Consider the following 72,089-nt stretch of genomic DNA (forward strand, 5'->3'; position numbering starts at 1 on the left):
ACCTTTAAGACCAACAAGGATTTATTCGAGGCATGAGCTTTCGAATGCAAGCACTCTTAGTCAGACTAAGAACTGACCATCATAACAGTAGGAATATATAAGCAAACGTTAATCTTGTGACACAGTTTACTGTTATGATGGTCAGTTCTTAGTCTGAGGAAGAGTGCTTGCACTCGAAAGCTCACACCTTGAATACATCTTTGTTGGTTTTAAAGGTGCTACTGGACTCTGATTTTATTGTGCTACTTCAGACCAACATGGCTACTCATTTGAATGTATCCTTATGGGGAGCTCTTGGTCACTGAAAACCCATGCAAAGAACAGAGGGCTACACAGAATCATATCTACTTCACAAGCTGGCTCAGAGGCCTGGACCAACTCCAGGACAACTCCAAGGTCTCCAGGCCAGCCCTGAACCTTCTGACATGCCATGGGATCACTGGGTCAGCACTTCAAGCCTATGCTAAAGAGAGAACATTTACTAAAAACCTCCGGCACCCGCTTGTATCGGACCTTGTTCTGTTAAGAACATGAAGTTATAGTAACCTAGAATATTAGTCAAAATATAATTTCTGAGCATATCTGTAATGCACTCTATATTTCCAATAACTGTATGATCAAATAGAAAGCCGTGATCATTTACTTAAATGCGATTCAATCACATTCATTCCTAAGATAACCTGACAAAAGCAGAACCATCTTCATGTTCATCCATAGTCTTCTTTAGAAACATCGAATCTACTGACCGATCCGTAGTCAGATATCCTGCTAAAAGTTAGTAAAGGGCACCTGCTGTTGTCCTTCCACATACACTCTCCAGGCATAGATTGTCCACAAACAGGAATTTATCAGCCTTCAAACGGGCTTTTATCTCATTCCTGTACAGCCCATTATTGCACAGTTAAAAGACATTGGGCTGGGAATGGCATAGAGTTCCGTCCGCAGGGTCTGCTTAGAGCAGTGGTTCCCAACCAGGGTTTCCCAACCCCCAAGCCCTTATAGGGCTTGTGCTGGGGAAGGGACTTATTATTTTTACAAATGTTGTGAGATCCTTTGTTTACTTCAAATCAAGCAAACCTTCTTGATGAAAAGTTTTCTTTATTAGGATAAAGCAAGTTGCTACACCAAAGGCAAAGCTAGAACTAACATTCAAACTGCAGGTCAAGACACATAGGGTTCAGCAGGGCTGGGAACCCTGAACAGATGCCATGCATTGGAAGTCACAACATAATGATAACAACCCCAATGTGAGAATGGGAGGGAGTGGGGGCAGGAAGAGGGAGGAAGAAAAAAGGAATGTTGTGGGCATCTGGAAACTACAAAGGCTTGTCCTTGGGATGACATATCGAATACTCTAGTATCACCCGTGGACCAGAAATTACCAATCATGGCAGAAAGACCTGGAGAGGTTTGTGACATATATATTTAAAATGTTTAAATTTACCTGAAAACTGCCATTTTGCTTTTCTCTTTTCTGTCTTGCAAAACCAAGCTGTCTTGCAGCTTTTCACCTTATTTGGACATGTCGACCCACCCCCTGCCCAAATGGCCATTGATGGGCATGGAAGGGATTGGGAGGAGCCCCAACCATACAAGACTGGTCAAGGCTCTTATCAGGTGGTCAAGCTGCTGGTGGTGACAGGAATCCAGCAAGGTGACTCCTCTTGGGTTGGTTGTGGTCTTTTGTTGTAATTTTTAACTCTAGGGTGAAAGGGGATGGGTTGTCTGGGTCAGAGGTAGTCAACCAGTGGTCCTCCAGATGTTCATGGACTACAATTCCCATGAGCCCCTGCCAGCAAATACTCTGTGGGGAGAGGAAAGGGAAGGCAAATGTTAGCTGCTTTGAGACTCCTTCAGGTAGAGAAAAGCAGCATATAAGAACCAACTTCTCATTCAGTAATATCAGGGCTCTCACAGCCTCACCTGCCTCACACAGTGTCTGTTGTAGGGAGAGGAAAGGGAAGGCGACTGTAAGTCACTTTGAGACTCCTTTGGGTAGAGAAAAGTGGCATATAAGAACCAACTCTTCTTCTTCTGTTCCAAGCAGAAGATCAAGCAGTAATATCAGGGCTCTTTCAGCTTCACCTACTTCACAGGATATGTGTTGTGGGGAGAGGAAAGGGAAGGTGATTGTAAGCCACTTTGAGATTCCTTCTGATGAAGATAAGTGGCATACAAGAACCAAATCTTCTTCTTCTCAATGGTAAAAAAAGTTGAGTAAGGCTGGATTAGAGTGTAGGATCTGGGAAACCTGTTTTTGATTTTCCCCTCATGCTGTGAAAGCTTACTTGGGGGCCTTGAGCCAGCCACACACTCAGCTGAACCCTGCCTAAAAGGAGTGTTGTGAGGATAAAACACAGGTACGAAGAATGGCATAACATACCCTGAACCCCCATTGGAGAGAAACACAGGAAATATGTATAAATAGAAGCAAAAAATAATAAGATAAACTAGGAGCAGGCTTACCAGTGGTCAAGAAAACATGCACCATCCCTTTCACAGTGGGGATACCATCCTTCATGTAGGGCCTGAGTTTCCCCTGAAATCACAGCTCATCCCCACATGACAGAGATCAGTTCCCCTGGAGAATATGGATGCCTTGAAGGGTGGTCTCTGTGGCTTTGCATCCCAGTGAGGTCCTTATCCTCCCTAGGCTCCACCCTGAAAATTCCAGGAGCTTCCCAATCTGGATGTGACAATCCGATTTCACAGCGTGTGTGGCATTATTTTAGAACCATGCACACCTGTTTTATCTTTCAGAGACATCATTGCGTGGGTGTCAGGGTCCCCTCTTCCACTCCCTGTGAATGTGCTAGTGAAATCAGAGCCTTCAGAAAACATGAAAACGGAATCTGCGAGGGCATTACGGTGATGTTACAGCATGTCAGTGCTTCAAATGGGATGTATATTTCATGTCTTGCTGTGCGTGGTGCTCGTAATCGTACCTGCGCAGAAAGTGGATCCTCCCTCCCCTCCCTCCTGTACAGCTGCCAGATGGCACTGAACAGCTTTGACTGCTTCACAAAGCGGCTGGATTTTAACCAGGTACTTCTGACTTTAGCCTCGACATTTGTAGCCCTGCTGATGCTTCCCGTCTATATTTAGCTTTGCAGCCTACAATGGAATAATGAAACGTCTGTGTAGCAAACGGTTACCTTGTTGACTTACCAACACAGCTTCTTAATACTTCTTAAGCACTGCTTCCTGTAAGGGGGAAGAAGACATTTTTTGCCCCTTCCTCTCTTTTGTTTATGGATTTCTTCCATTTCTATACCATACGTCCCTGAAAGTGAGTGAGTTGCGGTAATCCAGCCTGCAGGTGACTGCTGCAAGGAACACTGTGGCTAGTTCTTCCATGGCCAGGTGTAGGCACTAGTCGCTTCACAGGTGGTAAAACACCCTGTGCACCACATTTGGGACCTGTGCCTCCATCGATAAAGAGGTACCAAAGGTCACCCCAAAACTCTTGATGGTGTGCAAAGCTATTAATGGTCCTCAATTAAGACAAGAGAGATGCATCTCCTCTTCTGACACCTTCTTCCTTAGCCATGGGACCTCCATCTTCTAGGGGTCGAGCGTCAGACATCTCTGTCAGAACCATCGTGGCACAGCTTCCAGACATCTGGCCAAAAGATCTGGGGGGTGTATCCATCCATCAATAGGTAGAGCTGGGTCTCATCAGTACACTAGTGGCACCCTAGCCCGCATTCCTGGACCAGAACTGTAGACTGTATTTGAAAGTAGGTCATGCCATAGCTCTATAAAAGGGCATTATAGTATGTCACAGGTTGTGTGATATACCACCATTGGGGGTGAGGCCATGGGAAGTCAGGGTCCCTCCCAGCATAGAGCTCAGGGCAACTGCTTCAATTGCCCATTGGCTAAGGTCCCCTGTATATCTGCTTTCAGCTTCTGAAATGCTTTCCTGGCATGGAAGGGAACATGTAGGAAATGGAAACACAGCAGAAGATAAATCAGCTATTCCCCATCTCCCTCTCTTGCAACTGTATAGGTGGATATGATCAATTTCTCTGATTTTAGGGTGGCAACAGAACCTTTATGACATCCACCCTGCTATATCAATCACCATTTTCATCTCAGCCCTATTTGCATGCCTAGAAGCCAATCTCTTCCAGGTCCTTAAGAGGCCTAGATGAATAGGGTTAAAGAAACATGTGGTTTCATTGCCTTGTTTGTGTCTACATGTTGTCATTGGGAATCTGTCCATTTTATTGCTGGTATGGATGATTTCCTTGTTTCTTTTGCTCCATTTATCAGCCATTAAGAACCACTTAGAGATGCAGGATGTGTCAACTACAAATGGTGGCACACAAATAATGTTGAAAAATGGGGAAATCAGTGTAAGAAGGCAGGAAACAGTCTTTCAGGAGATGAACTGGAGCGGGGATTTTGAGTTCAGTAGGCAAAGGTGAGACCTTTGCAAATGCCCCAAGGCACAAATGACTGCAGGTGTACAGGGGTGAATAATAATCAATAACCCTACTCTTCTTCTTCCACTACTCTATCCACATCCTCATATGGAAGCATTTTTTTCAGATATTTATTAATAGCAAGACAAAAAAACTGTTAAAATGTTACTTTGACCTGACTTCTGTGTCTCCAGGGGGCATTGCATCTGCAAAATGGTCTTCCAGGGATCAGGTGCTGGCAACATTTTACTGTATGTAGAGAGACTTCACAGTTACTGAACACATGTACTTAGCCACATAAGGACAAAATGTAGGGTTGCCAAAGCTCCTGGTGGAGTCAGGGGTCCCCTATGGCTGGACCACATTACTCCACCATGGACCAGCTGGCCAGCAAGCAGGAACTTACCCCGCAAAAGAGGGTGTTCTATCTGACATGTAGTGACATGTCTATGCCACTGCCTACATGACCCGGAAGGGATTTCATTGCATCCGGGCAATGCTCTGGTATCTGGGCGAAAACTCTATGGTAGAAGCCAAATTTACTATAGAGCTTTTGCTCAAATACCAGAGCAACACCCTGACTTCCCGGACATGACGTTGTCATTTCTGAGTCATGTGGACAGTGATGTGGACACGTTGCTGTATGTCGAATGAGGCTCCCTGATGCTCCTGTTGTCCCCTTTTCCCATGCTGGTTACCATATGTCAGCCAAATGATATTCTGGGATCTGCTATTGGCAGTGGCATCCCAAGCAGGGCTAGGCTCTTCTCAGCTCATTGACGGCAAGAAGCAGAGAAAGGTTTAAATCCGCTTGGCAGTGAATTTGGATCTGTCAGTAAGCAGTTTATGTTCCTAACCAGCAGGGATGTAGGGAAGTTGGATCAGAGCCACAACAAATGGGGAGGGGGGGGGGAGGAAGGGGTTAGTTTTAACTCTTCCCCTTTTATAGAAACTGACCAACCTGAGCCATCATTAATCCTGGTAAAGAGAAAGGGCAGGGAACTCAGCCTTGCCTCTTAATGGCGTTTGAAGCTCAGGAGAGGAAGCTATTTTTCCCAGGCAGATTATGCAGGGTGAAAAGGATAAATGCGCTCACACCATGGAAAGAAATGAAATGAAATCAGGGATAGATGCTTCTTCTTCTTTTTTTGGTTTGACCAACATGTTTCTGGATCCAGTCGTGGAACCCCGACTGGATGTGAGTTGGTAGCTTTGAAGTGAAGTGTGACAAGGTAATTCTTTTTCCTTGATTGAAATTTAGAGAAAAAGGAACAAATGAAAGTTCTCATGGGGAGATCCAGTCATGGACCAGCAGTGGATTATGGCAGGGTTCCCCAGTGTGGTGCCCTGTGAGGGCCATGCTGCCTGCTAACACATTTTCCGAGTGTCCATCAATTTTTCTTTCGGCAGTAAATAGGACCAGAGGGGGCTTTTACCCAGTAAGATTCCTGATTGGCCAGTGGACATTTGTTGCTGCATGACGGAAGGTGAACCGGCTCCATCTTTTGCAACTATTAGAGATGTGCAGTTTTTTGGTTTAGTTGTTTTTTGTTTGGGTCTATTGAATACCCCCTCCCCCATTTCCTTTCCTTTCCTTTTCTTTTCTTTGGGGGGATTTCCAATAAGTCCCAGATCTCAGTCCCATCAAAGTATTCAAATTTGTCAGAAATCCTGAATTGTTGGGGTCCACTAGGCCTGAGATGAAAGGGAGGGGGAATCCAGGAGTGGCAATGCTGCAAAACACAGCTGAGCAGTGGTAGCACATTGCTCATGTGTCTCACCCATTTCCCGTGATATTTCTTCAGTCCCTTTAAACCAGCCAGTCTCTTTAAACTAACAGTCTCCCATCCATTCAGCTGTTTTCACCAATTTTTTTCTTTAGTTCTTTCAAACTGCCCTGAGCCACAACGGAGGGCAGTATAGAAATTAAACAAATAAACAAACAAACAAATAACCAGGCTAGTTTAGAGGACTGCAGAAGATGTTTCCTCCAATCTTCCTGGTTCCTAAAAATATCTAAGATTTTTCTGAGATTCCTCCCCCACTGTTTTCCTGAAAAAATCCTAGATACTTTTGGGATGCTGAAATATACCCCCAAAATACCTATATGTGTATATTTCCACCTCAGGGAAATTCAAATGCAGACCCCTAGCAACTCTTTTGTGGCAGCCATTTTGTGCCTGGACCCACTGCAGTTTTCCGAATTCCAAAGATACCTACAAACTCAAACCAGTTGAGGAGCCCTGGCCATATGGAATAGTAAAGTAAAGTACCGTATTTGATGGCGTATAAGACGATTGGGTGTATAAGACGACCTCCCAACATTTCCACTCAAAATATAGAGTTTGTTACATTACATTACAGTACTATGGGCCACTATGGGCAGCTATGTCTATCCCAACTGAAGTGCACCCAGCGTATAGGATGACCCCCCCACTTGGAGGCATGTTTTTCAGGGGGGGAAAGTAGTCTTATATGCCAGCAAATACTGTAATAGTAAATTACATTATAGACAAAGAACTGCGGGTTTTCTTGGGCATAAAACGAAGAAGTTGTAGTATAACAAAGCATCACAGAAGGTTGATCTCCCCCTCACAAAGCATGTAAAACAAGAGGGTTTCTCCCATTACTGAAACTACAAGTTATGTATTTTTTAATGGGACTGAGGGCATAAAGCAGGGGTAGTCAAACTGCGGCCCTCCAGATGTCCATGAACTACAATTCCCAGAAGCCCCTGCCAGCAAATGCTGGCAGGGGCTTCTGGGAATTGTAGTTCATGGACATCTGGAGGGCCGCAGTTTGACTACCCCTGGCATAAAGAAATTAACTCGGTCCCGAAGGCTGGAAGAGACAACCTTTATTCTCATCAAGAAACCTTTTAGAACCGCATATTGTTTCACCTGAAAGAGCTTTTCCGGCCGCTTGGTTGTGTGCCCAGATACTACGGGAGAGTTCATTCAGTAGTGACTCGAGGGGAAAATTGTCACCTTGCGAGTCATCAGTGCCTCATCAAGAAACGACTGGGTTTTCCTGCAGGGCTTATCCTTACCATTTGACCCCAACCTGTTTATGTAAGAAGACAAAGCTATCAGACATTTGTTTAAACAAAGTTCCGTGCTTATAAAAAAAAATCACTTGGTAAAATTGGGGGTTACGTAATGCGCTGGACGTTGCAGGCAGCAGAATCATCCGGGGAAATATCTTGGAGAGGCCTCGGAAAGGTTTGTGCTTAGGAATGGTTATCAGCAAATGCAATACATGTAGAAGAAGATGGAATCAGGTGGGTAGCCGTGTTGGCCTGAAGCAATAGGACAAAATTAAGCCCAGTGGCACCTTGAGAATCATAGAGTTGGAAGGGAACTCATGGGTCATCTAGTCCCACCCCCTGCACTATATAGGACACTCACATCCCTGTTGCTCATCCACTGTCACCCCCTTGAACCTTCACAGAATCAGCCTCTCTGTCAGATGGCTATCCAGCCTCTGTTTAAACATTTCCAAAGATGGAGAACCCACCACCTCCCGAGAAAGCCTGTTCCACTGAGAAAGCGCTCTGTCAGGAACGTCTTCCGGATGTTTAGACAGAATTTCTGTTGAATTAATTTCATCCTATTGGTTCTGTTCCGTCCTTCTGGGGCAAGAGAGAACAACTCTGCTCCATCCTCAACTTGTCACTCTTCTCCAAGAGGATGCTGAACCATTGACAAGTACCCTCTGGGTACGATCTGTCAACCAGTTATCAATCCACCTCACAGAATTAGGATCCATACCGCATCTTACCAACTTGTCAACAAGAATATCATGTGGAACTTTATGAAAAGCTTTACTGAAATCCAGATAAACTATGTCCACCACATTCCCCTGATCCTGAAAAAGAGATAAGGTTGGTCTGGCATGACTTATTCTTGCGAAACCCGTGCTGACTCTTAGAAATCACGGCTCTCTGTTCCAGCTGCTCAAGGACCAAGTGTTTGATGATTTGTACAAAAATTTTGGTAGTTGGTAGTTACTTGGATCCTCCTTTTTCCCTTTTTGAAGATGGGGACAACATTCACCCATCTCCAATCTTTAGGCCTGTTCTCACCTGTTCTCCAAGAAGTGTCAAAAATAATGGACCAACAAAGTTTTATTCTGGGTACCATTTTTCATGTGCATAAACTCTTTTGAGCTTCCACTTAGGTAACTGTGAATTCCCTCCAGGGGATGGGGAGGAATCCGGTTTTACCAGTATTCACAAACTGCGGTGTAAACGGTGACCACATTTGGAGCTGTACCTGAATCATGATATTTTTATGTGACATGTTTATAATTCCACAGAGCATTAAGTTGAACTTTGCACTGATTTTTGCGGGTGTGGAAAGTCTTGGAGGAAGGCAGGGAAAGGTTCCTGATACCAGCAGAGGATAGGATCTGCAGAAATGGGTTTAGATTACATGGAGAACTGTATCAGCTACATATCAGCAAAAAAAACACACACAGTCAGAGTAATTCAGCAGCTGGACAGGCTGGCTAAGGAGGTGGTGAGCTCCCTGGTTGTCTTCAAGCAGCAAATTGACAAAAACATTAGGCTGATCCTGCATTGAGTGGTGGGCGGGTGGACTAGATGGCCTATTGGCCAATTCCAATGCTTTGGTTCTGTGATTCTATGTCAGGTACCATTGTTGGTAAGCAGGTTTCCAAATCACTTCTCTCTTCAGCCAGGCTAAGCAAGCCATTTTTTACACCTACCTGTAACAGTCTGCATTGACGGACAGCACCTTCCTCCACTCAGATTTCCCATCCTGCTATCATCCCATGTTAATCTTAGGGTTTCCTCTGGCCAACCATCAACCATCCTAAAATCCTTAGCATCTTTGCCCATGCTGGGGTGGGGATGGGGATGTTCAAGGTTGCTGGTTTGCTTCTCCATGATAATTTTCTCTATTACCAGAACAAATGACTGCTGTCATCTCACCCTTGCCTGTTCTAATTCTAGACAGACATTGACCACTGAGCTAGACCTACAATAAATTAAATCTAGGAACATTAAGTAGAAAGTGTTTGGGATAAATTGATGCATTTACGGGTACAGCACATCAATTATTTGAAGTTAATGAAAGCCTTGTATTCAGAAATGCTCTGTAGGGTTTTTTTCTTCTTCTTCTAATAAGTGATTCACAGTCCATGGCTGACTTTTTAAAATCAGGATGCAGTTTCCATGTTGGACCTGTGGAATGAGATGGGTAATATTTCTTCATCAGGTTGCAGTATGATAGAAAGTTCACATGCTAATTTCCCATGTACATAAAGGCATATGATTCACCCATCTGCTGTCAAACGTTGTGCAGTCTAGCAGCAGATTATACAGTTGTCAACTCCAGTTTGAGAAATTCCTAGGGATTCAGGGGGAGGGCAGGGGAGGGCATAACTTGTGGATGGGAAGAAACTCAGCATAGATGTAATGCTATAAAGCAAGCTTTCTCAACCAGGGTTTCCTTAATGGGTGGGGGTTAATTTCATATGTCGCGATGGTTCGAACAGGACTTCACAACTAACAACAACAACAACAACAACAACAATATATGAAATAATTTAAGTATTTATTGGGTGGTATGACCATACATGGTCATGTTGACCCAACCACCCCCTCCCAAAATGGCCAATGATGGGCCTGGAGGGGGTGGGGTGGGGAGGTATCCCAGGGCCCTATACTTCCCAACCATATTCTGCACTACCGTGCCACTTCTGGGATTTCTCAAAGCCTGGAGAATGTTTCAGGGCTTTTTCAACAGTAAAAAAGTTGAGAAAAGATGGCTTCTTAAGGCTCTGTACAGATTACAGGGGCCAGAACGCGGTGTCCACCTTTGAAGTGTGGTCTGATCACAAGAACTTCCAGGTATTCAGGCAGCCACGCAAACTAACAGCTAAACAAGTGGGCAAAATTGTTTTCCTGCTTCTTGTTCACTTTGAAACACCTTAAATCATCTACAAGAGAATTTCAGACAAAGAGCACCCAAGAATCTGGTTGACAGCAACTGAAGAGGGCAAATTGGATCTGACTTTTGCTTGTGTCCATGATCACCTCTCTCCCTCCCCCTTGATTCATGAGCTGGAGAGGTTAACAGCGAGATAGGTGTGGGTCAGGGGGAAGCCTAGGCAGGCTAGGAAGGTCAGCCAAGCCGGGCAGAAGGTGAAGTGCAAAGGAAGCCAGCCATAGCTAGAAGTGTAGAGAACACTAGGAATGGTGAGGAGGTGAACCTCCACTCTGAGTTTCCCTCTTCATACACAGGTTCCCCCAAACTGACTGACTGATATTTATTTATTAGATTAGAATATTATCCCACTGCTCCTGGCACAACCAGCTGGTGGCATCTCACAATCGTAAGAACCAGTACAATCAATAAAAACAGTTCCAATAAAACAATTCCAATAAAACATCCATTTACAGTAAACAATACGGAATTGGCTGCTTGTATTAATAATACATATCATGGTCTCTAGCATTGTATATGCTGTTTTGTAGCAGGGTTGTGGTTCTATAGAGGAGGAACCATTAAATGGCAACAGCATCCTGGCCTCAACTGAATGCCCAGTGGAAGAGCTCCATTTTGCAGGCCCAGTGGAACTGGATCGTTCCGTCAGGACCTTTAGCTCTCCCGGGAGCTCATTCCACCAGGCAGGTTTATCCAGCATAATTTCAAACAGACACACAAACGCCATCCCAGAAAACATCTTGGCAAACTGTTATCCATAAGCATTATTTCAAAATGCATTTTGACAGTGTTTCCGACCAAATAAAGAGCTGTCGTAGGTCGGTAAGCATAACATCAATATTCAACATTTCTCCCTGAGTCGCTGTGGCTGTTTTACTCTTTGGGTGGGTGGCAAAGGTTAAAGATGAGCAAACAGAAGAAAAGGAGAATGACTCTCGGGGCCTCGTAATACGTCTCCAAATCACCACTTCGCTAATATTCCAAATGGCGAGGATAGCGATGAACGGGAAGCCGACTGTTCGTGTTTTTATGAGGGAGACCAAAAGTTTATTGGATGCTTTTATCAAAACTCTAAATGCGCTCTGATTTATGTCGGATAATAACGCTGCCAGCCATGGAGATTTTTTTTCCCCCTCCTCTGAATGGGAAACACTTTGGAGGCTACAGCTGAGATTAAACACTCGCTCCGTCAAACTGCCAAAGATAAATCGATATATATTAAAAGATTCTGAGGTCAGGGGTTGGTGTGGATGAGTGTCTTACACAGATGGTGGAGGGCTTAAAAGAGGAGAAGAAATATAGCACGCCGCTTGACTTGAAAATACTGGCATTGAGGACGTTTGCCCATTGAAAAGTGATCCTTTAACGTTTTTGACTTCTTAACTCTCCTTCGTGCCTCAGAGTGAGCAAAAAGCAGGACAGGATGCAGCTGCATAGGTAGAGATTGGAATTAAGAGAGGCAGACAGTGGTATATATTTCTGCCCCAAATGTGGTAAGGCTGGTTTTGCACCCATCCCCTCCCATGGGGCTGTCAAGCTGAGACTGGCACCCATAAAATGGGCAGTGGCATCATGAGCATGATGATGTTATGGAGAAAACCTGGAAGTGATTATGATAGTTCTACAAATCCATAAAAACTCTATGCAGGGGTAGTCAAACTGTGGCCCTCCAGATGTCCATGGACTACAATTCCTAGGAGCCCCTGCCAGCATTCGCTGGCAGGGGCTCCTGGAAATTGTAGTCCATGGACATCTGGAGGGCCACAGTTTGACTACCCCTGCTCTATGGTTTTACAATAGTTTCCAGTGATTCCTAGTGCTGCTGCAGCTGTTTCCAGGTTTCCCCTGGAAGTGACTTCATCACAATTTCAACACCAATGAGTTTGTGTGGGGATCCTCTGCCATGACTTGGGGGGGGGGTTGGCAGTTCTACTTTCAGAAGATTGAATCCACCACACACTGAGAGTAGAAAAGACGGTAGTCTGTATTGTGCCGTGCAGCTGGGATTGTTGTGTGTTACATGCCATTGAGCTGCTTCCAACTTACAGTGAACCTATGGATTATTGACCTCCAAAACATCCTATCATTGACAGCCTTGACCATGACTTGCAAACTGAAGGTCATGATTTCCTTCATTCAGTCAAACCATCTAATTTTTATGTTGGAGAAAATTGTGGATGTTGTTTCTCTCTTGTCCACCCAAGCCATTCCAATTGCATGGAGTCAGAATGACCATCATATCCAGATCTCCAGAGACCTACTTACATGTATGAGAAGGCCTCACACAACACACTGGAGTAACATTAATAAGATAAAGCATACCAGAAAAATGATATAGAAAAATCAGGTCGTTTACTTAGATCCTTGGATATGAAAAGAGGAACTGATACTACCAGCCAAGTATGTGGACATCCTGATATTTATTGTGATAAATGTTGTTTATGTACACACTGCCAGGAAATGAACTGAGACTATAGTGTGTTCTGCTGCATTTTCTTTTTCACCGTGGAGAAATCTGAACAATCACCGGGCTAAAAGGTATATGGAGATTAATAGCATTCATTTTTCTAAAGAAAGATGGTATTTATTAAACCATTAGGAGAATTTAGTTGGAGATAACCTGTGTGAGGATTCAGATTAATGTTCTGGCAAAGAATAATCAACTGTGTATATTCTATCTTCATGGGAATCTAAGATAATTGAGAGTGGATGTGGCAGTAATAAGGCACTGGGATACTCCATCAGAAAAGCCAGTATGGTGCTGCAATTCTTGTTCTTCATGGTTAAATCATCTCAACCATTCAGTCCCTACCCAGTCCTATAGTCCCTATACCTCACTACATCCTCAATGTTTTCAGGAAACTAGTGAGGTGAAGGAGCTTTGGATTTCCTGTATAATGGGGTTGAGTATTGGACTATGCAGCCACCATTTTGTGTGCTGAGGTGGAGTACCTGTAAGGGATTGAGCAACATGCCAAAATGCTGTGGATTCTCTTTCTCAGCTGTTGGTGCAGGGGGCTCCCACTTTATTCTTTGGAAAGTCTGGTGAGAAATTTACTCACCAGTGAGTGTAATTTCTGAAGTGGAGTTCTTGAGAGAGCCCTGATATCATTGCTCGGTCAGAACAGCTTTATCAGTGCCTTGGCAAGCCCAAGGTCACCCAGCTGGTTGCATGTGGAGGAGCATGGAATCAAACCCAGCTCGCCAGAGTAGAAGTCCGCACTCCTAATTTCTACACCAAGTTGTAACAGTAGGGGTTGATTATGGTCCTGTCAGAAATTATATCATGAATCTAGAATGCATGAAGCTAATGTCTACTAAGCCCGTTGGTCCATCAAGGTCTGTCTTGCCTACTCTGAGCATTTCAAATAGAGATGTTTTATATCACCCAATTTTGTTGTTGTTGTTAGGTGCAAAGTCATGTCCAACCCAATGCGACCCCATGGACAATGATCCTCCAGGCCTTCCTGTCCTCTACCATTCCCCAAAGTCCATTTAGGTTCTGACTAAGTTCTATTCAGTTGGGGGACAGGATTTATTTTTCCAGAGTGTCAGGTAGGGGTGGACGACCAGAGGAGAGCAGCTGGGTACTCAGCTGGATCCTCGGTATAACACCCTGGATAGCTAGTGGGTGGGACCAGTATAGCTGTAGTTAGTCGAGGGTGGGTTTGAGGGAGGGTTTTTTGAGGGGGGATTGGGACGGGAGGGATTGGGTTGGGAGGTTTTTAGACAGCTATTAGAACTACTAGATGAAGGACTGCCCTACATGGTGGCCTAGGGAAGAGAGTGTGGCCATTGAGATGGGGATCCGGCCCGGGGCTATAATTCCAGTTCTTCTGGGCCAAGGCAAACATAGCGGTGGGAGGAGATTCAATAATAGGGGGGCAACGACATACGTAGGTCCAAGAAGGCCCCGGCCGTGGAATTTCCACGGACGGTGGCCTGGTCGATATGGACGTTGCCCTTCAAATCTTCGTCCCATCCCCAGGTTCATGGGGGAGAGGGCTAGGGTGGAACCGGTGTTGATCCTATGCAATGCCAGGTCAATAAACAACAAGTCCTCAACCCTGCGGGATTACTTCGTAAGGCATGAGGCTGACCTGGCTTGCGTGACGGAAAGCTGGGTGCGCGAAGGCGAGACCGTCGCCTTGAAAGATCTGGCACCGCCTGGGTTTTCCGTCCTGCATCAACCCCGGCTCCATGGGAGGGGAGGGGGGGTGGCAATTCTGGTCAGAGAGACCTTCTCCTTCAGGGCTCTCCCTGCGCCAACGATTCCGGGGATTGAGTGTGTCGGTCTTGGGTGGGAATCGGTCGAGAACGTGGCGATCTGGTTGGTGTACCGAGCACCCACTGCTCCGCCCGATTCCCTGCCAGGCCTGCTGGAGGCGGTGGCTGCCTGGACGTTGCAGTACCCAAAACTTTTAGTTTTGGGGGACTTCAACGTTCATGCGGATGCGCCGTCTTCAGGACTTGGCCTGGATCTAGTGTCAGCCATGGAGACACTAGGGTTCTCGCAGATTGTTGCTGGTCCCACCCATCAGGCTGGTCACACCCTCGATTTGATCTTTGGTGCAGGTGTAGCGGTAGATCTGGTGGCGAATAACATCGTTCCATGGTCAGACCACCATGCCCTGAAGGCTCGACTGAGGATACCACCCCCTCTCCGTTTGGGTGACGGACGTATTCTAGTCCGCCCGCGGAGACTCATGGAATCTGAGAGATTCCTGAATGCCCTGCGGGACCCGATGCCCTCCGGCACCTCGTTGACGGCCTTGGTGGAGGACTGGCAGTCCCGCCTTACGGCCGCCATTGACGAGATTGCTCCTAGGCGCCCTCTCCGCCTTCGCCTCAAACAGGCTCCATGGTATTCCCAGGAGCTTCGGGAGAGGAAGAAGGAAGTGAGACGGCTTGAGCGAGTGTGGAGGAAGACTCGTGACGAAGCTACAAGGACATCTCATCGCACGCTTATGAAGGCGTATGAGAATGCGGTGAAAGCGGCGAAACGAGACTTCTACGCCGCAGAAATCGCGTCCGCAAGCTCTCGCCCAGCACAATTATTTAAGGTAATTAGATCACTTACCGCCCTGGAAGAAGGGCGACAAACGATAAGGGAATTGGAATTGAGCTGTGTGGCATTATCAAGCTATTTTGCGGACAAAGTCCTGTCGCTCCGCCGTGACCTACCTGCCACGATTGATACAGTTAGTGAACTGGAAGCTCCGTGGCCGTCAAGGGGGTTAGTGTTTGATGGCTTCAGGCGGCTCTCTGTAACCGAAGTGGACAAGTTACTGGGTTCAGTGAGGGCGACCACTTGCCCCTTGGATCCCTGTCCGTCCTGGTTGCTCAAATCGGGCGACCAGCGGATAGGAGGCCCCTTGAGGGAGATTGTCAACCTCTCCTTAACATCTGGAGAGTTTCCCAAGGGGCTTAAGGAAGCAGTGGTACGCCCCTTACTGAAAAAGCCATCATTGGACCCGCGGAACCCCGCCAGTTACCGCCCAGTTTCGCATTTGGCGTTTCTGGGTAAGGTGATAGAGCGGGCCGCAGCGGACCAACTCCTAGGTTTCTTGGATGAAACTTCGGCCCTCGACCCATACCAGTCTGGCTTCCGCCCTGGCCACGGGGTGGAGACCGTGCTGGTCGCCCTCATGGATGATATCCGGCGCCAGCTGGATCGGGGCGGCTCCGCCATTCTCGTGCTTCTAGACCTGTCAGCCGCATTTGATGTGGTCGACCACGAGTTATTGGTACACCGCCTCGCCGGAGCTGGAATAAGGGGGACTGCGCTTCAATGGCTGGTCTCCTTCCTCCAGAACCGGACGCAGAGGGTTGCGATGGGGGAGAGTTTGTCGAGCCCTTGTGAGCTCCCTTGTGGGGTTCCGCAGGGGGCGATACTCTCTCCCACACTTTTTAACATCTATATGCGCCCTCTAGCCCAGCTGGTCCGGGGCTATGGGCTGGGTTGCCACCAATATGCGGATGACACCCAGCTCTACTTCCTAATGGACGGCCGGCCGGACTCCACCCCGGATACATTTGCCAGCTGTTTGGAAGCGGTAGCTGGATGGCTCAGGCAGAGTCGCCTGAAACTCAACCCCTCCAAGACGGAGGTCCTGTGGCTGGGCAGAAAAGGGCAGGACCAGGAAGCGCGCCTCCCATGCCTGAACGGGGTGCAATTAACACCTGCACCAGTTGCCAGGAATTTGGGAGTGACATTTGATGCCTCCCTCTCTATGGAGGCTCAGGTCACCAATGTAGCTCGGACAGCATTTTTCCATCTTCGCCAAGCCCGGCTACTAGCGCCCTACCTGTCCTCGGAACACCTGGCCACAGTGATCCATGCAACGGTCACTTCCAGATTAGACTTCTGTAACTCGCTCTACGCGGGCCTTCCCTTGTCTTTGACTCGGAAGTTACAGCTGGTCCAAAATGCGGCTGCCAGGGTCCTCACTAGAACACCTTTGAGGGCCCACATTCAGCCGGTGCTTCGTCATCTGCACTGGTTACCAGTCTGTTTCCGAATCAGATTCAAGGTATTGGTATTGACCTTTAAGGCTATACGCGGTCTGGGTCCCATCTACCTGCGGGACCGCTTGGTTGCTTATGCCCCCCGTAGGGCACTCCGCTCTGCGGGTATGAATTTACTGGTTGTCCCGGGCCCACGGGATGTGCGCCTGGCCTCGACCCGGGCCAGGGCCTTTTCAGTCCTGGCCCCAACCTGGTGGAACGAGCTCCCAGAAGAGCTAAGGGCCCTGCAGGATCTACCAGCTTTCCGCAGGGCCTGTAAGACGGAGCTCTTCCGCCAGGCATATGGTTGAGGCCAGGGCAGCTCTCCCACTAACCCATCAGAGGATCCCCTCCAATATTGAGATCTCTAACACCGAGATCATGGCTAGATCTATTGTATTGGTGCCACCCTCTTCTGAACATTATTCTCTCCACCAGGCTGAACTAAGATCAGAATTGTGACCACCGCCGCTATATGTTATGTGATATGTTATATGTAACTTTTAATTGGGGTTTTTATGGGGATTTTATTGTGTTTTAACTATTTATGTTGTAAACCGCCCTGAGACCTATTGGGAGAAGGGCGGTCTAGAAATTAAATAATAATAATAATAATAATAATAATAGGTTTGCACCTACTGGTAAGGCAGCCGTCTGAAAGCTCTGCCCATGAGGCTGGGAGTTCAATCCCAGCAGCCGGCTCAAGGTTGACTCAGCCTTCCATCCTTCCGAGGTCGGTAAAATGAGTACCCAGCTTGCTGGGGGGGGGGGTAAACGGTAATGACTGGGGAAGGCACTGGCAAACCACCCCATATTGAGTCTGCCATGAAAACGCTGGAGGGCATCACCCCAAGGGTCAGACATGACTCGGTGCTTGCACAGGGGATACCTTTACCTTTACTGCTTCAGTGACTCCATCCAGCCACCTCATTCTCTGTCGTCCCCTTCTTCTTTTGCCCTCGATCGCTCCCACTGTCACCCACTATGGGATCCTTTTAATGAGATGCCAGAAACGGAACCTGAGACCTTCTCTGTGCAATGCAGAAGTCTATTGCTGAGCCACGGTCATACCTCCATTGTTCGTTACTGGACTTTTTGTCAAAGAACACAAGCCAAATACAGTCCACCTGCCCTTTATGACAGAGTCTCATGGCACCTCTGATTTTGCCTTTGCTTTCCTCAGTTTGCAAAAACAGAGGGGTTATCAAGTAGTCATGATATATTATGAGGGGTGCATTCATTGTGGTAGACCACAAGCTGTTCAGGTGTGGAAGGAACCCACAGCTAACAAAACCCACAAACGCTTTGCAGGAGAGATTGCAACAATACGGTTCCGTCCCATTATTAAGTGATTTCCTAGGTCTCCTGGTAATTGTGCAGCTACTGAGTGTGTCAGCACTCCAGGGTACATTAGTTGTACTCTGAGCGTTCATCATTCTAATTGCTGTCAGCACAGAACTTCCCAAAAAAAAATCACATCTACTTAGGAACAACATATATATGTACAGCACAGACCCGAAGCCACATCTTACCTTTTATGAAAACCACCCCAAATGCCACAAAACCATGGGCAATCTTTTGAGCGCTTCAGTTATCATGACCAGGCTTCCACATCCTGATCTTAAGAGTTGTCATCTTCATTTCGTGGAGAATGCTAGACAGTTCAATGCTCTCGAAAAGTGACCCACACACACACACACAAACTTCCACGTAGCATGGTGGTGCATTCATGCACTTCTTGGAATGCCCACAGCTTTTCTCGAATCTTTCTCCAACCTTTCTGCTCTGAGGTTTTGGGAAAGGATAGCAGTGTGCCAGTTACTGGGCATTGGGACACTCCATCAGAAAAACCAGTATACCATTGAGCAGGGGTAGTCAAACTGCGGCCCTCCAGATGTCCATGGACTACAATTCCCAGGAGCCCCTGCCAGTGAATGCTGGCAGGGGCTCCTGGGAATTGTAGTCCATGGGCATCTGGAGGGCCGCAGTTTGACTACCCCTGCCATTGAGTCTTGTTCTTCAGAGTCCATCCCCTATCCAATTCTATAGTCCCTATACCTCACTACATCCTCAGTATTTTGGGGAAGGCTGGGTTAATTAACTAGTGAGGGGAAGCAACATTGGATTTCTTGTATAGTGAAGGCTGAGGATTGAACTATGTGGCTGTCATTCTGTTTCCCCTGATTCTGTCTCTAGGCTGCAGGAGCAGCATAGGGGAAACCAAATATGTCTGTCACTATCCACCAAAGTGGAGCTGGACAAAGCTGGCATCAGCTGGCACATTTGGCCTTATGGAGAAAAGAAGGCCACCTCCAACTCGAAACATCCAAAACTGCTGTGGACCAAATGTCTCGCTAATGCTAAAGATGGTTACCACTTCTCAGAAAGGGGTGGACAAATGGGAATGTCATGGGATTAACCAGTCCCATGACTGGGCTTCTGGGCCCCAGTTACATAAGAACATCAGAAGAGCCCTGCTGGATCAGACCAACAGTCCATCTTGTCCAGCATCCTGTCTCACACAGTGGCCACCCAGTTCCTCTGGAAGGCCAACAACAGGGCATGGGGGGGGGCAAGACATTCATTAGGATATCAGAAGAGCCCTGATGGATCAAACCAGTGGTCCATCTAGCCCAGCATCCTGTCACACTCAGTGGCCAACCAGTTCCTCTAGATCAGGGATAGTCAACCTGTGGTCCTCCAGATGTCCATGGACTACAATCCCCATGAGCACCTGCCAGCATTTGCTGGCAGGGCCTCGTGGGGATTGTAGTCCATGGACATCTGGAGGGCCACAGGTTGATTACCCCTGCTCTAGATGCCAAACAACAGGGTGTAGAAGCTTAGGCCTTCCTCTGAGGTTGCCTCCTGGCTTTGGAGTTCAGAAGCCTCTGAATGACCCATTATACACGGGGGGAATAACACACATTCGGGGTGGAATGGCGGTGACTAAAATCACGGATAATGCACGGTGCCGGCTGCAACCAGCCGCAGCTTCGGTGCATGCCGCCGAAAAAGCCGCGATAGCAAAACTCGGAAGAAAGCGCAGCTTCCGGGTGACCGGGGCGCAACCAGAAGTGGCGCCGGGATCACCGTGTGCATAATCGGTTATTCTGGGTTTTGCCGCCATCGCACCCCATCCCGTGCATCACCGGTGTGCTTTGCGTCTTCCCCCTCTGCGTTTTCCATGTGACCCGAAATCGCTGTTTCGGCGGCCGTGCATAATGGGCCAATGTGAAGTTTTCTCTCCATCACCATAGCTAATAGCCACTGATATCCTCCATGAAACTAATTTCCTTTAAAGTGATTCATTCCTGTGCCCATCATTACATCCTCTGGCAGCAAATTCTACATTTTAATCACTCTCTAATCACAGCTCTGCAGGGGGCACAGATTACACTATTCCCATGCATTTCAGTCTGCTGTTTGCTGGGTAAAATGGCCCCTCGATTTTACAAGGTAACATAGGATTAATGGATTGCTTTGGGGGGTTATAGAGTAATGATTTGGATTCTTCTCAGATTGGTCAAGGAATCTGTGTTTTTCCACCTGCGGCACTCTACTTCTGCATCGGTGGTTGTTTGCCTAAATAAACCTGGTTTCACTGTCATTAGTGAATCCCTAGCTCAGCAGCAGGCAGGGTTAATGTGATGCTGGCGCTTCATCTTCATCATACCAAACAAGCTGGGGCATCTGAGGACTGGTCTGCTCAAGGGCCTGTGGAAGGAACTCTCTTGATGTTACACATCATCCCTGACTGCCAGAACCTCCACATTCCATCAGCTCTCTTCCAGCCAGCCCCAGTCCTCTCAGAGCTCTCTCATCCCCACTGATCTCAGAGGTGTTTTTGTTGTGGGGAGAGGAAGGCAAGGCAATTAAAAGCTGTTTTGAGACTCCTTGAGGCAGTATAAAATGGGGTACAAAAATCAGTTCTTCCTCCTCCTCCTCCTCCTCCTCCTACATTGTCCAGCTTAAGGGAATGGTGTTGATCAACAACACTACTCTTCACAAGAGATAAGGTAGTCATGGAAACATGAGGTCCCCTTCTATAACAGCTCCAAGCTCTGAACCAGGGTGGCTCTGTTCAAAAGTTTCTGGACTTGCCTGGTAGTCTTAGGAAATGTGTATCCATAAGAAGGAAATTTCTAACAAATTGCAGCATTTAAGTGCTTGCTTTTTCCCTACCAATTATGGTGTTTTTGCTTTCACACCAATTTTTGTATTCCTAGGTATTTGTCATGGGAAGGAAAAAGGCACAGGATAACCCGGTTTCATCAGATCTTGGGAGCTAAGCAGTGTTTGTACTAGGCTTCTAAGGATGGATCTGAAAAGGAAGGCAGTGGCAGAGCTCCTCAGTTTCGTACGCCCCTTGAAAGCCCCTTATTTTTTTAGTTAGTATTTGATTAATTTAATTTATAGGCCACTGCACCTGGTCTAGCCAACCTGTGGTGGCTGACAGCAAATATAAAATAAAATACAATATTAAAAATAACAAACCTAACATCCAAAATTAAAATCAAATACTCCACTCCTATGTCTAGTCCCCCCATCTGCTATATTTCCGGATAAGATGTTAAAAATTGGAGCAATTGGAGGAGGAGCTCAAGATCTTCCTAGCTTGGCCTCCACCGAATGCCTAGTGGAAGAGCTACATCTTGCAGGCCCTGAGGAATGGTGTTAGTTTCATCAAGGCCATCATCTCTTCTGGGAGCTCATTCCAAAAAGGCCCTGGCCCTGGCTGAGGCCAGGTGAATTTCGCACGGGCAAGGGATCACCAGCCTATTAAATTTCACAGAGCAAAGAACCCTGTGAGGGGCATAAGGAGTTAGATAGATCCTCAGATATCCTACCCCTGACTCAAACTGACCTTTAAGGTCAAAATCAGAACTCTTGAACTTGATCCAGAATTCAACTGGCAACCAATGCTGCTGCCCCAACACGGGCTGGATATGGGCTCTCTAAGGTGTTCTAGTGAGAACCCTAGCAGTTGCATTTTGTACCAACTATAGTTTTTGGGTCAAGGACAAGAGAAGGCCTGTGTAGAGCAAGTTAAAGAAATACAATCTTGAGATGATCATCACATGGATCACTGTGGCTAGGGGTTCCAAGGCCAAATAAGGTGCTAGTAGCCTCACCTGGTACAGATGGTAAAACACCAGCTGGGCTACTCAGATGACCTGAGCATCCATTGAGAAGGCAGCATCAAGACCACATCCAGATTCCTGGCTGAGCTGGGGTGACTATAAGTCAGTTGCAACTTGAGAGCACTTTACACACACACCTGTGACCTGTGGGAGGAAAGATCTCATGGTATAGTCTGATCTTGTTAAATCTTGGAAGCTAAGCAGGGTTAATCTTGGAAGGGAGACCATCAAGGAAGATACCTCAGAGGAAGGCCATGGCCAACTACCTCTGCTTCTCACTTGCCCTGAAAAACTCTAGCTGGGGTTGCCATAAATTGATTATGACTTGACTGTTCACATGTGCACATTTTTGTCAAAGTGTACAGCACTGTGCCACGAATGAAAGGTGTCCTACAAACATATACAATGCATGGGTATTAAAGTAATTGAACACTGATCTCCCCTCCACACTGCACATGCACTCTCCAAATGATTGTGCTGTCTTGGACTGCTCCTGCAAATGCACCATCTGAATTTTACAACCCCAGTTGACATATCTTGTAAAGTTTGGAAAGTTGCCCAAACCAGGGAAATGATCAATGACTATGCAGAATCGTGTCCCATGGCCTTCCCACCAGACAACCCCAACATTCTAGACTTAGTCTGTGTTAGTCTCATGATATCAAAAATGCCCTTGGGCAAGTTTAAGCTCATTTGTGAAGCCAGTCCCCCATCTCCAAGATGACCTTGTCCACCTTTCCGATATAAGCTGAAACACGATCTAGGTGGATGAATGGTGCTTCCCATAAGACAAGACAAGGGGATGGGGGATTGAAACCACTAATAAGCCAATTGAGAGAGTTTTAATCACAGTCCTGCAAAGCAATTATCATACCCAACCTCCAGGCTGTCAGGAGCTGTTGGCAAGTCAAGTGCGATCAAGATGGAAGAGCAGCCACGATTGATAACCCTGAAGAGGTCATCCATCATTCTCGACAGGGCAGCCTCTGCATCAGTGCCACAGTGGAGCTAACCTGGAAAGTGTACAAGAAAGTGGCAGCTTTGAGATCCCAAATGTATTCCTTAATGTATTAAAACAGAGAAAAGGTTAGGGATTAACCTACAGCTGCATGAAAATTGGAATTCCAGAGCGTGCAATATCACCACTGCTGAAGGTAGGCAATGCAGCCATGTAACTATAAGTTAAGAAGACCATTAGCTTTAAAAGAGGAAAGAAGACAAAGGAATGGGCCAGGTTTGGTCACTGAAATTATATAGGAAGAAGGGCTACCCCCTCCCCTTCCCAAAACAGTGACTTGGGTTGCCAGCTCAGGGTTGGGAAATTCTTGGCAAGGATAGAATCATAGAGTTGGAAGGGACCTCATGGGTCATCTAGTCCAACCCCCTGCACTATGCAGGACACACACATCCCTGTTGCTCATCCACTGTAACCTGACACCCTCTTGAACCTTCACAGAATCAGCCTCTCCGTCAGATGGCTATCCAGCCTCAGTTTTAAAATTTCCAAAGATGGAGAACCCACCACCTCCCGAGGAAGCCTGTTCCACGGAGAAACCGCTCTAACTGTCAGAAATTCCTTCCTGATGTTTACAAGGAATTTCTTTTGAATTAATTTCATCCCATTGGTTCTGGTCCATTCCTCCGGGGCAAGAGAGAACAATTCTGCTCCATCCTCTATATGGCACCCTTTTAAATACTTGAAGCTGGTTATCAGATCCCCTCTCAGTCGTCTCCTCTCCAGGCTAAACAGACCAAACTCCCCCAACCTTTCTTCATATGTCTTGTTCTCCAAACCCCTCTCCATCTTTGCTGCCCTCCTCTGGAGGTGAAACCCAGAGAGGGCAGGGCAGAGGGCATGGAAAGATCTCAATGGGATATAATGCCATGGAGTCTATCCTCCTAAGCAGCCATTTTCTCCAGGGGAACTGATCTCTTTTAACTGAGAATCAGTTAGAATTCTGGGAGATCCCCTTGCTGTTATCAATGTGGTAGAGTGGTTAAGGCTGATAGATTCTAATCTGGCAAGCCAAGTGTGATTCCCTGCTCTACCACATGCAGCCAGTTGAGTGACCTTGGGCTTGTCACAGCCCTGATAGTACTGCCCCAGCCAAGCAGTCCTGTCAGAAGCTCTCTCAGCCCCACCTCCCTCAGAGGGTATCTGTGGTGAGGGCCATTGTAAGCTGCTTTGAGAGACTTCTTCAGGCAGTGAAATGTTGAGCATGAAAACCAACTCTTCTTCTAACAGTTGCCTAAATTTAAATTTTAGTCATTCACATAATTCGTTCCCTGCCTTTCTATCTTTACAAGGGTCATAATTGTGAAACATACAGGACAATTGAAAGTAATAACTGAAAACGTACATGACCACATCACATTTGAAAACCATCACGATCCCACCCACCGCCTCCACACACACACATCATTATGAGAATTTAAAGTACCACTAAAATATATACAAAGACGAATGAAACCAAAACATCAGTCCAGAAGGAGGGATTCTTGACAGAACGCTAAACAAAACTTCCACCTGAGGGTGAAAGGCGACAACGGAAGGGGACAGACCCTGGGGAGAGGGTTCCATAGCTACAGTACACGCCTGAGAAGGCCTTCTCAGAAAGCCCCCTGCCTAATCTCAGAAGCTAGGGCACTTGAAATAGAACTTCTGATGACACGCAGAATCACTGGGAAGGTTTTTAAGTTAGGAGGTGTTCGTTCATATATCTTGGTCTCAACCATATATGGCTTTGAACGTCAAGAGCTTCACCTTCAGTTGTCACTGGAAACAAATCAAAAGTCACTTGAGACAAGATGGAACACAAATTTAAGAAATAAATAAAAAGGTTGCAGTTGGTTTAATTAAGGAGGGCCCTCTAAAGTAGCGATCCCCAACCTGTGGGCTGCCGACCACGTGGTCCTTCGACTAATTGGAGGTGGGCCCCAAATGACACCTTCTCTCCCCCCCCCAGCCCTTTACAACACACTGTGTCATTGTCTCCCATCACTCCCAGATGGGACTATCTCATTGCAGAGAAACAAGCTCAGGGTTCCCATTGATTTGTCATGAGTTAAAATTTCCATGAAAATAAAATGTTCCTTATGTTCATTGTTGTGGCGTGTCTGTATCTTATTTTGAAGGGATGTTTAAACATTACCATAGCGATCAGAGAGCGTTAGGGCAGTGGTTGAGAGTAGAGAAGTAAACTACCCCCCCCCCTCACCGGGCCTCAGTAAAAGGCATTGAGTGGCCCCCGGTGAATGGTCCCTGGCGTTGAGTGGTCCCTGGTGATAAAAAGGTTGGGGACCACTGCTCTAAAGAGCCAGCTTGGTGTAGTGGTTAAGAGTGGCGGATTCTGATCTGGTGAGCCAGGTTTGATTCCCCGTTCCTCCACATGCAGCCTGCTGGGTGACCTTGGGCTAGTCACAGTCCTGTTAGTATCAGCCCCCCACCCCCATAGACTATCTCAAAGAACATGCATGGCATTAGCAGCACAAGCAGGTAATTGAGATAGCGATACAAAGCTCATGATTATACTTGCTGAAACTAAATTGATAGGCAAGACACTGTTTAATATAACCCCAAAAGTCCTATCCCCAAATCATACATGGAAACACCACAGTGGTGAAGAGGCGGGCTTCCCCTGTTCCCAGGGATAAGCATGCCAATTAGTCATGAGTCCATCACTCGTACAAGACTAATCCAAGGGAAACCCCAGTTATAATGTCCAAATTCCCCTCTACACGGTTCCCTCTTCTGGAGCAGAAATTGGCAATTAGACTACACAAAAGAACAAGAGATATGCAGCAGAGGCAAAGTAACCAAGGCAAGTACAAGCAATTTGACTTCCACAGGCCTGTTCTTCATTTGACAGTTAACAGGCTCCCCTCTCCCCATTTACAAATGACAATACAGTGACAGCTGGTACTGACAGGTGACTATTGATACATCCTTGATACCTGGCAGATGACCAAATAACCATGGCAAGAGGCTGGCAAATAGGCAGAACCTGAAAGAGCTGTTTTGTCAGAGCTCTCTCAATCCCACCTATCTCTCAGGGGCCCATTCTGCACACCTTGGATAATGCACTTTCAATGCACTTTAGAAGCAGATTATCCTGTTCCGCAAAAGACAATCCAGCTGCAAAAGGACCTTGAATGTGCATTATCTGTAGTGGGGAGAGGAAGGGGAAACAGTTGTAAGCTGTTTAGAGACTCCGGGTAGTGAAAAGCAGGGTGTAAATGCCAATTCTTCTTCTTCTCAATTCCCTTCTGATTTCAGTTTTGGTGGTGTTAGGAAACGAGCGTTGGAAATCAACTTTTTTACTTTCTGCTGCAAACTGTGAAAATATTTATAGTCATTTGGAATGGGAACTGGTGGCATATTCTGTATGGGGTGGTGGGAAGCTTAACTTCCAACATCTGTGTGAGCACGGAAACTCATCCATGATTAATTTATTGTCTTTATGTCTCCATTTCCTCCTCGAAAGACCGGTCTTGCTGGCTTCGGTCTATTAAGAGGAAGAAATGCTGCAATTCTTTACAATCAAAGCAAGCCAAACCAGACTGTTCACTGATGTTTCTGAGCAGCCCACTCTACAGCTGCTAGGGCAAGCGGTCAACTAGGGAGGCATGTATAAATCGGAAAGCTTCTGTGCCGAATGAGGGTTACACCCCTCACATTAGACTTAATGTCCGGCAGCATCCTTAGGCTGTGCAGGTGCACATTAAAGCATATTGCAATACGGAGCATTAAAAAAAGAGAGTTTGAGACAGAAGGCCTGAAATTGTTGGAATATCTTTAACTATAGGGAGGTGGAAAAGAGACAAAGAAGAACAGCAGTTAACAAAAGCAAACATCTGTTAAGGATGTCTGGAACCTTCCCCTGACTTCTCAAGATAATGTTTGCCTTCTCCCATGCTTGGATCTGTGAGGGCAGGACTTGGGTAAGGCATATCACAACCTTTGTGGGCTTTGTGAGAAAGCGGAGAAACTGTCCATTCCGCACACGCAGGATAGTGCACTTTCAATGTGCTTTGTGCAGCTGGATTTTCCTGTGCGAAACCGGGAAATCTACTTTTAAAGTACATTGAAAATGCTTAATCCAATGCGTGCAGAAGGGGTGCGAGTGCGGGTAATTGTGCTTTGGTCCATAAAACAGATCCAGGTGGTCTGGAGCAGCAGAACAAAGTCTGAGCCCACCTTTAAGGCCATCAAAGTCTTTATACCAATAAAGGTATTCTGATTCTTCTGGCCACTATCCTAGATTTCAGCTTTCATTTGCACACATACCTCTTTGAATAACTGAACCTGCCAACAGATATGCCCTAAGCCTAATTGTGACCAGGGTCACTGTGGGTGGGCAGGTAGTTGTGAGTTCCTGCATTGTGCAGGGGTTGGACTAGATCAGGGGTAGTCAACCTACCAGCGTTTGCTGGCAGGGGCTCATGGGAATTGTAGTCCATGAACATCTGGAGGACCACAGGTTGACTACCCCTGGACTAGACGACCCTGGAGGTCCCTTCCAACATTATGATTCTAAATAGCTAAATGCCCCCTGTGGGATATTCTTCATATCCTGCATATTAAAACAGAAACTTCGCTCCCCACCTTAGAACAATCTGTGCAGGGTACTTAATCTGCAGTGCTGAATACATGGCTTTCACTTCGGATCTTGAAAGCACCCCTTCAATTTCCTTACCCATCTGACGATTTCCATGGTGTTGCTTTGGAACGGAGCATCTCCCTGTAGGATAATATATTGAAAGAGAGACACCGCAGGAGATGAAGCATTAAAAGAGACGGTATCATATATGTACAGTGGAAGATTCAGATTCAATCCAGAAATCTCTGTGGTACCAAGAGGTATAATAGAATTAGAGAAGCTCTTGACTGGCAACAGTGCTTGATTAAACAATGCTTAAATACAGGGTGCCCCAAGCAGTTTCTGCTCTCACGGTTTAGATCTTCCAGACGCACCACTTGGGAGTTTTGCAGCTCTAAGTCCTGAGGTGAACTGTCACAGAAATTCACTTCAGGATTGGCTGTCAGGCCTGCCCCGAGCTAAATATCTCACCAGGACACCCTGCACCTGCTGGAAAAGAGTGGGGAGGGAGACTTGGACCCAGATTTAGCCTTTTAACGATAAAATACTCTCCCCTGACATACAAAAGGCTGTTTCTTCAGGTTCCCTGCACTATAAGGTTGCCTCAGTGGATGTGAGCTTGCTTCGGATGCTGCCTCTGGAATCAGTTTGAGAACAAACTTGGAATATTGAGAATATCCTCAAAGGAATAACAACAACAATAATAATAACAACAACAATAATGATGATGTCATCCGTTCAGTTGTGTCCCCCTCGGTGATTCTGTAGGAAAATCTTTGCCATGCGCCACTGTCTCTGACTGCTTCTTTTAGTTGGTTCATGGTCATCCCTGTGTCGGCTTTGATCGTGTCGAGCCAGCCGATCCTTTGGAGATCACGTTTCCTTTTGCCGCTGACCATGCTCAGCATTAATGATTTTTCTAGCGAGTTTGATCGCATGATGCGTCCAAAATAAGTGAGCTTTAGCCGTAATATCTTGCCTTCTAATGACATTGTTGGTTTGCTCCTCTCTAAAACTATCTTGTTGGTAACTTTGGCTGTCCATGGTATTCGCAGAATTCATCTCTAACAACATAATTCAAAAGCATCTAAATACCAACAACAATAATATACCTTACATTTATTTATTTGGGTAAGGAAATAATTAGCAACAAGAAAAGCATTTTTTAAGCAGAATGCAAACTATCTAATAGAACAATTTAACAAAAAAAAAAAAGATAGGGGAGGGGTCCTCCAGATGTTCATGGACTACAATTCCCATGAACCCCTGCCAGCATTTGCTGGCAGGGGCTCATGGGAATTGTAGTCCATGAACATCTGGAGGACCACAGGTTGACTACCCATGAAATAAACGATCTTTGTTAGCATGCAGAAAAGTTTTCCATTCTCATTCAGACTATGGTTGTCCTGCCTTCAGCTTGGGGTCATGGGTAAGAGCTGTGGCCTATCCTCTGGAGAGCTGGGTGTGATCCTCCACTCCTCCATATCGCAGGAGAGAAATACCCCACCCCTGGTGACATTGGCTGCAGGAGGGCATCATTTCCAGTGGGGCAAAAAAAAGAAAGAAAAAAAGAATCTGAAAGTGACATGGGTGGCTCTAGGAATCACCCCCAGATAATGTGGTGCAAATCACAGAGATTCCAATGATTCCTAGAGATACACTTCCAGGATTTTTTTGGGGGGGGGGGAGATTCATAGAAGATCTTAAATTCAGGTGATCAGCCAAGAATGATGTCACCACATTAATTATGTTCCTTCTCCTTACACTCTGCCCAGCAAAGCTCCCCATGGTGGCCAACACAGGGCTGGCAACCCTATCTTCAGTCCATTGGTGCTTCCTTCAGAGAGTACACTAGAAAGCACAGGTAGTGTCTCCCCCCCTCCTAATTCTACCAACAGACCAGCTGCTGGCCCCTTGCATGAAAGTGATCAACCCAAGCGCAAACTTTCACCTGCAAAATCAGATAAGGTAGCCTTGATTTATAAGAGACGGGTTTGCATTTCCCTTCACAGCCATTCAGGGTGCTGCAGGCCGCTCAAGGGAGATGGCATCGCCGCTGCGAGCTGGTAGGCTTCCCGCTCCCATCGGCTGGTGCCACCTACAGCAGACTGGCCGGCTGCCTTGGCATTTTTTTGCCTTTTTGTTCCTTTGCATTCGGAGCAGGATCCCTCTCCAAAGGACAGGCAGCTTCCAACTCCATCAGCAGCGACCCCAAAGACATATTCCAAAGAGCGGAGGCCGCGTTCCATTCTGCAGTCGCCCTGGCACCAAGAGTGATGACCACGCGAGCGGCACAAAGACACGAGCCAGACGGACAGATGAATCAGGAGGGGGAGAGAGATCAATAAAGCAGCGTCTGGGCGGTGGAGGGAAAATGCAAGCCAAGCCATCTGACATTTCCAGACAGATCTGCAGACAGACAGCTAATGGCACCCCCATCCAAGACACATGCAAAGATTGGTCACATTATTTAGGCGGGCTGGGGGGGGGGGGAGAGGCTTGCAGTTGCATATTTCCTTAGGTTTTATTTCCCAGGATGCCCTCACAAAATGCACTTGTTTTATTTCTGAATGTTGTGAGGACGCCCTTCAATGTTGTTCGTTTTACTTTGCAGTTAGGATTGAGTCCAGTAGAGACTGACAGGGTTTTCGGGGTAAAACCTTAGAGGTCTGAGGAAAGGATGAAGCTCAAACACCCATACCCCCCAAAATCTTGTTGGTCTCTAAGGTTCTAAAGGTAAAGGTATCCCCTGTGCAAGCACCGAGTCATGTCTGACCTTTGGGGAGACGCCCTCTAGCGTTTTCATGGCAGACTCAATACGGGGTGGTTTGCCAGTGCCTTCCCCAGTCATTACCGTTTACCCCCGGCAAGCTGGGTACTCATTTTACCGACCTCGGAAGGATGGAAGGCTGCTGGGATCGAACTCCCAGCCTCATGGGCAAAGCTTTCAGACAACATTTCTGCTGCCTTACCACTCTGCGCCACAAGAGGCTCATCTCTAAGGTTCTACTGGGCTCAAATTTAGCTCTTCTACTGCAGAACAACACAGCTACCCACATGAGACTTCATTATGTTGGATGATTTGGCAAAGGTCATGATAGTGCTCCCTTCTCATGGAGGGCAAGATCCTAAAGAGGTTCGTAAAGAACTCTGATATAAACACATTTCCCTGTCTGTCCACAGGGACAATTACTGAGCAATGAAATGCAAATCTCTTTCTTTGCCAGCATAATCACTGGTAATCTTTGAAGGATGAAACAGGAATTGTGGGGGGAATATGTATGTAAATACAATTACGCAATTCATTTTGGGTTCATTATTCACACAATGTCCCCATTTTATAACCCCTCTTTTTGCTTTTGAACTACACCTATTTGCTGTAAAATATACTAATTTAGCAGCAGTTGGAGTGGGATGCATTGCCAAAGGAATTCTGGGAATTGTAGTTCCATAAGGCTAATGAGCATTCTGTCAGAGAACTCCCAATCATGGAACTGTCATCAGTATTTGAATTCTCTGAAAAGTGACTGCTAAACTAGTTTCAGTCTGAATGATAACCATGTCTGCCACCCAGAACACTGATTGATCTACTCCTGAGTGGTTTACAGCTTCGTTCGTAGCATTTACATCACATGAAATTTGACTGTAGGCTACGGATAAACAACAGCAACAAAATGAACATACAGTCGATCAAGGGATTTCAAGTGAGAGCCAGTTTGGTGCAGAGGTTAGGAGTGAGTGGTTGCCTCTAATCTGGAAAACTGGGTTTGATCCTCCACTCCTCCTCATGCAGCCAGCTGGGCCCCTGGACCATACACAGTTCTCTCAGGGCTCTCTCATCCTCACCCACCTCACAGGGTGTCTGTTTGAGGGGAGGGGAAGGGTAGGCAATTGTAAGCTGCTTTGAGACTCCACTGGGTCATAAAAAGTGTGGTACAAAGAACTGCTATTATAATTGTTACTATTTTATTGGACTCCATCCATTTATTGGACTCGATCTTGTTTCCTCCCCAGTGACTGAAAGGGCGGAATATAAATATAAAATAAAACAAACAAACAAACCACTTTACAACCATAACCCATGAGGTAGGCTGAGTTTAGAGATAGAGAGAATGAGGGGCACATGGACACCCAGCATGAGGATTCAAAGTGGGTTCTCCTAGGGGATTATCTGACCCCCTAACCACCACACTAGACTGCCCCTAAAACCAGTATTAATCAATTATTATTAGCATCTATTTCTAGATCAAGAAATTATAGCAATAAGGTATTGGGTGACTTTTTAATGCCTGAGGATAATACATTTCTGGAGTGTCCTGCATTTTAAACCAGAGAAATATTAGAGTTTACAGACTCACAGTTGGTGGAATAAACTGTATTTTCCTCTGAGTGGTTCTCAGTAGAGCAGATGTGCCTGTTACGAAGGGTCACTGAAGAGAGGGCAGTCCAGCCTTGCCAGAGAGTATGTCACCAGGAATTCCTTAGGCATTTGATTCACATGGTGCATTTGCTCAGTGCCAGTCTTCAAGAGGGAGAGGCAGATGGTAGGAAATCGGTAGATTACGGACAGTGGGAGGTTACAGTGAACTATGCTCCACATCCAACTCATCTCTAACCCATGGGCTGTGGTTTCTCAAAAGCTTGCATTGATGGAACATACACAAATGCTCAAACCTTCTATCCCATCCTTACCCTGTGACTGGGACTCCACTGGGACAACCGGTATTCAGCTCCTTACTTATGATGGGCTACTAACATTCTCAATAGGGACTTCATAGAAACATAGAATTGGAAGGGGGCATCCAGGCCATCTAGTCCAACCTCCTGCTCAGTGCAGGATCACCCTAAAGCATTCATGATAAGTGTTGACATATGGAAGGAGAAGGAGATTTGGACCATTTTTGATTCAGCCAAATTGATTCATGGCCAGCCAAATCAACTCAGAGCCATCGAAACTAGTGGTAGCATTCAATATATGGGGATTTCCCTCTTTCCATCTTTTCTGGGTCTGGGGGTGTGTGGGTAGCAAGTAGAGGCACCAGACGTGGTGTAGCTGTGAGAGGCTCTCCTCAAAATAACCCACAGGTTGCCCCATCCAACCTCCATTATTTCTGATTGTGAGACCAGAGAATTGGGTTTTTTCTCTCCAGACAAAATAAATGAGATGGATGAGTCACCCTATTTGGGTGCCCCTAGAATTGGACCCCCTGTTCCAATCTTTTTTTAACTTGAGATGGTTTTTTTTTGGTTTTGTTTTTTTGAAGAGTGGCTTCTGCAGATACGCTGCACTTTTTTTGCAATTGTTTCGTTGCTGTTTATATATCTCTCCAGCAGTTTGACTTTTCTCACTCATACATTGTAATGCTATGGAATGCTAATAAAGGGAATGAATGAATGAATGAATGAATGAATGAATGAATGAATGAATGAATACACTGCAAGTTTGTGCCTCTACGTCAAAGCCATACCCCTGAGCATGGGAAAGACAAAAAGAAGAACTTTTTAATATTCACTTTCCCTTTAAGGTTTAAACTACCACTTCCTCTGAACTCTGGTGCTGGAGAAGACTCTTGCGAGTCCCTTGGACTGCAAGGCGAACAAACTGGTCAGTCCTAGAGGAGATCAACCCTGACTGCTCTTTAGAAGGCCAGATCCTGAAGATGAAACTCAAATACTTTGGCCACCTCATGAGAAGGAACGACTCCCTGGAGAAGAGCCTAATGCTGGGAGCGATCGAGGGCAAAAGAAGAAGGGGACGACAGAGAATGAGGTGGCTGGATGGAGTCACTGAAGCAGTAGGTGCAAACTTAAATGGACTCCGGGGAATGGTAGAGGACAGGAAGGCCTGGAGGATCATTGTCCATGGGGTCGCGATGGGTCGGACACGACTTCGCACATAACAACAACACCACTTCCTCGAATCACTGAATCACACTGAATCTTGATTTGGCAATTAGAGCAAGGCTGATTTTGCAATTTAAACATATTGGGAAATGGTGATCCAGACCAAATTTGACCAATTTGTGCCCAAATTCATGACTGTTTAAGTTACTTTTCAGCCAGATCAAATTGCACATGCCTAATATGTAGCTGTCCAGCCACTGCTTAAATACCTTCAGTGAGGGGGAGCTCACCACCTCCTTAGGCACCCAATTCCACTCCTGAACTACTATAACTGATTCCCCCGCCCTGATATCTAGCTCATACCATTATGCATGTTGTTTTAACCCATTACTGCAGGTCCTATGTTCTGCTGCCAACAGGAACCGCTCCCTATCCTCCTCTAAGGCAGAGGTAGTCAACCTGTGGTCCTCCAGATGTTCATGGACTACAATTCCCATTCTCTGGCAGGGGGATCATGGGAATTGTAGTCCATGAACATCTGGAGGACCACAGGTTGACTACCCCTGCTCTAAGGGACAACATTTTAAATACTTGAAGACAGCATTCATGTCCCTTCTGAACCTTCTCTTCTCCAGGCTGAACATTCCCCTCAGCCTTTCCTCATAGGGCTTGATCACTCTCCTCAGTACCATCTCCATTTTGTCCACATCCTTTTCGAAGTGAGGCCTCCAGAACTGCACGCAGGACTCCAGGTGCGGACTGACCGACACAGTATACAGTGGGACCATGACACCTTGCAATTTTGATGTGATGCCTCCATTGATACAGCCCAAGACTGCATTCACATTCTTTACTGCCACATTATACTGTCTGCTTTCATTTAGCTTACAGTCCACAAGTACTCCAAGATCTCATTCGCACTCAGGGTTACCCAGAAGTGTATCCGATATGAATGCTTCTCATTTTTATGACCCAGATGTAGAACTCTGCACTTATCCTTATTGATTTGTATCTTGTTCTCATTGAACTCTGCCTCTGTCTTCTGGCATGTTTGCTATACCCACTAACCCAGATCATTGATAAAAATGTTGAAAATTACTGAGTACCGAGCCCTGTGGCACCACACTGCTCGCCTCCTTCCAATCTGATGGAATTCCATTGACTACCTCTCTTTGAGTGTAGTTTTCTAGTCAGTTCCCTATCCACCCAACCATCTGAAAATCCAATCTTCAGTCCTTCAGTTTACCCATTTCTTTGGAGAAGATAACCCCCATTCTGTTATTCTGAGGGAAACACCAGAACTGGAGTTCACCTCAAAGCGATGTTCCAAGGAATATCAGAGTCTCAGAAGTTTACTGTCTCTTTATATGGAGATTTATTCACCATGGCTAGAAGCCACTGATGAGCCTATCCTCCATAAATCTGTCTAATCCCCTTTTAAAACCATCTACCACCACAAGAAAAAATAATCAGGGATGACTCCCAAAGAGAATGGTGAAACGACTCCTTTGGTACAGCATAAAAAGGGCACACAAAACACTAAACTTAATTCCACTCCTCAAACAGGTGAAAATTCTTGCCAGTGCTTTTAAATCCACTTTTGATCATTCAAATGCATTAGCGGCAAGTATAATCTTACATATGTTGCTGTCAAAAGGATGAGAGAGAATCGCTGCATTATGCTTCTAGGCAAAGATAGTTTTTAAGGAGCCATAACAAGATAGAGTATCTGACTTGCCAGGTCAAAATATCAGTAAAATCCTCTAAGGGGCTGGGGTGGGGGGAGAGGATTTCACTTAGTGATTTTTTTTCTTTGCCAAAGACAGGCTTTCTTCCCACCATATACACAGGCCCTGTTCCAGTGGCCAACAATTCCTCCAGTGTGATGAGAACTCAGCAGATGAATATACCCTGGCTGATATTCCTTTATTATATTCAAAGTGAGCTGCTGGTCAGTTTTTGGAAATGTTATTTTTTTTAAGTACTGCATTTACCAGTATTCCTCTTGTGTAATAGCACCTTGATTATTATAGCTTTACAGGAAAAGAGTTTGTATCTCCCGTGGTCCTGATCATTCAAGCCATTAAACTGAGTGACTTCAACCTACCCATACAGCCTGGTCATCTTCAGAGGCCATGCTTCAGTCGCCGATGATGTTTGAAAATAAATGGTTGACAGTCGGAGAAAGGGCCTTCTCAGCTGTAGCATCAAAATTTCAGAACTCTCTCCCCAGGGAGACTTGACTGTCTTTTTCTATTGGAGTGTTCCATCAACAGATGAAGACTTTTTGCTTCCCCACGCATACCCGGCCCATGAGGGTTACTGGCCCACCTTCTAGTATTCTTTGTTTATGAGTTTTACATTGAATTAATTCATCATTTTTCACTTTATGTCTAATTGCTCAAATGTGTTAATTTTTGAGAATGTTTTATGTTAACAACAGCGCCAAACCACTTGTCATGCATCTGTTCTTTGTCCATGCGCAGTGAGGCACAATGACCAACCTGGGATAAAATGCACTGGCTGCTTTTTGAAGCTAGGCCGGCCTTTTCAACTTTTTTACAATCGAGAAACCCCTGAAACATTCTTCAAGCTTTGAGAAACCCCAGAAGTGGTGTGATCAGGCACATATGGTTGGGAAGCATAGTCATGATACATGCCCACCCAGGGCCCCTCCCCTTCCCATCCCCTCCAGTCTAATCATTGGGTATTTGGGGAGATGAGAGCAGGTTAACATGACCATAGATGGTCATATCACCTGATAAAGGTTTAACAATTTTTTAAAATATATAAGAATTTAATTAACTCCCACCCATTTGGGAAACCCTTCCAGGGCCATCAAGAAATCTCAGGGTTTCACGAAATCCTGTTTGAGAAAGCCTGGGCTAGGCAATCAGTGACATATATTTAAAGGATTATCACGAAGATCAATTGAATTTTTTGAACAGATCCCATAAGGAATTGTTCAGTTCATGAGCAGAAATTGAAATGCCAAGAGCACTCACCAACTCAAAGATTTCAGACTGAACCCCCCCCCCCACACACACACACACACACACCACCACCTCCACTGGTTTCCTATATTCCCTTTTACCAACTGGAGGTGGTAGCAGCAAATGGACAGATGGTGGGGGGTATGCAACAGCAACAAGAAGGTGCAATTGTGTGAGAACATCACACACATAGACACATCCAGATTCACCGAGTGACATTGCTTATTTTCACATGACTGTTTGAAACCAGATGTTGTTAGTTGTAGGCCCAGTTTTGAGTAAAATGATTAGAGGGATGGGGGTTTCATACACCACATTTCATTCTGTTGATGAGTTGTTTGGTCCAACTGGGAGTCTCCATGAAGTCAATGGAGTCATGGCATCTCAATGGTTCCATTCGTTTAGTGGTAAAAAGGTAAAGGTATCCCCTGTGCAAGCACCGGGTCATGTCTGACCCTTGGGGTGATGCCCTCTAGCGTTTTCATGGCAGACTCAATATGGGGTGGTTTGCCAGTGCCTTCCCCAGTCATTACCGTTTATCCCCCAGGAAGCTGGGTACTCATTTTACTGACCTCGGAAGGATGGAAGGCTGAGTCAACCTTGAGCCAGCTGCTGGGATTTAACTCCCAGTCTCATGGGCAGACAGCTTCAGACAGCATTTCTGCTGCCTTACCACCATGCACCACAAGAGGCTCTTTAGTTTAGTGGTACAGTGCTCAAATTAGAATGTTTAAAAAAATGTCCATGTGGAAATGGGCAATGGTGGAGGAAGCTATGGATGTCTAAGTGCTATGGCTATGTTAAACACCACACCCCAGTGATTCAAAAGCACAGCGAATGGGTAGAAAATGGAAGAAAACCATTTCCCTCAAATGCTGATCGACCACACTTGGCTAACCCAGTATGAATGAATTTGTATGAACAGGGAAATAAATTCCATTCACCGTCGGTTACTAGAATGGGTCTGTCTGAAATGATGGGGAAAAATCTATTTGCAACAAATGCAGCTTAAAAATACAAAAGCAATTTGAAAATGGTCATTCCAATGATCTTCCTAATTATGACCTATGGGTAGATATCTGTGAAAAAAATCAAGCATACTGAACTTTTTACCTCAACCAGCCTTTCTTAACCATCTCACCGTTGAGAAATCCCTCAAACATTCTTCAGGCTTCAAGAAACACCAGAAGTAATATCAGTGGCCACACCCTCCTACTTTGTCCCCGAAATTCACATGTCACCAGAAATGACATCACTAGGCCACTCCCACAGCCCAAGAACTGACAGCGCAGAAATATTTTCAGGTGATTAGTGAACAGAACCATACCTGTACTCAGGCCTGGCTACCAGTTTGCTCTTCTTCACCAAAGAGAGCTTGCAGAACAAGGCCAGTGTAGGCCTATGTCTCTCTGTCACCTCCTCCAGCAGTAAAATTAAATTGAGGGTAGTTACCTCTCTGGACTCTAGTTGCTACCACAATGAGGCTTGTTCTGTAAGGATTTGTATAACTAGGGACCCTCACGTTCCTACCCCCTCCAGGCCCATCATTGGCCATTTTGGGAGGGGGAGCAGGTCGCCATGACTATATATGATCATATCACCTGATTTTTAAAAAAATAAAGAATATATTAAAAAAACTAATTAACTCCCATCCAATCAGCAAAACCCTTCCAACCCCAACGGTTCACGAAACCCTGGTTGAGAAAGCCTTACCTAGACTGAAATTCAAGAGGACCTCTTAAATATGGCTTCATATTTTAAACAGAAAAAAAATAATGTGATTAAGCCCATTTTAATCAGCTATAAGATTTAAATTTTGCCCTGGTGGGGGACACTTCTTCCTAAAGAGTCAGGGGGAGCCTCCTTTAGAGGTTTTTAGGAAGTTTGACCATATTGTGCTTTTTGGAGCACTTAAATGGCTGGTGTAGGTTTTATGCCAACTACTTTTTATATTTATGCAAGCCACAGGGAGCCACAAAGGGAAAAGCAGGCTATACATGTTTTTTCTGACATCTGAATTCTTATGGTTGACTAGTAATCAAGCCCATTGCAGTGCGAAATGCAATGGGCGCTAGCAGTGAGAGTGGGTGTTTGGGGGGGGGACCACCTGCAGTCTTTGGGTGGGCTTTGAAAGGGGAGAAGAGGGAAGGGTAAGGGAGAGGTCCCCCCCCGAAAAGCGGCGCCGCGGTGACGCTTCTCAGCTGTTTGTCTTTGGCGGGCGCTAGCAGGGGTTTGTAGGGTGAGGGGGGGCTGTCGACGGGCATGGGTCGAGGGGGTGGACTCTCCGCAATGGCGGAGGCGGCGCAGCCTACCCAGATCTGGCGGTGGGGCTTCCATTGTCTTCGATTCCCGCTGGCGGTTCCCTCGGCGTCGGCTCCCTCAGTGGCGATTCCGGCGGCGGTTCCCTCGGCGTCAGCTCCGTGGGGGGTGGCTCCCTCGGCAACATTTCCAGCGGTGATTCCCTCTGCGTCGGCTCCGTGGGCGTCGGCTCCCTCGGCGACATTTCCGGCGGCGATTCCCTCTGCGTCGGCTCCGTGGGCGGGGGCTCCCTCGGCGACATTTCCGGCGGCGATTCCTTCTGCGTCGGCTCCGTGGGCGGGGGCTCCGGCGGTGGTTCCCTCAGCGTTGGCTCCGTGGGCAGCAGTTCCCTCGGCAGCGGGTCCGTGGGCGGCAGCTCCCTCTGCGGCGGTTCCCTCAGCGGTGGCTCCCTCGGCGGTGGCTCGTCAGGCGGCGGCGTGACTCAGGCAGCGGCGGCTCCCTCAGCGGCGGTTCCCTCGGCGGCAGCGTGAGTTGGGAGGCGGCTCCCTCAGCGGTGGCGTGATTTGGCCCGCGGCTCCCTCGGGTTGATGGGACCCTGGCCGGCTCCCGGCTCCGTGGCCGGTTGTTTGTTGACGGCTTGCAGGAGTCCGGGGGTTCCCTGCCCGGCGGCCTGACGCGGCGAGAGGCGCTTTGCGCCTCTCGCCGCGTCAGGCCGCCGGGCAGGGAACCCCCGGCAGCCGCGCTCCGCACGACTGCCGGGGGCTCCCCCAGGCGGCGGCCTGACACGGCGAGAGGCGCTTCGCGCCTCTCGCCGCGTCAGGCCAGGGGCAACTGCGAGCCGCGCTGCGCGCGGCTCGCAGTTCCTGGGGCTGGGAATCGGAGGGACCAATCGGCAGGCGCTTCGCGCCTGCCGATTGGTCCCTCCGATTGTCTGTCATGAGGAAGGGTCCAATCTGGACCCTTCCTCATCCCGGACTCATCCCGCCCCAGAACCCCTTACTGTTTTATTTAGTCCGTGGCGCCCGCGGCGCCACGGGCGGTTTACAGATGTTCATATTTCTTAGAGCTGTACTACAGGGGGTGGGGCATCATATAACTTTAAATCACTGATGCTTATGCAACCATGCACACAGAGATTACAGAATAATGGTCCCTATCTCCCTGAAGAGTCTTCATATACCCGAAGTAGACAGACAGACAGACAGACAGACAGACAGACAGACAAAGAAAGAAAGAAAGAAAGAAAGAAAGAAAGAAAGAAAGAAAGAAAGAAAGAAAGAAAGAAAGAAAGAAAGAAAGAAAGAAAGAAAGAAAGAAAGAAAGAAAGAAAGAAAGAAAGAGAGCTTGCAAGATCATACCCTTGGAATATGAATAAAAATTGCATGTAAACCAGCTTTGGGGAATCTGCACATTGCTAGAATGTTATGCAAAAGCCTTGTGGCATGAATGGAAGCTCATATTCTCATACTGGGAATTCATGCATTTAACATCCTTAAAAAGAGTTATTAAAATTAATGGCAAGCAGCAGCCATGGTGCACATGGTCAAAAACCTTTGCATTGTTATTTTAACACAAGTTATGCATTTCTGCTCCCTCTCTTCACAATAATTAATAGTTTCGCCCTCATAATAGCACAATTATACACTAAATCCATCACAAGAACTTCCATAATTTTGTTTGTGTAGGTAGGTACGATATATACATACACATGTATCCATACAAGAGGTTATAATTTATCTAATTTATTGCACAGGTTAGGCAGGTACTTTTTATTGAAAAAGCTACAATTTTTGTTTAAGAAGTCAGAAGCCTTATTAAGTATGTTGAATTCGAAAGCCTTGTGAGCTGGTGTTATTATCAAAGAAATAATAATAATAATAATAATTGCTAGTTGCTGAGCTGTATTGACTGCGTATTCACCTTAATATTGTTTGTGAAATGAAAGAAAATAATTCTAAATAATTGTGGTGATTCCTAAGAAGCCATGCTGTCTGAAATAATTTTTGTTTGTCTTGCGAAGGAGCCCTGTTTAGAAGAAAGTGTGGGTGTATCCTTTTTTCTTTTTTTAGAACTGGGTTACCCAAGAGCATTCCATCTCGTTCCAATATAAACCCCCTTCCCCAATTCGTAAGCAATCAGGCAGGTGACTAAAACAGAAAACGAGTTAAGCCCCTGGAGAGCTACCATCAATGGTTGGTTGGTCTCATGGACTCTCTGACTTGAACTGGGAGCTTTAAAGGTATGAAGTTGGAATTTAGTCCAGAGAGCTACTGAGTTGGATCCAAACCGTTTTTCCAATGGGTAAAAAGAGAGGAGGGCCCTTTGACAACCATAAAGGTAATGGAACCTGCCTGGTTGAAAGCCATGTGTAATGGGTATTGTAAAAAGATGTGGAACTGGGTGGGAATACAAGGGAAAGGGAGCTGAATCCAGCCCATTGTGGTGTGTGTGTTTGTTTGTGTGTGAGATGAGGTCTCAGAGTCTTTTGGAAATCCAGACAGGAAGATAAATTTTTCTTGTATGGGAAGGGAATATGAGGATTAAGGTTTGACTGTTCATGGTATAAATAATAGGAACGTGGTCTCATATTGGGAATTCATGCATTTAACATCCTTAAAGAGAGTTATTAAAATTAATGGCAAGCAGCAGCCATGGTGCACGTGGTCAAAAACCTTTGCATTGTTATTTTAATACAAGTTATGCATTTCTGCTCCCTCTCTTCACAATAAGCATTGTGCCCCGCTGTAACAGCATGGCGCCAGTGTGCAGAATCTGGCGCCGTGCATAAAGGGCCCGTGAAAGGTTTTTTTACATGTTCACATTGTTGTTATTGTTGTTATTGTTATTATGTAAATGTTATTGTTGTTGTTACCACCTTACTGTTACTTGAATGATGTTACCTATACTTTGTTGTTTCCTGTAAACCGCCCTGAGCCTTTGGGGAGGGCGGCATAGAAATACAATAAATAAATAAATAAATAAATAAATAAATAAATAAATAAATAAATAAATAAATAAATAAATAAATAAATAAATAAATAAATAAATAAATAAATAAATAAAAAGTGCCCTGCTGCTTCAGACCAGTATTCTTTCTCATCCAGTCAAGGGTGTTCTCACTCAATGGACAACAGGGGCATTTTCCCTGTGCCCCATGCTGTGGTGGGGGTAATGACTGCTCACAGCTGTCGGTATCTCCCTGGTTGCCAGTCTCCTGCCAAATGACCTGCCAACAGCCCCACCCCCTCACTTGTGCTAGACTTCTTGAGTTCCCTGAGGTGGTTGCATTCCCTCCCCATTCCCCTCTGGCTCCTCCCTACATTGCTGGCTGGAATTACTATCAACTCTCAGTATGCATTGTTGGTGCAAACCGTGGCCTTATTTGTGATTTTATAGCTTACTGATTTGATTTTAATCTCTCATGTATAATGTATTGTTTTATTAACATAATTAGTTTGCTGCCCTGAGACAGCATTATTTATCTTAATAAAATAAATAATGAAATAAAATAAATAATAAAATTAAAATGTTTTTATTGTTAAGCTACCATGAGTCCTTGGAGAAGCGGTGGGGTTATAAATCTAACCATAAACCAACAAACAAATAATTAAGCATATGATATCTTTAAGGAAAAGTTTATTGAAAGGGTTCAAAAGGAACAAGTCTAGGAACAAGTCAAGTAACAGAAAAATAATGTAGCTAGCCATCTGCTTGATTTAATACAAGTAGCCTATCTCTCAGAATCATAGAAATGGAAGGGGCCCAATTGAGCATCTAGCCCAACCCCTGCTCAGTGCAGGATCGACCTAAAATATTCAGGATAAGAATCCTAGAATCCTAGATTCAGAAGGGGCCATCCAGGCCATCTAACCCAACCCCCTGCACAATGCAGGATCTGCCTAAAGCACCCAGGATGAGAATCATGGAATCCTAGAGTCAGAAGGGGCCATCCAGGCCATCTAGCCCAACCCCCTCCTAATGCAGGATCAGCCTAAAGCACCCAAGGTGAGAATCATAGAATCCTAGAGTTAGAAGGTGCCATTAGAGGATATCCAGACCAACCCTCTACTCAGTGCAGGATCAGCCTAAAGCACCCAGGATGAGGATCATAGGATCCTAGAGTTAGAAGGGGCCATCCAGGCCATCTAGCCCAACCTCTGCTCAATGCAGGATCTGCCTAAAGCACTAAGGATAAGTGCCTGTCTACCTGTTGATTGAAGATCGCCAGTGAGGGCATCTCAACACCTCCTGAGGCAGCCCATTCCAATGCAGAACTACTCTGTTTGTGAAAAAGTATTCCCTGATATCTAGCCAATACTGTTCTACACAAAGTTTAAAGCCATTACTGCAAGTAATCTCCTATGCTGCCAACAGGAACCACTGTGTGCCCTCCGTGAAGTGACAGCCTTTCAAATACTTCCTCTTGCTGCTACTTGCACCTGCCCCTCTGGGACACCAGCAGCTGGTTTCTAGTAGCTGTACTGGCTCCCACCCACCTGATACGGGGGGAGGTCAATGCAGGGGATAGCTGGTAGGGTGTTAGTAATTCTGGGGGTCCATCCTGAACAGTTGCTCAAGGCCTCCGTGCGACTGGCCAATTGGACTGGAGCAACAAGAAAAGACGGCAGGAGGTCTTTTTCCATTCCGTGGTCCACAAAAAGCCTCTGTTTGCTGCACCTCCATCTTCACCTGCTCACTTGCCTCGTTTCAGGTTCAATCCCTCTGGGTCCAGATGTCCATCCAGGCAAAGGACCTACAGGTTGGATCTGAACCAGAATTGCATTCAGCCGGATAGAACCTTTTAATGTTGGTTTTCACATATCTAGGGTCTTTCAGTCTGACTCATGAACTTACCATATCCATACCTCTTCTACGGAGGAAGGTAGAGCTACCAGGTCTCTCAGAGCTGTTGGCAGGAGGTCTTGGTGCACTTATTGGGAGTTGGAGAAGATAGATGGAAATCCATGCACTATGTCTATGTCACCCACAAGTGACATAGGCAAGCTGGGGATGTCGGTGGGCAGTGCTTTGACTTTGGGACAACAACTCTTTCTTAGGATTAGAGTTTTGCGCAAAAAATCCAGAATGTCCCCCTTCCCTTGATGAACCCAAGGCGTACATCACTTACGGGTCATGTAGACATGCCATGGTAATTGCCGGCATTCTTCCCTGAGGTGTGTGTGTTAATGGCAGGGAGAGGGGCATCCGGAAAGTTGGGGACCCATGCCTAGGCCAGGGGATCCGGCAACACTAGAGAAAGGCATCACAGGCAAAATGCATGTGGTTTTGTTTGCATGTATTCTATGCTATTCCTATCTGTACCTTATACAGTAAGGTGATTGTAGGATAATGATTGTAAGAGTGTGACGTCTCCAAGTATACAAGTATAATTTACTATAAAAGCTTTTTTTGTCACACTAGGAAAAGCTAAATATATATTTAACTGTCAAGATCCTGTTCACTGGTTCTTGCCATGGCCCATTATGCACGGGCCATAAGGTCTGCACTCGCGGCAGCAGTGCTTCGGTTAAAATCACAGAGAACGCACGCTGCCACCACGAGTGCAGGCGCCTCCTGGCCCAGGGCTCCGGAAGACCAGCCTTAAGCGAATGCGGGATTTTTCGGAGCTTCCCAGGTAAGCGGGGGGCTGCTGCGGCCCGGCGCTATGTATAATCGGCAGTGCTGGGCTTCTCGGGCCGTCCAGCCTCGACCTGCAGTGTCCCGTAAGGGACACCACTCACCCCTGTGGGCTCCGTGGCAGCACAGAGCTGGCAGGGGTACTCCCCTGCCACCCCCACTCCCCCCAGCCCCTCCCCACATCCTCCATCCACACCGCTGCACTTACCTCGGCCGGGCCTCCTAGCCCTGGTGTAAAGCACACGCGCACAACGCCGGGGCAACCCAGCATGCCCCGCTCCAGTGCGTTCACGGGAAATGGCGGGGCATTGTGCCCCGCTGTAGCGGCATGGCGCCAGCGTGAGAATCTGGCGCCATGTATAAAGGGCCCGTGAACGGTTTTTTTTACATGTTCACATCATTCTTATTGAATTTTTTTTTCATATACTGCCATGGATTGCTATTGCTATGAAATTTGAACTTTCCGTTTTCTCTGTCCTGCTCTGTGATGTAGTGGTTCTTTTCTCTAATCTCCTCCTTATTCTAGCCTCTGAGTAATGGTATGCTGTTTTGGCCTTGGAGCAGAGAGCTAGGGGGAGGAAGTAGGGTAGTAGGAGAACATCTAGTATCTGACTACCTTTTGTGTGCTTTTCAAAGCCTGGAAAGATTTTAGTGCCTGCCACTCTAATGAGGGAGCCAAGGGTCAGCTTGATGGGAGGGAGACTAATAGGTTCATAAAGGTATGTTTGCTAGCTTATAACTCAGTTTAAGCAAGATTTCTTTCCTTCAGATGAGTTTGCTTACTGGAAGTTGTCAAGAAACCAAAAATTGATGTATGATGCACCATTTTTAATATTTATAATTAGATTAATTTTGTTTGGATATAATTTTAGGGTTTTTTTGTAATTGGCAGTTATATCTCCCTATATACAAGAGCCTCTTGTGGCGCAGAGTGGTATGGCAGCAGACATGCAGTCTGAAGCTCTGCCCATGAGGCTGGGAGTTCGATCCCAGCAGCCAGCTCAAGGTTGACTCAACCTTCCATCCTTCCGAGGTTGGTAAAATGAGTACCCAGCTTGTTGGGGGGTAAACGGTAATGACTGGGGAAGGCACTGGCAAACCACCCCGTATTGAGTCTGCCATGAAAACGCTAGAGGGCGTCACCCCAAGGGTCAGATGTGCTCGCACAGGGGATACCTTTACCTTTAATCTACCTATATAAATGTTCCTCTCCCCTCAACTTTATGAGCAACCGCCTCATGAACACCTCATCAAAATAATCATAGGAATTTCATAAACAAAATTTCATAAACAAATGGTAGGAATTTCATAAACAATTCTCTGGTAGGAATTCCAGAGCTTGGAATTCAAATTTTAATGTCTAAAATGACTTATCACCACAGCATGAATCTCTTTGCATACACACTGTGTCACAAAGCACAGTAAAAAATTAAAAAAATAAATAACAGGATGTTGATTCATTGCAAAAAGGATGCATTTCCTATAGAAAATCGTGTGTTTTTAAAAAAATAATTGAACAGATAGGGCCTTTTGTCTCCTGTCCCCAGGGTAAACAGTCAGCCACAAATCAAGAATGTGACAGAGATGGTGGCTTGTCTCATTGAGAAGACTGGAAAACAGAAAGAATTGGCAAGGAGGATGAGGCTCTGAATAGGACCCTATTTGTAAAACAACTGGGACGACTGCCCTTAAAACCTACTGGCTACGACGGCTGACTCAAAACTCTGGTGCCAAACATACTGAGTTGTAAGTGTTCCAGGAGGACCCATCTGCAGAAAGTCATGTGCCAGTTGCTTTGAGGAAATGAAAAAAAGGATTATTAGAGAAATTAACTCCAGCCATCCCCACATCTACCCTGCTTGTGGTCTAGAAGTGTGGGAAATGAAAACAATTGTTTTGAGTTTGGGCTGCTTTGGCCCAAACCCAATCTGGTATTTGCCAGATTGCCCTAATCCCAGACTGGATTATTCAAGAAAGCTGATATTTTGGCCCCAGAGACCACCAAACCGCTAATCCTGCAGAGAGTTTGAACTGCCCCCATTGCACATCACACCAGAGCTGATGCGCTCCCCAGCATCAGATGGGGTCTGCTGGGCTACCCGGCTCACCCCAAACAGCCTGCCCCACAGCTGATGCTGCAGACAGCTGAGCTTTTGCAGCATCAGATGGGGTATGCTGGTTACGTAGACCCTGCCAAACAGCTGATGGTTCTTGTCAGCATCAGATGGGGGCTGCTGGAGAGACGCTTGAAGATCCTGCCAAAAAGCAGATCCAGAAACCTGAATCAAACCGAAGTATGTTACCTCTGGGGGTTTCCTTTCAGTTACCCTGGTGAGTAGGAGGGATGCTAGCCTTCAGGTGGGACCTGGAGATCCCCTAGAATTACAGCTCATCTCTGACCTGCCGAGATCATTTCCTCAGGAGAAAATGAATGTTTTGGAGGGTTGGCACTGTTGCATGGTCCACCACTCTCTGTGCTCTCCAAGCTCCACCCTCAAATCTCCAAAAGTTTTACAATCTGGATCTGGCAGCCCCCCCCCTCCATCCTGTGCCAGTGGCCATGGGAAACTTGGCAAGCCTAGAGAGCAGCTGCTGGTAGACCCTGTCTAATCCCCCCTTAAGGCTATCTATGACTGTGGCCATCACCACACTCTCTGGCAGCAAATCCCACATTTTAATCCCTTTCCGTGTAAAGTAGTATTTCCCTTTGCCTGTCCTGGAAAACTATAGAGAGCTCAAATGCATCAAGGACTAGATGTTCAGAAAGTGTGTTTCTAGAGAGACCAGAGCCCTAGCACCTCTCTTCCCACCCCACCAGAAATTGAGTTTCAGATCTTGGTGTAATGGTTAAAAGTGGCAGGTCCTAATCTGGAGAGCCGGGTTTGATTCCCCGCTCCTCCACGCACAGCCAGCTGGGTGACCTTGGGCTTGTCACAGGCCTGATAGTGCTGCTCTCACAAAGCAGTAGCATCAGGGTTCTGTCAAGTCAAGTCAAACTTTATTACAGTTGTTCAGACCAAGTTCTGCCAGGGTTCTGTCAGCCCCATCCATCTCACAGGGTGCTGGTTGTGAGGAAATTAAGGGAAGGTGATTGTAAGCCACTTCAAGACTCCCTCTGGTAGAGAAAAGCAGGGTTTAAAAACACAACTCTTCTCTTCTTCCTCCTCTTCCTCCTCCTCCCCTTCTAGTTTGTCATCATCATCATCGTCGTCTTCATCTTTATCTTCTTTATAGTGTGGTGATGTCATTGTACTCTGAAAGGAAATGTGTTGCGTGAGGCTATCATAAATCTAGAATGAGGATGAAGTGCTCAGGCACCATAGCATGTATAAGTGGGAGAGAGAAAGTTGCAAAGAAAGGTTACTTTCTTTTTATTGGGTTAAGTCTAATATATATATATATATATATATATATATATATATATATATATATATATATATATATATATATATATTTACTCGGAAGCACAAAAGTGTAACATAATATCCCCAATCCTTCGTGCTTCCTTGTTAAGGGAAAATGCCACTCAAATTACGAAAGATACATCCAGCGCCAATGGTAAAAAGCAGCTATGACTAACCATAGTCAGAGAACAGAAGGCAAGTGTGGCAAAATCCCTCTCCCCTTGCTAATTCAACTGGACACAGTTTTTTCCTCTGTGTTTTGGAGAGGAGTAGCAGCTAATTTCTTCTCTACCTCCTTTCACATACTAATTGGCCTAGCCAGGAAATAGGCACCTGGATGGGCAGAGGGGCTTCTTCCCAGACTTCCTAGGGGAAAGAGGCTTCGTGTGGGAGGGGATAGAGAGGCATATATCAGCTGTTAACCACAGCTTTCACTTACTGTCCATCAAAGTAGGAGCTTGTTTGTGAGGAGGAGGTGAACAGCCATCCTGGACATGTGGCTGCTAGGTGAGTGTACCATGCAATGCGACCTTTGGGAACCCCTTATACAAAGGTGCCTTAATATCAGACAGATTATGTTTAGCAGAGTGACAGAAGGATTGTGTTTCATCCAGTTTCTTTTGCCTCTCTTTTGTTTAATTCTGTGCTGTGCTAAATATATGCTTCTGAATGTTGTCCTTTAAATAAATACTTTATATATTTGGCCATGGCTCCCTTGTCTCAGAAATGCTAGCCCAGTGCAAGGGCTAGGGTCAGGGGACCCAGGGTCTGGGGAGAGAGTGGACCTTGCAGTAATTTGACCCCACAGTGCTCATGTGCTAGAGCCGTGGGAAACACAGAGGTGAGACCTCAGGAGTGAATGGGGAGGCTAGGAATCCTAGTTCTCCAAGCTCATGATCCGGTACTACAACCATGCAGTGACAGTGTGTGTTACTCAGAGAGAGTCCCTTTTGTTGCCCTCAACAACTAACCAATCAGAGGGTGGGGCCAACTGCCAAGTGTATTCAAGTAGAGAATTCTCTCACAAGCAGTTACAGTATCCAGTACTTTGTATCTGGAGCTACATCAGATATATGTTTTGATGATGGCAGTGCACCCAGCTTCAAATCAAAATCAACCTCACCTCCCTCACAGGGTGTCTGTTGTGGGGCGAAGAAAGGGAAAGCGAATGTAAGACTCCTTCGAGTACAGAAAAGCAGCATATAAGAATCAACTCTTCTTCTTCTTCTTCTTCTTCTTCTTCTTCTTCTTCTTCTTCTTCTTCTTCTTCTTCTTCTTCTTCTTCTTCAAGGTAGTTTATAATAATAGCTAAATAGTTACAATAATAGAAGCAGGGGTATGCAATTGAATACAACTGAGACAAAAAAGATACCTGAAAAATACCTTATCAGTATTTTTGTCTATTCCAGTAGCCCAATGATATCCATGGTTTATCAGAAAGTTTAAAAAAAATCTTTAAAAATTCCAGTTACATTTGACTCATCTCCCAGTTATAATTGACAGTGACGTTTTTTCTACTTGGGGATGGGGGAGAAACACCCTGTGGGACCACATGTCAGAGCTATCCTGTCACCGGGGCATGCAATTTATGCACCAACCTTCCACTTGGGGATGTTTTAATATATTTTCCCTACCACAGTGCAGGCTCCCTACAGAATAGTTTGAGAATGAAGAAAACCCTAAAGCCCAGACTGAGGTTTGTACTTCAAAGTTCTTCCAATGAGACCAGATGCAAAAGGACATAGAGCTCCTGGGCCTAGTCTGCACACAATAGATAATGCATTTTCAATGCACTTTAGAAGTAGATTTTCCTGTTCCGCACAGGAAAATCCAGCCGTGAAAGCACATTGAAAGTACATTATCTATTGTATGCAGGCTAGGCCCTGGATTTTTAACAGTTCCATGTTGTTTTGCCTTGACCTGGATGGCCCAACCTAGTTCAATCTCATCAGATCTTGGAAGTTAAGCAGGTTTGGGTCTGGATAGTACTTGGATGGGAGACCACCAAGGAATACAAGGCTCGCTATGTAGAAGCAGACAATGGAAAACCACCTGTGAACATTTCCTACCTTGAAAACTCCAGGCGGAATTGCTGTCACTTGGGACTTGAAAGCACTTTTTACCAGTACCATAGTATATTTTGAGCTGTGGCTTTTCAAGCAAAAAAGCGGCACCGAACTGAAAACCCCTGTTGGATTTTGCAAAACATAGTGTGCAGAACTGAGCAGAATACAAACAGAGTCTTGCAGGGGGCATCAGAAGAGATGTGTTTTTAGCTTAGTTAGAATAGGAATATCTTCATGATTTTCAGATTCCTCCTGTGCCCCGAATGGCTCAACAGGGGACTTCCTGCTTTTTGAGCTTCAGAACACTTGAAGAGTTAGAAGAACGACTGCAGACAACAGCTAGCTAGCTAGGTCTCTGTCTCTTTCTTTATACTTGTTTCTCTTCTTAATACAATTTTATTATTTAAGCATCCTGGTGCTCTGCATTCTCTGCATATTCATGCTCTGCCAACAAACTCCACTTTCTTCAAAGGCCATTTGAGATAAAGAAGGGTGAGGGAAACTGGGCAAGGAGATTTCTGGATGACATACATTTCTGTCATCCATGTGTCTTTCCTGCTGAATTACCCCTAATGATCTTTCTGGGAGGGAAAGTGGCATGAGATTCCCTGGTTTTGTGAGGTTTCAAAACTAAGCAGGGAGATCACCAAGTAAGATTCTGCAGAAGAAGACAATGGCCAACCAACTCTGCTTCTCCCTTGTCTTGAAAGCCCCTTGCTGCGGTTGCAATAAATTGGAAGCTAAGCAGGGTCAGCAGTTGGAAGGGAGACCACCAAGGAAGACTGCAGAGGAAGGACATGGCCAACCAACTCTGCTTCTCCCTTGCCTTGAAAGCCCCTTGCAGGGGTTGCAATAAATTGGAAGCTAAGTAGAGTTGGTACATGGAAGGGAGATTACTAAGCAAGACTTATGCATTATCTCGAGAAATATGGCTCCATTTTTGTCTTTTATTGTTTAAACTATGTTTGGTAAAGGCCTTTGGCCATATACAATAAATATCTACTACTACTACCAAGGAAGACTCTGCAGAGGTTAGCTGTGGCCAAGCAGCTCTGCTTTTCCCTTGCCTTGAAAGCCCCTTGCTGGGGTTACCATAAGTTGGCTGACACTTGATGGTACTTTACATATGCAGAGTAACAGAGAGTTTTGAAAGTATGCAGTTATTAGTTACTTTTGTGGATGAGGCACAGATCCAGACTCACAAGTCTAGTCTGAAAGTCCCATCAACTCTCTTTCATTATACAGGGCCAAGGTCCCTCCCACACAAAGGCCAAGAACTCCTAGCTCCACCCGTAAAATCTCCAGGTATTTTTCAACCCAGAGCTAGCAACTATACTACCCACCTAAATCCCCTAGTACACAAATCCCTGGGGCCTTCTGCATGCCAAGGAGATGTTCTTCCACTGAGCCACAGCACCTCCACTGGTATGGTCTACACAGCTTCCCAAGACTGATCCCTTTCCATTAACTGAACAAAAACAGCAGACTACTCCTCCACCTCCCTCTTTTCAGCAATTACTTTTAAACTTACTGCTTTTATACTTATTGTGTGTCATTTAGTGGAAGCTGGAGACCCATCGAAAACATTCTCTGATAAGCCAAGGTGATCTCAAGCTCAAGACAGCAGGTTTGTGTCATCGTAGTCACCAATTTCCTTGTGTGAAAAGCGGAATATGGCCACCTGTAAGCTGTGTTCCTTGCCAAACGGCAGCAATTACATTGGTGCAGAATGCCTTTCGGCTTTGTCACGGTGGTTGGGCTTGTTGATCTTAATTTTGCGAAGGGTTGTTTAGAATCTTAAAAGAGAGGAAACGGAATTGTCTCTCCACACACTTGAGTCTTCGGTTCCCCCCGCCCCCCCCCCCAGTCTGTTCATCTCCTAATGGAAATTCTCCCCAGTCCAATCAAGTTTTTAATCAATATTCAATAAGCCTGGAAACTCTTTTTCTCAACTTAGCGGGTCCCTTGTGCCATGTACAGCTGTGTAGCAAGTGGAAAACCAGTCACTGCTTCTGCAGCTTTCTGAGAAAAACTTCAGGTTCATTCTTCGTACATTGGTAGTGAGCTTTAAAAGTAGAGTTTCCTGTTTCGCACAGGAGAGTGCAGCTGCAACATCACACTGAAAATCTGTTATCCAATGTGTGTGGAAGGAATTTCTGGTCAGACAGTGTTTAATACATTCTGTTGTGCCTATCATCCTTCTAAGATGTCCATGCCCTGCTGCCTTCACATTATGACCACCCTCACATATGAAGCATGAAACAGAAAATTATGTGCATCGTTTGCTTATGCTAGGTTTGCTAACCCCCAGGTGGGACCTGGAGGTCTCCTGAAATAACAAATGATCTCCAAACTACACAACTCACTTCCCCTGGAGAAAATAGCTGCTTTGAGTGTATGTGTGTGAGAGTCTCTCCTATGATGTCCCTTCCCTCTCCAAACCCACTCCTCCCCTAGACTCAGCACTCCCAAATATCCAGGAATATCCCAATCAGGAGTTGACTTACAAAATTGCTTCCCTTTTCTGTTTTTCCTTACAGTAACCCTGTGAGGTGGGTTAGGCTGAGAGCCTATGACTGACTCATGGTATTTCAAAAGCCACTATGATATACATACATCACTGGGTAGAGAGTGATTAAAATGTGGAATTTGCTTCCAGAGGATGTTGTGATGGCCACAGAAATAGACAGCTTTAAAAGGGGATTGACTTGCAGGAGGGCATTTTGGCTGGAATAAGATGTGACACAACAGTGTGGGGTATAAACAAAGCCACAGCTTTATTACCTCCCCACAGGAGGGTTGGCACAACATGGGAGAGGAAGCCTGACTCAGTAGACAGTAGACCACACCAAAACCCATGGAGTACAGAGGTGCCCTCGGGATCTGCACCATTCCCAGCTAGGAGAGCAGATCCCCTTGCCTACTGGAGTCTGCCCAATGAGATGCAACCTATGTGTGGGATTCAATGGGTGCCCACCTAACTTGTTTGCCACCAGGCTACCTGGCAATGAGCCTCTGGCCCCCAGCCAGGTTAACTGTGCTCGTTTATGTGCAACCTCTTATGGAGGCCCTGAACCCCATGGAGACCGATCGCCCACCAGACTCCCTGCCAACAGGCTCCCTCCCATGCAAATTCCATGCAGCCTTTCCAGCAGAACCACCAAAATACCATAAACTCTGGCCTGAATAATAGATCCCATCCCTTCAGAAGGACACATCTGCAGGTAATCCAAATGCCATGAACTTGCCAGTCACCTCCCAATCTAAAATTGGAGTTCTTCACTCCTATCATTTCAGGGTGACTTTTGCCACCAAAAGGTCCTGCTGTCTCTGAAATCCTGCACCACTATCAAAGTGAAGTCCACCATGGCCCAAGCTCAAACATGTGAGCTTCAGCATATAATTCGAACTGCTCTAACAGACTTATCATTAGCCAAGATGCCATTGGGTGTCTCAAAGCCAGCATGATGGGGAACTGCTTCTCCCTTCCAGCCCTGCAACTGCTCCTCAAGTCAGCCATGACACTCACAGTCCTGGACTTAATGGTTTGAACTGTCTATAGTCACCTCTGAAGCCCTGGACAACTGTCCCAGTCCCCTCATTGGGACAGCACCACCCAATAATCTGCTCTACCCAGTGGGTGTGCTGTCTGGTGTCCAATCTTTTAATTATTTATATATTTATTTATTTATTTATTGTGCTGTGCCCCAAACCCATTGCCAGACATATGGTGAGCCCAGAGGGTGGGAGTTGCCACGATGTGCAACCACTGGGATGGCTAACTGCTCCATGCTTTGGAAGATTAGCTTCAAAATGTGGGGCCCTTGGCAGGCACCCGCAGGCATGGTACAGGAAGGCCATGCCCCACATGCCCACAAAGAGAACACTGCTGCATCTGAATGCATGACCTGACCAGCAGCACTGCATCATGCATTATTCCTTGCATGAACTGCTGTTCCAGGACCCTTGAGAGTGAGGTTGTGTGATTCGGCCACTGAAGCAGGCGTTTGCGCCCGGCGCAGCCAGTGCCACACCACGGGGAGGAGGAGGCATGGGCATTGGCCCACTGGTGGGTGCACACATGCAGGCACAGAGCTCCGTGTCTCCACCCCCCCTGCCCCACGGTGTGGCACTGGTTGCATCAGGCGCAAACGGCCAGTTTGACAGCCAAATTGCACAACCCTACGAGAGTGCCGGCCAACCCACTGGCATCCGGGACTGCCTGGGATGTAGTACCCCATCCCTACATAATTGGCCTTGTTGAAAGGATGTCTTCTGCTTCACTCACTGTCCCTATGCAGCCCCACACAAAAGGAGGGTGCAAGAACTTACATAGCCTAGAGGCCTGAACTCCAACTGCTGTATATCCCTGGGCCAACTTACATCCCCTCCATGTCAGGCCTACCTTATGGGTCCTGGCCCCTTATCCATGCCAGACTCACCAGAGAATGGAGCACCACATGTTGTACATGGCTCTCAAAGTGATCCATGGGTAGGAACCTCTTCCAGGCTGAGACAAACTTCCCACCTAGCAAGCTCCACACAGAGTGGGCCAAACAAACTCCACTGGGATCATCTGCTCATGAAAAGTCCTGCAACAACAACAACAACAACAACATAGCTGGCCCAACCCCCATTAGCCACCTACCATTTGGGAGAAGCATAATAGATACTGCTGGGTCCCAAAGGAAAAACCATCTGTAGCATGGAGGGCATGCAGCCCCAGAGCCTATAAAGAACAAAGCAAGGATCAGGTCCAGTGTGTTGCACACTGATACATGTGACCAGCCCTCTGTCACTGGGTCCCTGCCGAACTTCCAACCTGAGAGCTCCTAGGGGTGCATGCCCACACCCCTGTCAGAATCATTTGCCCTGTAAGGGCTATGCAAAAACTGGACACAAAGACAGGCTAGGAGGCCCCAGCTCCACCCTGCCCCTGCCATTTCTCCTGATGAAAGAAGGCCCAGCTCAAGGTAGTTGAATCTGTCCTAGGTTGCCACTAACCCAGCTCCAGCAAGGGACCTTCTGGTGACACTCCCCAACCCGAGATAACATTAATCAATGCTGAGACATCCTTTTCTGTTATGGAAATGGAAGTTACATCAGGACGCTCTAGGAATTTTTGCAGTAGATTTTCATTAAAACCATAGAGATTGACAATTCCTAGAATGTCATAACATCACTTCCTGTTTCAAAATGGGATGTTCTATTCTAGTAGTCTCAAACCTTGCCACATTCACAGAGCTGGTCACAGCACTCAGGCTTGCCACATTCACAGAGCTGGTCACAGCTCTCAGGCTGGCTGACTTATCTTGCTTGGCTTTGGCAGTGGCCAGGTGGCAGCAGCCTGAAGGTCTACCTCTATCTGTTTGTGGCTCATGTTCAGCTGGACCTCTTTCCTATTCTCCATACCACCAGTCTTCTGGACTCTGGTAGCAGTTTCAAGAGAGGCTGCCCCAGGCCATCAACCTACGGGATGTTTCTGAGTGGCTACAATGGCAAAACTCCTCATGGTTGCAGCTGTTTATTGTACCCATTGAATTTGAGGTGATGTGAAGTCAGGTAAAAGCTCTGCTTGCAGTATCTGCCCTGTGATGGTAGAAAAAGGAAGTTGATTGTTATACACTGCTTTTCAATGATCTTCCCTTCCTCTCCCCAAATCAGACACCCTGTGAGGGAGGTGGAGCTGAGAGAGCTCTGAGAGAACAGCTCTAACAGAACTATGACTGGCCACAAAGTGGGCTGCATGTGGAGGAGGGGGAAATCAAACCTGGCTCTCCAATTAGAGGCTGCCGCTCTTAACCACTATACCAAGCTGGCTCATTAGCATATTCAGGTCATGTGGTGGATGATCATGAATGACTCAGCTCATCCAAGCATTGAGGAAGACAATGCTTCTCTTTCAGGAGTCTTAAGAGTTTCTAAAATGATACAATACTTGATGGACTGGAAAAGAAAGAATGCTCTTTGAGCACGAATGTCATCTCTCAACAAATGCTAAGATAAATGCAAGCCTATGAAGCGATATTATCACACAGTGATTCTTAGACTGCACAATTTGGGGAAAATCATCCTAGCATGTGAGGAATGTCATGGTTCCACACACATAGCCATAACACACACACAGAAACATAGGGTTAAAAAAAAAAGGATGATGTGTTCTGTTTATACAATTAAAACTAAGAGCTCATCCACATACATGCTGACAACAGTACTTAGTGGACAATTCATCAAATCATACTAAATATGCGTAAGGCTCAAGAACATGCTCTATTTTCCCTAGTGCTAGCCCCTGGTTTAAGTAGAGAGTTGTGTTTTGAAGTTCTGTGCTTCCAGGACAATCCCAGAGGGTTTTCAAAACCAGTGAACAACAGAGTTAGCTTGCCACTGCCCGCCTCTGCTTAGCAACCCTGGACTTTCCTGGTGGTCTCTCATCTAAGTACTAATCAAGGATGACATGATAGAGATGTATACAAGTATGCATAGGGTGAGAGGATTGACAAAGATAAAGTCTTCTCCCTCTCCCAAAGTAAGTAAGTATGTAAATACAGGACCTTGAAGGCATCTGATGAAGCGGATAGGCAGTAGGTTCAGGAAGAACAACAAGAAATACTTCTTTACACAGAGAGTGATCAAAATGTGGCATTCGCTGCCAGAGGAGCTAGTGATGATCACAGGATTAAACAGCTTTCAACAGATATTAGATAGATTCATGGAAGAGAAGTCTATCAGTGGCTAATAATCACGATGACTAAGGGGAACATCACATTCAGAGATGAATTCAGGAGGTAACATCAGGGGACGGCCTTGGTCTTGGTATACTGTTGCTGGCTGTCCAGAGGAACTGATTGACCATTGTGAGAAGCAGAATGCTGTACTAGATGGACTATTACTCTGATTCAGTGGGGCTCTTCTTATTAGAGGAAGGCCTCAGCCTCTATGCCCTGTGGTTGGCCCTCCAGAGGAACCAGTTGGCTGCTATAACAGATCGGATGCTGGACTTCATGAACTATTGGTCTGATCCAGCAGGGCTCTTCTTGTGTTCTTATGACATTGGTTACCTTCCAGGCATCTGAAAACATTGGGTTAGCATGGTTATTTAGATCAGAACCCTTTAATATTTAGTGCAGTCAGTATTGATGGGCCTCAGAGATATGTGAACTATTTCTCCTGGACTCTGTGGCATTAGATCAAAAATAATTTCCTTATAATCTGTGCAGCAATTTAGAGGCTGCAGACAATTGAGCACTTGCATACAGTGATGAAGTAATTACTATGTATCATAATTTAACTAACTATATAGGTTAAATGCCTTTATGGGGTGCTATTTGTGCCAGCTGACTTATAGCACTGAGAAGAATTCGATAAAACGTGTTTCTCTTGATCTCCCATTTTGAGAATTCATGTTTAGCTCTTAAATTAAAAGCTCCTTCTTTTGCTGATTGCTGATGCTGAAGAAGACGCTGTTGTTCAGTGTTGGTTGTTCACATGTCATATTTTCCCCCAGTCAGATGAGGCCCAAAAGAAGCCCTGCTGTGATTAGGGGCTGAACAGCCCATTGTCTATAAGCTTTCAGCGACAAGAGCTTACTCCTTTAGGTATATGAAGTAGCATTCTCTGTCGCTCCGGCATAAATATACATGAATTGAGAGAACGGGGGGGGGGGGGGTGGAACACAGTTCAGAAGAATTGGGGTTCCACAAGGTGGCTGCTACCTGGCCAGGATGACACTCCTTTGTGGCTCAGCTGTTACCAGTGGCACTTGGTGATGACATCATCTGAAAGTCACTGCCTGTGTGCAGGCCCAGAAAAGAGCAGAGAGGCAAACTTACTAGAACACATGTGATACTTTCAGTGGGAACAGACCTCTTCTTTCACTGGAAGGACTGAGGAGGAAGGTCTGGATTAGGAGACTAGGGAGGGAGAGAGTGAAACTCAGTCTTGGGAGAAGAATACCTAGGAGACTGTCTGAACTGGGGCAAGCTTGGGTACAAAGTTGGATTCAAATGAGACAATTTGGGCATCCCTCGAGCCATGATTTACCAGCCAATGAGTCCTTATTCAAAAGGCAAATATCTTGTTGGAGACCTCAATCCCCCACCAAGGCTGATTGCCTGGGGACAACCTCTGTTGAGCCCCCACCAGGGCCCAGAATGTTGGAGGGAGCAAGTACTACATGGATCTGCCTCCCTTTCCCCACAAGTGGCAGGGTAAAGGTCTGTAAGGAGGGAAGTGGGTCTAGAAGTTCAGGATAAGCTCACAGAGATAAGGAACAGAAGAAAACAAGTGAGAGCAAGCGACCCCCCTCTCCTCTCAGCTCCAAGGATCGGCATCCAGACTAACAAAAACAATGTTAGACTGTAGGGGGATCCACAGTGCCTTGCATCAACTCAGTGTGGAAATTTAAAGTCCCCTCCTCCATATTTACCCATTCCCATCTTGCTGAGAGTACATGCTATTGTCTCGGAATTTCTCATGGATTCTAACCTTGGCAGCCTAATACTGGAGCCTCCACTGGCAAGATTTCTGTCCGAGCATAATTAATTAATTATCTTTATATACCACCCTCCCCTGAGGCTCAGGGCGGTTGCTGTACTGGAGAAAAAACAGTACAAGTAACATGATAAATTGAACAACAGAGATACAGTCATAACAGGAGAACAATAAAATAATAGAACAAACATGGTGAGAATGTCCATTTAACTGTAACATGCTGACGGCCCCATGGGGTGGATGTGTCATGGTGGTTTTCATGGGAGGGGGCCTCAGGGGCCAATGGGAAGTGATTGAATTCAGGTCCACCTCAACCAAAAGCCTGGAGCTCCCTTTTGCAGGCCCTGCAGAACTGTTTAAGCTCCACTAGGGCTCTGGGAGACTGAAACGCTGCCTCAGAATGTTACTGTACTGGTTGGATTTGTGCCCCTTCATCCTTTTAGAATCATAGAATCATAGAGTTGGAAGGGACCTCATCGGTCATCTAGTCAGTCCAACCCTCTGCACTGCGCAGGGCACTCACAGCCCTATCGCTCATCCACCCCCTTGAGCCTTCACAGAATCAGCCTCTCTGTCAGATGGCTATCCAGCCTCTGTTTAAAATTTTCCAAACGAGATCTTGTCAGGAGAATGGCCCATTTCAGAAGTGTGAGAGAATCTGAGCCAACAGTCTGCAGTCTGCTGATTCCATCACAGGTGGCCATTGCCTTTCTGAGCCCAGCAGCAATCTCCTCAAGTGGGTTGGGTCCCCCCTCTCTCGATGATCTATTGCTTCAGCCTTGTGCATTTAACAGCCTACGCATGTCCCAGTGCCTAAAGGTTCTGTTCTACCATGAGTTCGATTTCCTTCTCAGTGTCTTCTTTTACCTCCGGGGGATGTAGCCCCGAGTCAAGATTCCTCTTCCTCACTGAGAAGGCTTGAAAGAAAAATACCTCTGATTTTTAACAATGTACATGCCTTTGTCAATAAATGACCTACTAGAACTCTTGGGACATTTGCATATCCTCTGTAATTAACCTCTTACTCCGAACTTGTCATTCTTACAGCCTACATTAACCTCTTGGGGCTTCACTTTTCTTTCTCTTACGCCCCCCCTGATAATGTTTTCTTTTTGTCTGCACTGAATTTTGTATGACTCTCACAAATGGTCTATTGCAGATGGCACCCCCCCCCTCTTTTTTCATTATTATCACTTAAGACAGTCTCTTTTGTGTACATCCTAAAGCTACTAAAGTCTTTTTGACATTAACCTTTTCAATTGGTTTCTCTGAAACTCTGCCCCATGTCTTCCCTTACCAATTTCTATTCAGGGCTCTTTATACATAGGATGATTTTGAATTTTCACATCTGTACTGTTTTGACTCAAAAATCCATATTTCAATTTCTCTTCTCCCTTGTGCCGTTTTGGCGCAGTTTTCTGCCTACTCACAGCATTTCCCTATAAAATGTACATATGTTTCCCATTTCATTTGTGGGTCAATACATTGGCGTGGATCCAAAGATCTATCAGCAAACAAAGCTGATGGTGGTGGATAGTTTCTACATTCCCTAACCCTTCTCAGCAACCTCCCACATCCATAGAAAGAAAGAATCAAAAGAGGGGAGGACAGGCATTACCAAATTTAAAGATGTATTTTGATGTATGTAGTCTGGTTTGGATAAAGGAATGAATAGTTTTAAGAGATCAGAGATTATTAACATTAGAAGGTGCAGGTTTGAGACTTGGCTGGCCGCAGATCTATGGTATGAAAAAGAGAAAGCAAATAAACAATTTTTACATCATGTTATAAGATTTGCTTTATTTAAGGTTTGGAATAAGTATAAAAGGAAATTCTAAAATTCCTTTATGGTTGTCACCACAGGAAGCTCTGTCCAGAGGGCAAGCAACAACAGAAACTAAATGGTTAAATTATAAGGATATAATTGAGACTTTTACCCAAGAAGGGATAATGCAGTTTAGAATTAAATCTCACGAAAAATTAGTGCAAGAACATAAAGATGTGGACTGGTGGCTATATAGACAGATTAAGGACAGATATGAAAGGGATAGGAAGCTATGGGAATTTTAAGTGGAAAAATCAAAATTAGAGTCATCACCCTGCCAATGAAAGTGCGTCTAGTCAAGGCTATGGTATTTCCAGTTGCAATGAATGGCTGTGAAAGTTGGACCATAAGGAAGGCTGAGCATCAAAGAATTGAGGCTTTTGAACTCTGGTGCTGGAGAAGACTCTTGCAAGTCCCTTGGACTGCAAGGCGAACAAACCGGTCAGTCCTAGAGGAGATCAGCCCAGACTGCTCCTTAGAAGGCCAGATCCTGAAGATTAAACTCAAATACTTTGGCCACCTCATGAGAAGGAAGGACCTCCTGGAGAAGAGCCTAATGCTGGGAGTGATCGAGGGCAAAAGAAGAAGGGGACGACAGAAAATGAGGTGGATGGATGGAGTCACTGAAGCAGTAGGTGCAAGCTTAAATGTACTCCGGGGAATGGTAGAGGACAGGAAGGCCTGGAGGATCATTGTCCATGGGGTCGCAATGGGTCGGATACGACTTCGCACCTAACAACAACAACAACAAAAGGGAAATGAGAATGGATTGAAATTTTGAATAGGAGAATTAATGGGTTTTTTTTGTATATTCTTCAACAAATACAGTTGGAAGTTATTATTGGTAAATGTAATATAATCTATTAACATGTAATTTTGGAGAGGGCTAAATTTATTTTTTTGTTATGGATTATAAATAAAATTTGAAACTATTAAGAAAGAAACAAGAAAGAAAGAAAGAAAGAAAGAAAGAAAGAAAGAAAGAAAGAAAGAAAGAAAGAAAGAAAGAAAGAAAGAAAGAAAGAAAGAAAGAAAGAAAGAATCATGGGGAGCCAAGCAAGGCATAGACGTTGTAGCCACCTGTCGGTCCCTGCCAGTTGCAACTTCATCAGATTCTGAGGAAGTAGTAGTGTGGAGAATTTTGCCAGAATAAGCACCAGAGCACAGGAACTAACAGCAGACTCAGAACTGGCCAAGGAGACCAGATCACAACCTGAAACAGGGCTGATTCTACACTTACTTTGTTTTTTTCCTTTATGGATCCTGCTGAATTCAGATCAATTTGAACTCAGGTTTTCCTCTATCTTCCTCCCCCCTCAATTGAAATGGAAAGTGTTCTGTACTTGATTGGGAAAACCCAGAACGGGAAGGGGAGTCAAGTGCAGCCGGAGTTTCTTTCTTTCTTTTCCTGAATAACAGTGTGTGTGTGTGTGGGGGGGGAAGACAGGATTAGAGACAGAAGAGAAAGAACAAGAGGTAAATCTCTGCTGAGAGAAGTCAGGGCTTCTGGAGTGCAGTCACTTTAAGACAAGCCTTGCAACTGAGAACCTGGAAGTCTTTGCGTTGATGCTCTGGCCAATCAAGGAAGACTGTTTCGACTGTTTTGCCATGCTACTGCATGAAGCAGTAAGTTAATTCACAAAAAGCAAACATCTGTACACTTACTGATGCCACGTTTTCAAATATCAAGGGTTATATCCACTTCTGGATATCACGGGGGAAAGGTAGGGTCACTCTGGATCAATCATGCATGTTGCAGAGGGAAAGTTTAAAGTGCCCAAAATCAAAATGGAAATCGAATTCAGTGTAGACTGGAAGGATTCATTCGAATTGGGAGTGGGTAAAAAGCCCCATGCAGACTACACTCAGGTAAAGTCAGAGTACCTTTATCAGTGCAAGCACAAGCAGGTACGAGCACTCAGCCTCTCGGCACCGGCTGGTGACAGAAGCAGTAGCTGATTCTCCACCCTAATCTCTCAAGCCCAGAAAAAGATGGTGTGGCAAGCAATGCTTCATGATACCGGAGAGACACCACTCAGCTAGGTCAGCAGCTCAATGCTGGTCTGGCCTCCATGAATGCTTGCAAAACCATGACTAATTAGGCAGCTGTTCATCTTTAGCTGAGCATCAAGCTTAAAACTAGGGGGGGGGGGGCAACAGCTCACTGTGCTGGCGGCATTGCTTATTCCTGAGCCGTTGCTGCTTCCTTGCTTCAGTCAGATTGTCTATGCTCTACTGACCTTTGGCTACAGGCCTGGATTATGGACCTTCTTCTGCCCTCGTATGATTCGACTTGTGCAACTGACTGTTTCGGCTGTGAGTTTCTGTTCGCGTTTATGACTTCGTGCTTCCTCCTCCCTTGAAACTGTCTGGTAGGACGTCACTCCCAGACCATGTCTGGAAACCACCATAGGTAAGATAGGCAAGAGCTACGGCTGGAACCAGGAGCCATTTGCCAGAGCCCTGTCCTGGGCAGATGCAAGCACTGGCAGAAACCTGTTCTCCCCCCCACCCTCCGCCTTTGCTTGGGCTCGGATGTGGCCAGTTGGGTTCCCTGAAGCTTGGACCTTGGGGCAGGTGGCCCCGTTTCCCATTGGCTAAGTCTATCCTTGGTGATCAATAGAAAGCTGCGGATGAAGAGGCAGCATCTCTCAGAGGTTCTCCTACATGTTTTTTAAGCAGCAGTCAAATACTTTTGCTGCCAGCGGACTTTTCCTTCCTGGCACCCTTAATGCTTTGGCTGTGAGCAATTGTTTCTTTTCCTACTGAATGTTCCCTTGGCTTTTCCATGCACTGTAAAACCTAAATGTGTTTTCTTCCATGGGGGGGGGGGGGGAGGCTCATTTTGGAAGTTAAATGGGTACCAACCAGGACACCTCTTTGATAGCACCTAAGTCATTTGAGGTTTTCATGAACCAGTCACAGGGCGATCCCAAACACGCCGCCTTTGATCTCCAGATGAAGATGGGAAGGAAGGGAAATAAAGACGGGAAGAAAATTCAACTAATCCCTTTTATTATTATCACATGCCGAAAAGACAGTAACTCGAGGCAGAAATGAAATCCACATACATAATGCATATTCAGACCACAATAGAAAGGGAGAAGAATCCAAACAGGATAAATTAAGTTTACATTGTGTTGCTTCATTATGTGTGAACAAATAAAATTAAAAAAGCCATAAAAACCCGGCCATAGATTACAGAGCCCAGCGCCAACAGGAACATTTAACATTTTTTTATTGTTGTTATTTAAGGTTCCTCGAGCCTTATATTCCAGTACACTAAAAACAGTAGGGAGGAAGAATTAATAAATCCACTTTCAAGATGGAAAGTACACAATGTAGGCATCTGAAAATAGCATAATAAAAATCCATTTAAATCATGGCAAACCCTTTAAATAAGGCTGGTGAAAAACCTCATATATCATAATAAGTCAAAGTTCTGAAAAAAACATTATGTATCCCCCCCTCCCTCTGCACATCACAAAATACCAAGCAGGGGAGAAATACACATATATACATCAGAATGTGTTTCTTGCAGCATTTGGACATCTTCTAGCAACAGACAAACCAACCCTCAAGAAAACCATTATGGTTTCTTATCATCCAAGTAAATTTTCAATATGGAACCACTAATAATGCAGTATTTCTGCATATCTTTAAAAAACAATCCTCCAAATGTTTAAAGCCAGTTCCGAGTTTCAACTATTGCCTTGCCTTTGACCCCATTCTAATTTTCACATCAATTGACCAGTGCCTGTTACAAAAGGGGGGATGGACAAACTGCAATTAAAACTGTATATATTTTTTCTCCTGACACGAGAAGAAGAAAAAGAGAAATCCATCTCATTCTATAATGATATTCGAACTAGTCTAATTCTTCCACTGCTAGACAGATTTCCAGGGCGCTCAGGAGAACTTTACATTTCTCTGCTGCTTGCAGATATAGAAAATAATACAACATATAGAGTTGCTAAGTTCTGCGCAGCAGTGATCAAAATTCGTAATAGAATGGTCTGTTTTAAATGAATCTGGACAGCTGTGTTTATCTACCTTTTCTATTTTCTATTGTTATCTTTTAAGATGTTTTAATTCCTTGTTTTAATGGCTGTTTCTGTATCATCTTATGCTGGTCTATGACCGTAATAAAACTAACCTTGTGAGAAGAAGACATATTAAGCTTCAGAGAGGGGATTGTCTCCATGTGTTATGGGATAGCTGATGGCTTTGCAGTGCAGATGTAAGCAGCCATACCCATTTAACCCATAGACTTCAATGTGGAACTCTGTTTAGGACTAGAGTCCAGTGGCACCGTTAAGACCAACAAAGATTTATTCAGGGTGTGAGCTTTCGAGTGCAAGCACTCTTCGTCAGACCATGATCTTCTTACATGATCATGATCATGATCATGTCATGTAAGGGGATCATAGTCCGACAAAGGGACTATAAGATTTGTTGGTCTGAAAGGTGCTACTGGACTCTGGTTTTATTGTGCTACTTCAGACCAACACAGCTACCCATTTGAATCTATTTAGGACTGCATTGTTAGAGTAGACTTTCTCAGCCAGGGTTTTGTGACAGCCCTGGAAGGGTTTGCTGCATGGGTGAGAGATAAAAACCCGGCTGAGACTTACCTCGGCCGAACATTGATGAAGCGGAGGGCTTGCTGGGAGAAGAAGGCGACTACCCAGTGGCCCTCTAGCGTGCGTGCTGTCGGAATGCAGCACGCACAGCGTCAAGGGCAAGGCGGGACCTGTGGCGGCTATTTAAGTCGCCACGTGCGTGGGTCTTGTCCTCTTCGCCAGGAACGCCGCGGGAGCTGCTTCCCTCCCACCCACCCTATGTTGTATACAAAATTGTTAAGGTTTTTGGAGTGGATGTTTTGTTCAATAATTGTCACAGCTGCGGGTTTGCATGGGATGGAGCCTGTTGGCAGGGAGTCCGGTGTGCGATCGGACTCCCTGGGGTTTGGGGCCTCTCCTGAGGCGGCGCGTATACGAGCGCGGCTTACCCAGCTGGGAGGCCAGGGGCTCGTTTGCCAGGTGGCCTGGGGACAGTCACAGCTGGTTGACGCCAGGTGGCTCCCCCGCATAGGTCGCTTCCCTTAGTGGCGGACTTCAGTAGGCAAGGGGATCTGCTCTCCCGGCTGGGAATGGTGCGGGTCCCCAGGGCGCCTCTGGACTCCGTGGGTTGTTGGTGCAGTCTGCTGACTGCTAGTTCAGGCTCCCTCTCCCATGCTGTGCCAACCCTCCCGTGGGGAGGTAATAAAGCTGTGGCCTTCTTCATCCCAGCATTGGTGTCGTGTCTTATTCCAGCACATAATGCCCTCCTGCAAGTCAATTTCTTCTATATACATAAAATTGTGACCCTGACAAAATGCTGAAGGTTCTGAAGCCTCCTATTGTTGGTTCAGTTCATGGCACGCTCACAATGCTTACAGGCAGGAATCTATGAGAAGAAACCTATGTGATAGCCAATAAAATTGAGTACTAAGGTTAACAATCACTGACAAAGGTGCAGGAAAACGGGCAGAATACCTGGGATGCCATTTTGTTTGTTGATCACATTTAAGAAATGGAAAATATAAAAATGGGACTCTGTCGATTAAAATTGTGAAATCATGACAAAGAAGGAACAAATGAATAAATATTTTATAAATGTACTTAGCCTACAGATTTCCTTTTGGTTTGGGTTCATTACTTGGAGGAATCGATGATCCAGTTACTACCACCCTCCAAAGCTGCCATTTCTGCCTGGAGAGCTGATCTTTATCATCTGGGGATGTAATTCCAGGAGATCTCCAGGCCCCTCCTGGTGGTTGGCTACCCCTGAAATGGAAATATCCCTTGAGCTTTGGCGGTGAGGCCTCCAAATGGTACAAAGCCTCAGAGTCCATTCTCCAAAGCAGCAGTGCCTGCAGAGAGTAGTGATAGCAGAGACAATGGTAGAGGCTTGTGGGTTTAGGTTGGTGTGGAGTGACACAGTCCGGGGTGACCATGGACTGGCATGGACTGTAAGCCCAGCGGGGTGTGGGGGGGGGGGGAGAGGGGAGAAGAAGGGACAGGGGTCTGAGAACTGAAGAGGAAGGGAAGGAGGCACTTTGTTCAGGCTAACTACAGAGAGGCTTATGCTGCTTGAAATGACAGGAGGGAATCTGCCTCCTTTGTTGGGCAGGGAATGGAGGGGAGAGGGTGGGAGGGAGGCTGGGACAAAGCTGGCAGGCTATAGTGTGTTTCATCCTCCATACTTTACTTCTGCTGTTTGCAGGCTGGTTGTTTGCTGTGGGATTGTACATTTTAGGGTGGTAAATCCACTTTGTGCAATTCCCGAAGTCACGGGTTAGAATGGAGGATATTGCGGGCCAGCCTTGGGAGGTAGGCAAACGTCATATGGAGGGGCTGGAATATGCCACCTGCCTTTGGGGGTTGGCCAGTTACATTCCTTGTGTGCGGAAAAGCCCACTGAATTCTTCTGGCAAGCCTCTGGTTGAGGCCAGTTCGGAAAGTACCTCCACATCTACCATCCAGTTTGGGCCTCCCCCATTTTGATTCTATTTTATTCTTATATTTTCATCTCTCCTCGTCATTCTCTTTTAAGGCTGGACCATTTTATTCATTGAACTAGATGACAGCATGACATCAAGTTTTAATGTAAAGCATATTTTAATTCATTTTTATGTTTTTTTTTAATTATGAAGCCTGTGAATTTATTAAGTTGCACACCGACCTGAGATGACTCGGTTAAGAGGGGGCAGTATAGAATTGAATGGATGAATGAACAAATGCATGATAATATCTGGCCAAGTTGGCATGGGCCATACCAATTTCTCCAGCTCTCTCCAGGATGGTGGATAGCCATGCCAGATCCTCAGCCCTGAACCTCCCTCCTTTCTTTCATGTGTTCTTTGTTCCTTCGGTGTACTAGGGCTTCGTTTGAAGCCCTGATTTGACCAACATTGTTAATGTTTTTCTAACCTTGGAGGAGCTGTAAGTACATCTCAGCTCCCAGGGGCTGGGGTGAAATCTGGGAATGGGGCAGAGAGCCAGCTTCCTAGTTTTGCACCTTGGCTGATCAAACAGTCAATTCTGTGAGGACCAACTTTCCCGCTTCTGGTTTGGGGGAGTGGGCCCAAGTGGTTAAAACCCCATTCTTTTCTTAGTATCTTGTCTTTGCCAGTTACCCGGCTTTGTCGGTTTCCGGAAGAAGATGCTTGCTTTGTTGTAACCCTCAATAAAAAAGTAAAGGTAAAGGTATCCCCTGTGTAAGCACCAGGTCATGTCTGACCCTTGGGGTGACGCCCTCTAGCGTTTTCTTGGCAGACTCAATACGGGGTGGTTTGCCAGTGCCTTCCCCAGTCATTACCGTTTACCCCCCAGCAAGCTGGGTACTCAGGGCCATTTCGCACAGAGCTCAAAGTTGCTATTTGGTTGCCGTTTGTGAAAGCGCTACTTCAAGTAGCGAAATGTAACTAGCTGTGCCCGTAACGCACAGCTGCGGTTTTTGCGGAATTTGGCACTTTCACTTCTCGCCACTTTCGTAACCCACAGGCTTCCGGTTCTCCGTCTTATCGCTACAAAGGAGGTCCCTTTTTAGCGCTTCTGGCCTCCCGTGCCCGTCAATCAAACTGCAGGCACACCTTTGACCTCGACCCTAAAGCCGGACTTGTCGGGGTTCCCTTTTTTTTTAAAAAACCCAGGAAACCCCGTAGCAACGCGTTATCGTCCAATCATTGGCGCCCTTGGAACGTGTTTTCTATTGTTTTCTATGAACCAGAGGTTGATGCATTGACATGTTTGATTGGTTAATCCCCGCCCACAGTACACGCCCACAGGTTACCTGCTTATATGCACCTGGGCAGACACGCGGTCGGCCTCACTCTTTTGTTTGCGTAGCCTACTGCCCGCAGCACAGGTCAACATTGCAATGGAGAGGCTTATTTTTCAATTGTTGGCTCAGATGCTCGCGGTGGTCCAGCGTATGCATACCGCCGTGTCGCGTAGGACGTCTGCTATCGAGGAGTACCGAGAACGTGTGGCCGGAACGATGACCACCAGCAGAAGACGTTCTCTAAGGGCAACCATGGCGGCCAAGAAACGCTGGCAAGCTCTGGCAGAGGTCCGGTTCCCCAGACAGTTCTGGGTGGACGAACGATCCTCTGACTGGTGGGAGAATTTTGTGTGGACTCGCTGGGATGATGACCACTGGATTGCCAACTTCAGGATGTCGAGGGGGACATTTTTTGAACTCATGGAGGCTCTACGTGGCCGCATGGAGAGGCAAGTCACTGGCATGCGGCGCCCCGTTCCAGTTGAAAAAAGGGTGGCTGCCGCATTGTGGTACTTGGCCACCCCTCAGTACTTCCGGACAGTAGCCCAGCAATTCGGACTCGGAGTCACTACGGTTGGCGATATCCTTACGGAGTTCTGCCTCGCCATGGAGGCAGAATTGTACAGCAAGGTGGTGTGCCTCGGAGACCGGCTTGGAGCGGTGAGTGTCATTCTATGCCCTTTTCCCTTTAAATGTTTTTTTTCTTGTTTGACAGGTGAGCAACGAATACGCGAGGCACCCCACGCTAACATGTCATTGTTTTTTCCCCTTATTTCAGAGTATGGACGGGTTTGCCAGGCTAGGATTCCCGCATTGTTTCGCGGCCATTGATGGAAGCCACATCCCTATCTGTGCACCCGGGGGAAGCATAAAGGAATACGGGAACAGGAAGGACTTTTGCTCTGTTCTCCTCCAAGGAACTGTGGACTTCTCCGGACGCTTTATAGATGCCGAGGTGGGGTGGAGCGGGAGGAGGCATGATGCCCTTGTTTTCAGGGAATCTAACCTAAGGAAAGCCATGGACGAAGGGGTCTTTGTTCCAGGAAACCCCACCGTCACCATTGAGGGCGTGCGTGTGCCGGCGTTGGTGCTGGGGGACGGAGCCTACCCATTACGCCGCTGGCTCATGACTCCCTATAAGCGGCCAAGGACGGACGTGCAGAGCCACTACAACCTCAGTCACTCCCGGGCAAGGAATGTAGTGGAGCGTGCCTTTGGACGTTTGAAGTCACGGTTCCGTTGTTTAATGTCACGACTCCATGTACATATTGACAATGTGACTCCACTGATAATCGCATGTGTGATTTTGCACAACATATGCGAGGACAAGGGACATAACATCCCCTTCCCTGAGGACGAACCTGAACCTGTAGTCCTTCAGGATACACAGGACATCCCTGAAGCCAGGAGAAAGAGGATGTATGCGGAGGGGTGCAGGGTTCGGGACGCTGTGGCCACTCACCTCTACAGAAACAGGAGGCGTGTGTGATTGTTTTTTTCTACTCTGTTGTGAAATAAAGGTTTATGTTCTTTGTTTAATCTTGTCTTGTGATGTTTGTCTATTTTACCTGCCAAAAAAACGGGGAGTCTCTGGCCCAAAAGCACTTTGACAGACCTTAATGCTAACTCAGCGCTGAAGTTGACAAACACAGTACGGAAGCGCTGAACAGGGAAAGGTTGGGGAGGCGGGTGGCCAGGAAGTATTGGCGACCCCTGTCAAACTGGAGGATTAAACCACTGATGTTCCAAGGAATAATTTTATTGGTGGGCAGCTTTGATACATTTGAAATTGGGGTGGTCGATCGGAGCAACGCATGTTCGTTGCCTAACCGTCATTTTGAAGATGCCGAAGCCACGGAAGGGCTCCTTCTGGCAGCGCGCCGAGGCTGAGGCACTTCTGGAGCTTGTTCTCCAATCAAAAAGTGTTGGCCGCCTTATGGCCAGCACCCACTGCCACACCAAGGGTGCTTACCTGGTGTTGGCATCAAAGCTGAGGGAGAGGGGCTACGTCCGGACCTGGGAGCAGGTCCGGACAAAATTTAAGCGAGTGAAGCTGGACTTCCTCAACAGTCTGGAACAGTGGGGGGGGGGTCCCGCAGCCAAGTGGGAGAACGGTCTTCCACGACCAGATGGTAAAGATATGGGAGAAGGCTGGGAAGCCCCCCCCTGGACATGAGGAGGCATATGGGTGAGTGCTGCGTTGTGTTTTACCCTTAAACATGCATTGAATGACTAGCTGCCTCTTTCCCCTACTGTCCCCAATGAAATTCAAGAAAGTATTAAGATGCTGTCAACCCCCTCTAACTTAGCCCGCCAGTACTGTAGAACCACTCTGGTTATGCACTTTTAGTCTGATTGTGGTGTGGCCATCAGCTGTGTTTGGTCTTTGGTTTGTGTGCTTTTAGTTATGAATTCTCTTTTTCTTCGCCCAGCCACACAATCACCAGCAAAACTTGCCAAAGTGCCTGAGCGTGAGGAAGGGGAGGAAGAGGGACCTTCCACCTCAGGACAGGCTGCAGGTTAGAATTTTATGTCTTTGAGGGAGACCCATGTGTGTGTACCCCCATGGAGCCATATGGGAGACCGCTGTGATGCTTCCATTTGAAGTGTGATTAAATTCTTTATTTGATTTCTATAGCAGAAACTATGGAGGCAAGGCTGCGTGCCATGGAAGCCAGGGTGACTGCCTTAGAGGCTGAAGTGGCAGACCTAAAAGGGGAGATGGAGCGGCAAAGGCAGCAGAGGGAGGCGGAAGAACGTAGGTTATGTTCCCCACTGCCCAACTCTTCTCACACTGTGGCTAAGGCCACTAAATAGTGTATCCATGTAAACTACAGGTTGGAAAATATGTTTGGCACTAATGTGTACTTTTTCTCCCTCCCCACACAGTTAAGAAGAAGGAGGACGAAGACCTCTTCCGCCGCAAAGTCCGGGGGTCCGTGGGACGGTTGTGCAGGAGAGTGAGGGAGATGGAAGGGGCTGGGCAGGGGAGCAGTGGGACCTGAGTTTTGTTTTCTGTTTGTGTTTTGGGGTAGGGAGTGGGGGGGGGTCCAAGTTACATTCCCTAATGTTTTTCCCCTGTTAAATATATACATTTGTTTAAAAAAAATTGGTTTTCCAGGGGGGTGGGGGGTGGTGGTGCTGGTGGGGCTCCAAGTTACACTCCCTAATGTTTTTCCCCTGTTAAATATTTACATTTGTTAAAAAAAATTGGTTTTCCAGGGGGGTGGTGGGTGGTGGTGCTGGTGGGGCTCCAAGTTACACTCCCTAATGTTTTTCCCCTGTTAAAATGTTTTTGAAAATAAAATGTTATTGCAAATTTTATTAAAAGACTCCAGTGTGACTCCTTAAACTCGCACATCTTTCACCCCACACTCCTAAAACTCCTTGAACTAACACCCCTCCAACCTCCAACCCACACAACAGTACCAGAATATACACAATCACTAGAGAGGCCGCTTTCGGCCTTCCTGATTCTACAGTAGGGTACACAGAGACAGAGTCAAAAATATATACTTTATTCAACAAACAACAAAACACAGATAACATTAAATAGAAAAACTGGGCCAAACTAGGAGGGGGAGTACTTGTCCGCTGGTTTTATTTTTCTCTTCCCGAGAATAGTCCTCCTTCTTGTTTGGGTGGAGGCATTCTGAGACGGAGTCGGTGGGGTGGGTGCTGGAAGTGGTGGTGTTGGTGCGGGTGGGGGGGGGGGAGGTTGGCGGTGATTTGTGGAGGGTAGGCCCTTTCCATGACCGCTACCGCCCTCTCCATCAGTATCCTTATCAGTCGCACCTCCTCCACGCCTTCGCGTAGGATTTGGTTTGTCTCCCTAAGGATTGCCCTCAATTTTCTCCCCTCCTGGGCAATGAGGGTGAGCATGGCTTGGTCAGCGGCCGCGGCACGCCGTGACTTCTCCTGGCAGTGCTCAAGGAGCCTCTCTCCCACGCTTGTCAAGACGGAGACGCGCCTCAGCCTGCCGCGTTCCCTCATAAGCCTCTCCTCTGCTGGGAGCGCACCTCTAGGTGGTGGGCTGCCTGGAGCCAGGGGTGGTTCCTCCTCATCTGAAAGAACCTCTGTTGGCAAAA

At 46.3% G+C, this 72,089-nt stretch overlaps 1 long non-coding RNA gene across 1 annotated transcript; it reads right to left on the bottom strand.

The window, feature by feature from the left end:
• Nucleotides 1-9,544: 9,544 nt before the first annotated feature.
• Nucleotides 9,545-22,997, bottom strand: LOC143843651 (uncharacterized). Its single transcript, XR_013233632.1, has 3 exons — nucleotides 22,933-22,997; nucleotides 22,045-22,197; nucleotides 9,545-9,636 (listed from the first exon to the last, which is right to left on the bottom strand). It is a non-coding gene; the product is annotated as an uncharacterized LOC143843651 (long non-coding RNA).
• Between the last annotated feature and the right edge of the window lie 49,092 nt (nucleotides 22,998-72,089).

This window comes from Paroedura picta, chromosome 8 (genome assembly GCF_049243985.1).
Source record: "Paroedura picta isolate Pp20150507F chromosome 8, Ppicta_v3.0, whole genome shotgun sequence".
NCBI classification, from domain to species: Eukaryota; Metazoa; Chordata; class Lepidosauria; order Squamata; family Gekkonidae; genus Paroedura; species Paroedura picta.